The sequence below is a fragment of the Hakea prostrata genome, chromosome 3 (assembly GCF_041222555.1).
Source record: "Hakea prostrata isolate BN-2017 chromosome 3, UWA_Hpros_2, whole genome shotgun sequence".
In the NCBI taxonomy this organism is placed as follows: Eukaryota; Viridiplantae; Streptophyta; class Magnoliopsida; order Proteales; family Proteaceae; genus Hakea; species Hakea prostrata.
Window position 1 is genome coordinate 31,178,705 of NC_142602.1, and position 72,089 is coordinate 31,250,793.

The following is a 72,089-nucleotide window of genomic DNA, read 5'->3' on the forward strand; positions in this document are numbered from 1 at the left end:
TCAGCTATTAAGGTTTTCATCAGCTATATTTTCTTCAAAAATATCTCATCAGAAGCTAATACTGAATACAAGTTTGATCAGAAGTATATATCTAATCAGATATGCAATGATCAGAAGTATATATCTAATCAGATATGCAATGATCAGAAGATGATAAGTTAATATTATAAAGAATTCCTTCAAACTACTACTCTGTCAAAGCCAAAAGGAGCTGATCAAGAAAATTTCTCACAAAGCAGATTATATTGAAGATTCTAATCAAAGTTGCTAAAACTCTCTTCAACTATTATCTAAGGACAGAAAGTTTCTAATCAACTATTGAGGCTCTCATCAGCCATTTTCTCAAAAAGGCATCTGATCAGTTATTGAGGCTCTCATCAGCCATTTTCTCAAAAAGGGCATCTGATCAGCTATTAAGGCTCTTGTCAGCCGTTTTCTCTAAAGACTTCTGATCAATTATTGAAGCTCTTGTCAGTCGTTTTCTCTAAAGACTTCTGATCAGCTATTAAGGCTCTTGTCAGCCGTTTTCTCTAAAAGACTTCTGATCAACTATTGAAAGCTTCATCATCAATTTTTCTCTAAAGATATCTGATCAATTATTAAGGCTTTCGTCAACTATTTTCTCAAAAAGCTTCATCAGCCACTCTTTCCTAAGAATACTTCATCAGCAACTGATCAAAGATACAGCAAGTGATCAGAAATACGAGTGGTCAGAAGTATAGTATGTGGTCAGATGTGCAACAGATCAAAGATTGCTGCCCCCTTTATGTTCCTTTCATCCTCAAGATTCTCTTCCGTCGCCCATTATTTCCTTCTAAAATGATTTGGGGGCTGAACATTTTCCAAATGCAAGATAAGCTCAAGTATTGAAGAATTCTCACAGCCAATACAAGATGAAGAATATTCTGAAGACATCTATCAAAAAGATTTAAACCTCCTGACCAGAGCCTCATACAAGCTCGACCTGATCAGCAGGCTTGGGGGCTTGTGTTGTGACTAAAATATCCACTTCCGGTTTATACCGGTCTAACCAGGTTCAACCGGATTCAGCTGATGAGATGAATGAATTTAAGGGTCCGCCCAAAGGTTAAACAAAGCCTTAATCATAGCCATCTGATCTATACTTTCCATTCGACGGTCATCAGTGATAAGAGACAACGTATTGAAGCCTATAAATAGAGCCAAGATTCTGATGAAAGGTAAGCTCATTCGAATATTCACACACTTCTCGTTTCTTTTCCATTAAAGCTCTCTGAGAGCTCACTTCTGATCATCTACTGACTAGATCGTCGGAGACGGGCTGATCAAGACGATCGGCTTCGTTTCTCACTGGTGTTCTATCTTTCAGGAGCGAGAGGTTGATTGACTGAGGAGCGAGTCAGATCGATCCAGATCTGAGTGGATTGGTGCGAAGATTACGGTTCAAAACCTCCGGCAATTTTAGCACCAACACCATCCGGGTATGCTGGCACTTAATAGGTGGAGATACCTTATTGGTTTCATGGGATGTTGCCATCACTTTGGTGTGGAATGTAGTTTACATTTTTTCCGGAGTCTTACCTCTGTTAGGGCTGTTGGCAGAGTTGGCTGGTACAGCTTTAGCACGCATGGTACGGCCACTCGCAAATTCATGGTTTTGGAAGAAGGAACTTTACCTCAGATTCATAAGAGATGGAAGGAGAGGTGTATAGCATACAAAGTCCCATCTGAATATGTCTCTTGTGCCTGGTCGTCCCTTTCCCTGCAAGATATCAAGAGGTTGAACGACAAGCCTTCTCTAGGAAAGAAAGAGGAACACTTTTTCCACACTTTTCTAAAAGGAGGGGGGGGGGGCATTCATGGTTGTGAGATGGACTATGAAGCTTCCCTTATTCTGTGGGGAGTGATGACTGGTGAGCAACTTGATCCCTTTTCCTTTCTCACCGATCGAGATCTGAATCTCATCCACTTTCTGGGAAGTTTAAAATTTTTTATATTTTTTTTGCAGTTTCGGCCATCCAGATTGACATAGAAGCTCTGCTTTAGAGGTACAATCTTTCTCGAACGGCTGCTAAACTAGAACACGAGAAAGATTATGAACTGAAGAATGACTCCTCTATCCCATCTACCAGGCTTCCACAGCCGGTAACAAGGATCCATGTTGACTCAGAGCTGAAGACCTTGGAGGAAGTTCTCCAAGAAGTGAAAAAGGAAAATAGTCTGCCAGCGGCTTGGGAGGAGGAGGAGAAAGAGGAAAAGGAAGAAAAGGAGGAACCAATCACGGTTTCCAGTGAAGAGCGTCCTGACACTTCTCGCAAGCAAAGAGCTAGTAGGGATATTGGAAAAGTTCCAAAAAGTGATTGCCATCTCCTCCCAGGACAAGAGGTAAAGAAAAGAGAACAAGAATTGGAGATATTGGAAAAGTTCAGAAAAGTGATCCGGCCAGAATTCTCAGGTCATCGATTCCAGGGAAGAAGGTCAAAGAAGAGATTATTCAAGACCCTTATTCAAGAACCAGCAAAGTCCTTCTTAGGCAAAGGACCCCAGTGTCATGTTTTCCAGAATCACAGGTTTTTGAAGATTCCCCTCCTCGTGTTGCCCCTGTGGCAACACAAATAGCAATTCCCAATTTTTTTGATGATGCTGCTCCAGAGGCTCCCAGAGCCCGAACACTTCAGCCACTTCAAAGGGTGCTGAGATCTACTTCTGCATCATAGGGAGCCTCAGGCTCGCAATCTGCTGGGAAGTCTCAGACCTTAGAGGACCCACTCGAATCACCGACTGTCACTTGGATTCCAAAATGGAATATTTCTGCTGAAGGCTCCGGGCATCCTGCCAGGATGAGAGAATGGTTGGAGCATGGAGTGGCCGTGGATGATAAAGTGGCGGCCGACAAGCTTCCACTGCATCTTTTATCTTCTAGTTTGGCTGAGTAAGATATTTCTTTTATAATTCCAGATCAGCCTTCTTTTCTTCACAAAACCTTTCTCACACGTTTGTCTTTTTGCCTTACAAAAATGTGTATGAGAACGCCTTCTTAACTGAAGGTTTACTTCGTCAAAGCAAGCTTCTATCTTCTGAAGTAACATCTCAAGTGAAGAATTTCGTTGATCTGCAACACAAGAATGCCTCCTTAAGATCCAACTACCTTGCTATTGTGAAAGAGAGAGATGCTTTATCATAGCAAATGGATGGGACCAAAGAGAAAATCCAACAGCTAATCAACAGGAGCGCCCAGTGTTTGAAACAAAGGGATGATGCACTAAAAGAGAAGGAGGTAGCGGACAAGCTGAATCAACAATTGGTCGAAAACAATCTTTCTATTGAATCAGAAAGATTCAAACTTCATCTGCGAGTCTAAGAATTAGAGGGTCTCTTGGCCTCCTCCCATAAAGAGATTGGATCTCTGTCTTCCAAATTTTTCAAGAGCAAGCAGTAGAACTAGGTGCTTTAGGCTGAAGTCAGAAAGTTATTTGCCAGAGTGAAGGATGAGGGTGAAGAAGCCGTGGCTGCTATCAAGAAGTTGGAGGAGTTCCAGAAAGAAGTACTCGATGCTGCTGTACCCGGTTTTGAGCACGGTATAGACCATGCCTTCAAATTGATGGTTGGCAAGCTCCGGAAGACTTTGCTGAAAGAAATCTGCAAAGGTTCCCTTTTTAACGCAGATACTTGCAAGCGCCTGAAGATCCCTGTGTTCAACTGGATGCAAGCTCCTGAAGATGCCGTAGCACCTCCGACAATCTCCTCAAATCCTACCCCTGACATCAAGGGTTTTTCAGCTGAATCAGAACATGTTCCCCTTCAACAAGTCAACCCAAATGGATTTTATCAGTGACTTTTTGGAGACTTCCTTCTTCTGAACCTTTCGGAAGCACTCTTTGAAAGACTTTTTGTTATGCCTTGAATTAATGCCATTTCGTACTAAAGATTCACTTCTCAGACTGAATTCGTCAGGTTTATTATAACATTTCTTTCTTCAGAATAAATCTTTCTTTTTCACTGTTATTTAGCCCCCTAACGTTTCTGATGAGACTCGTGAGAAGACATATTCCACAGTCATAAGTGTAAAGAAAGTTTACTTGCAAGATATAGGAAAGTCTTCCAGTAAAGTTTGTAAGGGTTACCAATGCTTCTCGGCGATATTCTAGGCGTTATTCCATGGAGTTACAAAGAAGCTTCTCGTTGAGGTCGCCGAAGAGTCATCTGTGAAGAGACAGAAAACATTTGCTAAGAAATAGGAATCATCTGCTAAGAAGCAGGGGAAGCCATCTGCAAGGCCATGAAGGTTGTAGGAAACCACCCCTGAGAAGCAGGAAGTCATTTGCTGAGAAGCAGGGAAAGTCATCTGCGAAGCTATGAAGCTTGTAGGAAACAACTGTTGAGAAGCAGGAAGTCATCTACCGAGAAGCAGGGAAAGTCATCCGCGAAGCTATGAAGCTTGCAGGAAACAATTGCTGAGAAGCAGAAAGTCATCTTCTGAGAAGCAGGGAAAGTCATCTGCGAAGCTATGAAGCTTGCAGAAAGTCATCTACTGAGATGCTGGGAAAGTCAGCCACGAAGCTATGAAGCTTGCAGGAAATAACTGCTGAGAAGCAGGAAGTCATCTGCTGAGAAGCAGGAAAAGTCATCTGCGAAGCTATGAAGCTTGCAGGTAAGTTGCCTAGTGAATCCTTCGCACGCTTCATGAGCCTCTTGCTGAATCGTTATCTTCTAGATAGACGTCAAGGGTTTCTACATCAGCTAAACACAGCTCTGTAGAAGCTCATCGGAGGATATTCTGAGAACTCTTCCTCCTCCAGATCCATTTCTGCCAAACTCTCGACTTCTCTTCGGGTCTGTATTTGAGTCATGGATGAAGGTGTCGTCGGAGATTTATTGGGGCCAAATCCACGAGGCTGCGAAGGACATTCATCATCTATGCGCGCGCCAGTATTCAGCGCTTTAAGCAGAGGCGTTCTCCACCATCAGCCCTTTGACTTGGGTGACTGAAAAATCTTGTTGTCGAAATATGAGGAACTATCCCGGCTTTTGAACGAAAAAGATTGTCATATAAAGTATAGATGGTTCAACCTCCCAAAGAAGATCACGAAGCAGCACCTCCAATTAGTTCTTCCTCTTAGTTCATAAGAGACTTGCTGCCGGAAGATGATTTTGGAAGGTCATCGCATGTCACACGCATCTTATTGACGAGACATGTTTAAGAATATTGCCATGAAGAAGAGGGTCATAAAAGGAACATAATGAACTTCAGATATAGGACTCCCGTCTGGTTCGTCAACCACTAGGTTAGCCTTGAATCTGGAAATCAGGAATCTTTATGGCTCCCCTATGCTCTTGGTTCATATATAAGCAAAGGAACAACAACTGAACTTTTTGTTGACTCTTCCCACAGACGACGCCAAATGTTGGTGCAAGAAATGTAATCTTAGCTCCTTGGTTCGCTCATGATCCAGCCCTCACTACTGGAACCAAAACAAGGTGAAAGTGGGCCGCCTCTGGGGACGGGAAGCCACCTCCGATGATTGAGTAAGTCCAGACCAATAAATCAGAGACTCTACTGAGGAGCCAAGAGCCCCAAGAGATCATGCTCTTTGAAGGGTTAGAATTCTAAAACAAGATGCCTAGAGTGTGTAGAGCTTACCTCATTCCAACACGATGAGGGATTATATATCAGGCTCATACCTTCAATGATGGCCTGCTTGTCGTTCTGCGAGACAGTGGTCTTCTCAGCCGTTTGTGAGCTCCCGAAGTCGCCCAATCTATTAGCCGTCAGGTCCCATCAGATCGTCCCTCTTTTGCAGCGTTACAGAGATCCTGTCGCCCCAAGGCTCGAGGAGATCTCTGATCACACTACATCCTTGATATAGTTAATTCTTCATATGAGTACCCGGTTTAAGCGTGTGGGCCATATGCCACATAGATCGTTCACTCCCCGCTGGAGATGATGAGCTGGCTTGGACCCCTTAGCCGTTCCAGGGCCGATCCCAAGACTATTCTCCTGGTCTAAACATAGTCGTGACGATAACATGAACCTAAGTAGATAGGGAAATCAACCAACATGATTAAAATCAAGGAGATAACATGCAAGGGTCTGCATTTTTTTTTTTTGGAAAAAGTAGCTGATAATATTAATAAAAGAAGAGACTATACATGAGATTACAGACGATAATAAGTTCTGCCAGAGGTGTCACTATAAACAAGCTCAGCCAACCTGGCAAAGACCACCTCCCCCGGCATAGAAAGAAATCTAGCCAAAATATCAGCACAAGTATTGACCTCCCGAAAATTATGCTCGAATAAACACCCTTGAAATTGCGACGCCATCACTCTGGTGTCTTCCACAATGTCTACCACCTTCCACGGGACTGAGGACTTCCTCAACACCATCGCCACTACTATAGGTGAGTCTGAACAGATAATCAAACGGGGAATGTGTAGCTGGATAGCTTGTAGTAGCCCCTTTCTAATAGCCTGCAGTTCCATCAAAAGAATATTGCCCTCCACCAAGGAACCGGAAATAGCAAAATACATCGACCTTGTGAATCCTTGGCTATAATGCCATAGCCGCCAATCTCATTCCTCACGAAACCATCACAACAAATTGACGTCCACCCAGGAGGCGGCTTCTTCTAAGACATTGCAAAAGCCTTTTTAAAAGTAAAACTAATCTTGATTTTCCATTGATGGAAGAAGCTTCTAGAGATGGCATCGTCAAGAATCGACCATTGTGGAAAAGAGAACCTTTTTCTGGTATCGGCAACCACTTGATGCAGCACTTTCTTAGGACATACAGTGGTTCCATTGAATATCCTCGAGTTTCTCTCCTCCCAAACCCGATAAATTGAGCACTCAAGCTGAATTTCCGAACCTGCTGTATGAGAGAATTCCCTTCGAATCTGGAGATTATCCAATTGTGCTCCTCCTGCCAGGAAATCCGCCCATAATTTCAGAGACCATTTAGAGTAAGGAAATCACGCCACAGGGGCATTGTATATGGGCGTCTAAAGAATAAAACCATTAAAAATAAGCACATTAATTCAATTCTTTCCTTAATGCTCACCCACCACAGCCGGTGGGCGACCCTGGGTCGAACACCGGATTAGTTAGGGCAAAGTCTTGGAAACCGGGTTGCAAACCAAAAAAAAAAAAAGAAGATATTTTTTCTTTTCTAAATTTTTCTTGGCACATACACACTCCTCTAGGGGGAGGATGAAAACCCTTAACAATTATATTTGCAAAAGATGAGACATGTTGCTTGTCAAAGGATAGAAGTACTTGGCACGAGAAAAAAAAATGCGTTCATGGTTAGGGTTATTCCCTTTGAATATGGAGATTATCCAATTGTGCTCCTCCTGCCAGGAAATCCGCCCATGAAATCGGAGACCATTTAGAGTAAGGAAATCACGCCACAGGGGCATCGTATATGGGCATCTAAAGAATAAATGGTCATGGCTTTCTTCATGAATACCACAGAAAGAGCAAGAGGAATTAATGACACCATCCCATGCAACCATACGGTTTTTTGTGGTTAATCTCTCAAGGAAGGCCAGCCAGGTGATAAAGGCAAACCTAGGTTGAGCTGAGGAAAACCAAACAATGTTGTTCCAAGTAACTTTCTCACCACGTCGCCGAATGGCTTCATACGCACTGCTAAGGGAGAACACACCATCAGTGGAAGGAAGCCAAATAGGAGTGTCAGTAGCGAGGCGAGGGTAAACCTATGCAAGGGTCTACATGCATGATGGATTGATAGTAGATCATTAAAAATAAGATATTTTTTCTTTTCTAAATTTTTCTTGGCACATACACACTCCTCTAGGGGGAGGATGAAAACCCTTAACAATTATATTTGCAAAAGATGAGACATGTTGCTTGTCAAAGGATAGAGGTACTTGGCATGAGAAAAAAACAATGAGTTCACGGTTAGGGTTTTTTTTTTGGTAACAAAGGCGATTTTTATATATAAGGAAATTGGGGATGGGGATATTATATATGCTGCCCATAAGGGTTGAACCCACAACCTCTCCACTGAGAGGCGAGGCTCTCTCTCAACGACTCCACTAACCCTCCATTGGCCAAGGTTAGGGTCCATCTCAGGGTGTTGCACTCTGAATCGTAACCATCAGATAAGTATATCATTTTATTATATAAAAAAAAACACCCCCACATTTTTACTTTTTTTTTTTTTTTAATAAAAAATATTTTAAATAAAAATAGAGAGATTTTATAATAAAACTTAGGGGGGGGGGGGGGGAGGATTGAACCCACAATCTCTCCACTAAGAGGTGAGTTCTCAATCACTCCACTATCCTTCTATTGGCTCATTTTATTGTATATTATAAGATGTACTGGTCATTACCTAATGAGTAACCTTTGATGCTAATAAAGTAATTTTTAGTTTTGCAAAGATTTAATGAATATCATATACTAATGCAATGTGTTACGTTCACAAGCAAAAAAAGTGAACTTTTATCATATAACGAGAAGATTACGATGGAGATCTCTCAACTTATTGCCAAAATAGTATTACAAAAACTCTCACTCAAGGCTTAACAGTGCCTTTGAGAGAGAGAGAGAGAGAGAGAGAGAGAGAATAAGTCACATGAGGAGATAAAGAAAGAAAATGACACCTTATGAAATCACATGAATGGATACAAAAGAAAGAAAAGAAAAAAAACAAACCGTTAACCTCCATCCAAAGTGTGAGATTTCGCTGATTAATCTTTGATTTTCGAGGCTTCTAGCGCAAGTTTTCACTTTTCATTTATTAATTAATTAATCATGATTTTACCTGTACGTGATGTGTCATGTTAAAATTGTTTACGTGTGCTGTAAAACACAAAGGAGACAAGTGAAACACCTTCAATTAATGTGTGATAGGGGACAGGTGGTTTACCATTAATTAATGTGATATAAAGACAAAAAAGGAGAGAAACTTTCAACTTTAACGGGTTTCCAAATTCCAACTTTTCATAAAACCCATGCCCACGCCCTATTCAGCTATTCCAAAAGTAATTCTGCACTTCTATTTCATCTTCTCTTGAAGGTGAAATCATGGAAGTCGTTGGAAGGTTTGAAGAAAGGCTTGAAGAACTCCAAAGAGCAAGCGAGGTGAAGCGGAATCAAGTCATTGAAGCACCTACTCGCATGAAAATGGTCATTGAAGCACCTACTCGCATAAAAACAAACTGAGAGGGAAAACGAAACCTACTCATTCCCAGCAATCAGACAGCTTGCCTAGTTCAGATCTTCATTTCTGCAACTCCTTTTAATCAATTTCTACCTCTAATAATTTGTTTTTGAACCAAACAAAGAGATATCGTGAAGTTTTGGGTGACTTTCGCTGGTTCGTTGGAGAATCGATGATTATCCGGCGATCATTCAACAATTTTTCAGTCAATATATATCCATTTCGCCCCGCTTTTCATTTTCGTCCTTGATGAACTCAACGAATTTCGCCCAAAATTCGCTGAAACTTCCTACCTTGTCTCCACCCTAATAATGAGTAAGAAAAGCATATTTAATTATTGAATTTTTGCCTTTAGTTGGCTGAATTACCTTTACAACCCTTAGGCTGTGTTTGTTTGCAAAGGTGGGGTAGAAGAAATAAAAAATATATATGTGGGGTCCCATGTGTAGTAGGGTGAAGGAGAAGGAAATCAAATGAAGGGATTTTGTGGAAAAGTATTAATTGGGTCACACTTATTATTTTTCTACACTTTTTTCACAAAGTTCCACATATTTTGTGGAGTTTTGAAAAGACTTGAGGTGGGAAAGTTAGCTTGCCACCTCACCAGACAAGTTTCTTTAAATTAAAGAAAGTTGTTTTTAATTTTCCCATCCCAAGCAACCAAGCAAACTACACTTTTAGGATTTAAAGAAAAAATTTGTTTTTTCAAGAATTTTTTCACCCCTTTTTTCTCACCCCACATTTATTCCAGCAAACAAACTCAGCCTTATATAACTGATTAAATTAATTTATAGGTGTGAGTCGTGTGACAATATATGTGGTTTCCACACAATATATTTGGTAAAAAAATATCAAGGTATTTTGTATATTTGTCTCTTTTAGTTTTATATGAAGATATTTTTATCTTTTTATTTGGTAAAAAATATATTTTTGTCATTAGTTAGTGATGTCAATTAACTTAACAGTGTTAATTTTTCTTGTGACTAAACGTAATTTTGTACGCATGGAGGAGGGAACACAAGTTTCAATCAAATTCAGTCTATGAACTATTAAGCCATATAACCCACCGAGAGCCAAGAATGATATTTTTTGGATCTGACTCCTGACCCAAAAATATACACACATCATCGAGAAAAATACTTAAGCACTAAGGAATCCAAATTTACAAAGAAACATAGGTTAACATTTGGATGTGAATTAGGAGGCAGACATTGGTCCTCAATCATCATCACGAAGAAAAATTGAGAACCAATAATCAGTTCTTCTCTCTCTTTCATTCACAAGGTACTAATAGGAAGAAAATGTGCAGAGGGAGAACAAACACTAAGAAAATGATATTTTGTAGTAATCTTGGATAATAAAGGACAAGAGCCAGCGAACCGCACAGCTTGATAAAACCACACCCGGATAGACCAAATATGAACCAAACAGGGAAACGTAAGGGTGTCAGTACAGTATGGTATCGGTAATTCGGTATGGTATGATACCGTATCGCATTTCAAACCGTCCAACCATAATCGTACCGTACCATATAAATTCGGTACGATATGAAAACGGTATTTTAAAAACGATTCGATACAGTTTCGATATAAAATCGGTATGACAAAAACGGAACGGTTCGGTATATGGTACGGTATGAATTTGGTATAAAATCATATCACTTTACTAATGAACCTTAATTTAGAAGGGCACTCCAATAGAAGAGAAAGATAAGAGATTGATTAAACCAAATAACAGCCAGGGGAAACATACCCTTAAGATAGCCTAAAGGACATGGATGAGACAAAAAAAATGGAGACAACATTAGCTATTCTGAAATTCAAAGTGGCCTACATGTTTGTTTGTTTTCTCCTACACAAGACAACTTTTTTAGGCTTCCAATATAATGAAACACCCATGTAAATTTCATACTTGAAATGCTTGGAAAATTGCAAATACAAATGAAACGCTATGCTTTCTTGGCTCTTACTGCTAGGAGGTTAATGGCTATTAGGCAAATAGGCAACTTGTTTGGTGGGGAAACAAATAATATAAATACAATCCCAAATTAGCACAAGTTGTTTAAAGACTAATTGGTTAAGATCTACAGAAATGGAAGAACCATCTATTAGAACTATAGTCCTTTAGCATCTTAGTTAAGATCACCTATTAGGGTTTAAAGGTTAAACTAAAATTACAAAACTAACCTTAAAAACGGTATTCGGTACGGTTCAGTATTCAGTAATTGGTACGGTATACGGTATGTACCAACGGTATACCGTCTAAAACCATAACCGTACCGTACCAAATTCCAAAAAACGGTTTCGGTACATACCGTACCGAATTTAAATCGGTATGGTACGGTGCGGTTTTAAACGGTATGGTACGGTATGATTAAACGGTTTTAGTACCATATTGATACCCTTAGGGACACACCAAGGCGTGGCATGCGCATGAGAAAACCAACCTTGAAACGACAAAGGCAAGAGATCCAGGCCCGTTTGACTTGGGAGATATAACAAGAAGGAAATCTATTCTAACAAGGAAAGTTAAATCCTTTGGATCCCCAACTCATAACCCTAAGATGGCAATCTACAAAGGGGCTCTCCATAAGAGCCGATGGTCATAAACCCTATGTTTTTTTTTTTGGTGTCATCATCAACTTTTTTTTTTTTTTCTTTTTCCTTTTCCATTTCCTTTTTTCTTGTTTGGTTATCAATCTTGTTGATGGTAATTCTTCTTTGCTACTTATGCTGCCTCCTTTGTTACCCTAAGCGCCTCCTCTATTGTGTCTTTCACTCCTTCAGCTGAATTTTCTTCCTATGGTGCCTTGGGCTTTCTTTCCTGTCTATCTCTATTCTCTACTACTGCTGCCTTAGCTTCCTCTTCTTTGGCGTCCTTTGATGCCTTAACTGCCGTAGTTGGAATAAAATTGATTGCACTATTAAACCATATTCTTGTACTCCATAGTCCATATGGATGATCATTAGGTTGTGATGACATATCGTTTACATTTCTTACTCTTTCTCCATCTCATTGTCTTCTCTCTCTTCGCGCTTTCTCAAGAATAAACTAATTCACACCAATACAATTATGATTTCGAGAATTGGGAAGCAAAACTGGCTTGATGATGAAGTGCATTACTTGAATTGAAATTGATCATTACAATTCCCAATTCTTGATGATTTGATATCCCTGATTCTTGTACCAAGACCCTAGAATCCGGAGTTGAATGAGACAAAAATAACCAATTCCAATTTGGTTTGAAGGGGAATATAAGTGAACGACAAGAATATCAATTAAATCCAAGACAAACCCAAACCTTACATTTGCATTTGATAGTGTTCAACAAACAAATTCCTTATTCCCCCCCCCCCCCCCCCCCCGGGGGCAACCAACCAACAACAAACAAACAAATCCTTATTCCCCCCCCCCTCAACACCAAAAAAACAAAAAAAAGAAGACATACAAACAAACAAACAAAGAAAAGAGGAATAATAGCAATCTCTAATAGGTGATTCAGACTTACTTATTAACCATAAGCATAAATAGTCGCCAGATGGAGTGCTTAAGGCGAGGAGACACCCAGGTTACCTTCCGCAATCCTAATAGAAGAAGAAGAAAAACAATGTATAGAAGAAAGGTGCCTCCCATGACTAAAACCATAATGGCAAGCCAGTCAAGTTTTAGTATCACCGAGTACAAACCAGCTGCAAATGCTACTGCCGTCATGATGAGAGATATAGCCAACAATATTAAGCTAATTTTAGACGCGATGGTTACCAAATAGATGTTATTAGCCAACCGTGCAGAGATGTTGTTCACCACAACAATGATAGATAGATAGAAAGCCATGGAATCGCAGATAATGAAAACGTTAAATGCAGGCTTCCTTAACAATATTGCCATGCCTCTGTAGGGGCCATCACTGGTGAAACCTCCAGGAACTGTGAAACCCGCAGCAAAGGCGACTGTGATAATTAGCGCTGCCACAATATCAAGATCTTCAAACAATTTTATGTGACTTTCCATGTACTCTTTCATGATTATTGTTGACTTCTTTTCCTCAGTACTTGGAGAATGTCGACCATATGATGCAACATTAATTCTATAAGTTGTTAGAGTGAGTAACTGCATATTAAAAAAATTATTGATTAGGGTTAAGATGCCACTAGTTAAGATTGTGTAATAGTATCAAAACACCTCTGAAAGAAAACTATTTTTGAGGCTTATAAGAAGAAACATCAAGAAATCACCAATAGAAACAAAAGATAAATAAAAAAAACATAGAGATTTAACGTGCATGGTTTACACATCAACGTGGTGATTGTATTCATGAGTGAAGATCGAAGAAGAAATGTCACTATATAGGAAGAATATTATAGTGAATATCTCTCAACCAATTGCCAAAATGCCATTCGCAAAACTCACTTAAAGAGAATGCTAGATACATATTTAGAGAGTTTAATGAAGTAAACAAGTAAACAGTTAAACCTCTTGGGCCTCTTGCTCAACCCCTTTGCTTCAATTACAGACCTCATAAATCATAATAATCTTGTCATTCAGGGTTATATAGATGTGGGTCAATCTTTTAATCCTACTATAAGAATTTGGGTCACATGCATAACAAGGCTAGTGGAAAAATTACACCCCCACTTCACTGGGTTCATGACCTTCCTTTTCTCTCTCTTTTTTATTTTATTTTATTTTTTGATTTTTTTTTTTGGCTTTTTTAAAGAAAATTGTGACTTTAATGTACGTAGATTCCTAAAGACGATTGATGAGAAAGTCTTATGACACCTAGCATATTCTTAAAATAAAAATTCCATCTAGAACATGGGAATTCAAAGAGAAGATATTGGTGCATACCTCTGACAGTGAAACTGTATCAGCCATTTGCCTCTTCTCTGCAATATCTTGGGCTGTCAGGCCTTCATGGTTGAATTTTTTGAGTAATTTGTCCTCCGCAATCATCAGAATCCTCTTCACAACCTCTGGGTGTGAATTTTCGGTGGCTAAATGCAGGGGAGTGTTGCCACGATTATCCTTCTCATTTAAAAGCTTCTCAAATTGATCAAGCATATGCAGGCAGTGCTGAATCCAATCCTATCCTTCTCAGTTAAAAGCTTCTCAAATTTGTCAAGCATATGCTGCACTAAATCCGATCTCCCATTCTTAGCAGCAAGGTGAACAACATTCTGGTCTTCCTTTTCTGTTAATGCATCAATCACTTCAGGCCAAACCCTTGCAATAGCTAAAAACATTTCAACATGGCCTTTGCTGGCTGCTATGTGTATGGGATAGAGGCCTTTTTCGTCCGGTTGAAAAGCAGCAGCAAAAGAGCCTTTCTCCTTCAACATGCAGACTAGCTTCTGCAGAATAGCCAAGTGATGCTGCATAATGAAGAGGATTGCTTCCAGTATCATCTGCTATATCAATAAGCTCCTTCATTTTCTCCAGTAGAATATGGATGCAATCTATAATTTGAGAGGTGGAAGTTAATGAAAAGAAAGAAATAAGTAAAAGACTCATCTATATATAGATTCTTGAAAAAACCATTTGATTTGGTCATGTACATGCAGGCTCCATATCAAGAAGCGAAAATCCAGCCATGAGAATCTGGTCTTCCATTCTGTAATGGTACATTCAAATTTTATTCATTTTTTATACTAACTTAATGGTAACTAATTGGATTTCCGCAAGGCTCTTGCAGCCATGGTTCCACCTTGTTGGCTAGTTTGTCCATGGTACTTAATGAACAACGCCATGCACCATTGGTTTTGCCTTTTGGCAACTAATGTCAGGTCGTTTGCCTGTTTTTGGTCATCAGGTGCAGCATTGGACATCAGATCTGGAAGAGATGAACGAATCGGTGAGAGGTGACAAGGTTTCTCTAGTTGCTTTTCCATTTTTTCGATATTTAATTTGGGTGAAAATTGAAAAATGATTTACTTCTTTAATGGGTTTAGATGTAAGAAAATGTAATTTCAAAATCCAACGGCTGACAACGATTCCTATACATATCGATCATCCAAGATGGTATCTGAGGTTCACTTGAGGAGCCAATATTACTTGAGAACATAACCTCTGCCGGTTAGCTCATGGTATAAGATCAATATCTCATAATGTGGTGCTTGACTTGGGTGCTGCCCATTAACGTACAACCTACGGTTCAGATCAAGACTTTCAGTCGAGGCAAAATCTCTAACACTTGATTCAAAGTTAAATATTACCAAAAGATCTGAACCGTAGGCTGCATGGTGTTGCGGCAGCAATGAAGCAATTTCACATAATATAAGATCTTCGAGAACATAAAACTAAATCTGAATAGTTTGAAAAAAAAAAAATTACTAGAGAACATAGACTCTAAGTAGCTTAATAAAATGAAATTGTTAGAAGGGGGAAAACGAGTGAAGTTGGTTGGAGACCTAGAGAGACGGAACCCAGATCCTCTATCCCTATTATCCTCGTGCCCTTAAAATTTTCCTTCTCATAACCCACTTGACATAGGTTGGCCAGGATAATTTGTGATCATGAGTTGTGAGAAGAAATTTTGAGGACACGGAGGTAATAGGGGTAGAGATCCACTAAGAGAGACGGGAGGGGCCATATTTAACTTGATAATTTATGCCCAGGGACGTACTCTAGAGAGAGCAACTACTTACCTCTACTCCTAGCAGCGATGGCAGCATGCAAAGGTGTCCTTCCGCCAGGGCCTTTATGGATTCTTCTTGGTAGATTGAGTTTGCACTGTTTCATTGATCAACCATTTTTCAAGCAAATCCTTCCGTCCATGCTCAGCAGCTATATAAATTGCTGATTTGTTGCGACTATTCTTCCAGAAGATGACACCTGAGTTCCAATTGGTAAACGCCTCAATCACCTCCTGGTGATCCTCAAGAACAGCATTATGGAAGGCAGTGTTACCAGATCTGTTCAGTATCTTTGCAGTTCTATATCGTTCTGATGGGTTCTTTTCATTGTCGAATGCTTGGGCCAAATCCAACAGACACTGACCACTAGCACGCCCAGGCAGCAATGTGGAGGGCGCCCCGGGTCTTTATTCTGATTAGTTCTTTTGGTAGTTTTTCGTAGATCATCTGCACAACTTCGACGTTGTCTTCTCGGCAGCAATGTGGAGGAGAGTGTTTCCCTTTTTATTAGTCCGGTATTGGTAGTTAACCCAATCCGACTTAGCTTTATTTTCCTCCTTTCTGCTTCCTGCCCCGCTGCCGAGAACCTCCTCTGCATGCTTTGCTTCTTGATCAGATGCGTTTTCTTCGCCTGCAGCAGCTGCCTTTCCTTCCTTCAAATTTTTTGCTACCTGCACTGCTGCCTTCTTTGCATCCTTTGCTGCTTTTAGTACCTGTTAAGTTTAGTGAATATATATATCAGTGTGTATCTTCCTAGAATAGAAAATCATAATGAAATATCTACTCAAGTTATTACAATAAGTAAGGAAATTATGAAAAATATGGAAGTTATACAGAATAAGATCCTAACACAACCTTTGCTGCCTCTTCTATCTTTGCTACACGGGTTTCTTTTGCTTCTGCTAATAATTTTGAGACCAGAAACGTCTGACCTCTTTTCACAGCGTCTTTGAGATCATGATCCATGGCTTACTACTCTCTGTAATCCCTTAAACTTGGAGGGGATTGTAAGCAATTTATTTATAAGGAGGGGGGGGGGGGTTAGATACAGAAACAATTTTTTGGTAATAAAAGAGAGACTAAATTGACATTACTGTTTAATAAGAGACAGATTAGCTGGCGCAGCAAATGCATGGTTGACACGTTGAAAAGGCGAAAAAGAAGGAAAAAAAATTTTAGTACAACATGGTGGGAACTCCAAATCCTCATCACTTCTAGCTGTCCATACAGTCATACGCCCACACCCACAAGAGTATGAGTCCCATGCTACCTGAACTAACACGGAAAACCTAACATAGTGTGGGTATATGGCTGTATAGGGCAGCTAAAAGTACAGGATTCAAATTCCGCAACAGGTGGCTTAACTAGTAAAAAATACATCTAAGTAAGAGGTCAGAATTCGAATTCCATCATGGCTAGGGTGAAATGCCATATATTTAAATTATATATAATAACTACCTCTTGAAGATGTAATAAAGTTGTAGAAAAGTTGGCCCGAATAAGCCTCAGTTACCCGGAGAAAAAAAAGTCTTATACCTTATTTTTTTCTGTTTCCATTTCCCTACTCCCTAAGTTTACATGTTTTAAAATTTGTATAATAATTTATTGTTTTGTACATGCATTGTTAAATGTTTGAAATTTTCTACCAAAAAAAAAAGTTAATGTTTGAAATTATATATGAAAACTCCTCCTGTTAAAATAATAAGGTTATGGGAAGACTCCACATCTCTTGGAATTTTTTTCCCAAGTTAATTATGCAATTATTAGTGAAAAATAAACAAAATAAAACCTTTGACCGCGTGAAGAAAAAAGTTAAGACATTGATGTTGAAAAAACATAACAAGATAAAAATGGATTACGTGCATGATAGTAGGATATTAAAAATTGAATATTTTTCTTTTCTAAATTTTCGGTGGCACATGTACACTCTAAATTTTGTCCAATTGACCACTGAATCGAGATCTGGTAGAAATTTTGATCAGGATCTTGATCTGAACCATTGATTTCTACTTATACGATTGACAATCTCGCTGAACGTGTCCTACACATATAGACACGGGTAAGGGTCTAAATGCATGACGGTAAGCCATTAAAAATAAATTTTGTTTTTAAATTTTCCCTAGCACATGCACACTCCTCTAGGGGATAAAGAAAACCCTTAACATTTAAATTCTCTAAAACCAATTGCAACTCAGATCATCAGGATTCATGGCTTGTTGCCTTTGTCTTATGTGAAGAGCTCTTTGACCAAAAATAGAAATGTGAAGAGCTCTATTGGTGTACGAAGATGAAACATCTAATACGTAGTTCAGAATCCATGCATTGAAAATTAATAACCCTTTGGTGATAAAAAAAGTAGAATTATCATTTTTTAAGTGTTAAAAAACACGTGACGAATTGTTTAGATATTTTATTCAATTTTTTATTTTTTCATTACAAAAATTTATTAATTTTCATTAAATGTGTGTTAAGTCTAACCCGTCATTTCTGTGTGGACGTGCGACACGTTAAAATAGAACCACCACCATGTCAAGCCCACTTCTACTAGATTTAGTGTAAGTAAATCTTTAGTCTCTGTTGCGTTCACAAATCAAAACGTGGGTGAAAGGGGATTGGAAAATAAAAATTAATAATTTTCTGTCTATCATCTTTCACATGTGCTTGGAGTGTCCACACCTGTTACGTGGGCAAATCAAAAGGGTGTGACGTGACCTCAAGCACGTTCTCAAAGACTGGGAAAATGAAATTCAACGCTTTTCGAATTTCTAGACTTTCCATGTGTAATAATGGTTGCCGTCTTTTTCTATTTTTGGACAATACATACAAAGACACCTGTGAATAGTTAAATAATTAGTAAACCTCTAAGAAAAATATATATATTTTGTTTCGAAGGAGAGAAACTTCATTCATGAACTTGAAAAGAAATACAACGATAGAACAAAATTCCATCAAAACTTGCGAAATTTTCACCGAAATTTTCCATTTTGGAAAATGCGAAACGAAACTTAGGAGAACCTAAAAAAAGTCCTCAGTTTCGATCAAAACTCTTGAAATTTGTCGAAACCTGTCGAAACTTGGTTCAACCCAGTTGGACCAGTTGGTTCATGAGGAAAAAAAATTTCCAAATTTTGTGGGAAACTCAAAAAATTTCGTGGAAAATGAGAAAGTGGAAACAGCAAAAGAAAAACTTGGAAAATTGTAGAAACCGGGAAATTGTGAAAACTTGGAACTCTTGTAAATGTAGCCTCAAATCAAGACATGCCCCAAAACCCACGACAAATACCCCTCCACAGACCCCACCAAAGTGTGTATTCCCCGGTTGGTTATCTAAGCATATTGATGACCAAACTCAAAAGTAAGATTGTCGATAACTGACAACCAAGGCATAAAATGTCATGGGATGTCATGCATTGGTTGGAGGAGAGGATGTACGGGCATAGTACACGGCTCACAGGATGAATCCACCTGGCACTCCTCTTAACACTAAGTGTATTCATTGTCAACTATTTTGAAGTTAGAAATATATATTGAATGTTATGTGTTTAAGTAGTTAAGTTATAATGTAATTTGGACAACTCTACATTGATGTTATGTACATTGAATGACATATTTACATGATAGCAAAATACAACAAAGAATATACTCAATTAGCAAAACAGATCCCACCCCAAAAACTCCAAGACCGAAACTGATGTCGAAACGCGGGAAAGTCAGGCTCGAAATCTCAAGTCCACCTAAGTCCCAACCCGGTCGAATTGAGTTCCTGAATTTTACCATGAAACAACACATCAAAGGAAAGAAAGAAAGAAATACAAAGATAAATGCATGAAAATACAAGGTCGACGAACCAAGGACTAGAAATGACCAAATGATATATCAAAGACAAGGTCACCGGTAAGAAATGGGTCGAGCCCAAACCCAGAATAAGGGAACAACCACAACACCAAAAGCACAAGGAAACGACAACGACCTCCACACAAAGCTCGAAGGGCGACATGCCACAAAGGCGGACATAGCCACGCCTCAAGGGCGGAAATACACGCCACGAGGCGGAGAGATAACAAGCCAGGGAGGAACGGCGAAGACACACGACGCGACCAACAACAAGAAAAGAACAAAGCCCAAACCAGGGAGATACCAGCCCGAAAACCCGACCGGAATGCACATGAACCGCACAACAGAACCTTCTCTCTTCTCCAAAACCAAACCCGGCCCACCGATGGGGAAAAAGAAAACAGAGGATAGAATGAAAAACTAAGAGAGATTTTTTCCCCCTCTAAACCGGTCACGGGAGACTAATTGGGGAAAAAAGAGAAAGAGAGAGAGAGAGAGAGAGAGAGAGAGAGAGGAGAGAATAAGAAACTGAGATTTTTTTTTCCCTCTCAAAATTTATCACAGGAGAGAGGCGGAGGGAGAGAGGGAGGTGAGGAGCAGAACAGGGGCGGGGGTGGAGGTGGAGACAGCGAATAGCGGAGAGAAAGCTAGCAGGGGTGGGGGTGGAGGGAGAGAGGAGGTGATGGAACAGAATAGGAGGGGAAAAATACAAAAATCGAAGAAAAACGAACAAAGAGGGAGAGAGGAGGTGAGGTAGCAGGTTAGAAGGTTTAGAGGTGGAGATGGAGGTGGAGAGACGAGGCTCTCCACCTCAGAGTGCGGCGGCTACGATCGGTTTCTTCAGGCGTTAGGGTTTTTTTTTTTTTTTTTCTGCAAAAGTTGTGATAAACTCTAAGAAATATAGATATTTAGAATAAGTTACTTTCTTTTCTATCTCCCTTCTATATATTTTTTCTTTAGTTATTTACTAGAATTATGATCTGGACGTCAATCTGGGGCAAGTGTTCAGATCTATTATGACATAGCCCTGAGGCGCTCAACGGACTCTTTTAATCTTGTAAAACCCTTTCTCGACTTCGGCTTGATGCAAAAATTTTTTTTTAATGAAACCTAAACCCAGTTTATTCATACCTCAATCGAAGGTCTCTTTTATTAATTTGAATAGCAATAGCAGAGAATAGCAGAACGGAATCTATTATATACTCTATATCTTGTTTATCTCTACAAGGTACTGGACGAAAAAAAATAAAAAAGATCTTAGAAGGGATATAATGAAATTTCTTGATTGGTTTTTGTTCTTTCCAAAGGAAAGATCTTTTTTATTTTACTGATGAAGCCAACAAACAATTAGAGAATATTCTAAAAAATAGTGTTCTTATTCAAACCGTCTCGTGATCTTCAACCCATTATGCACTTCAATATAATTACCTGGAGTAAGCGCTATAGCTTGTTTCCAATACTAAGCAGCTTGATCGGACCAAGCCTCCGCAATTTTAGAGTCTCCCTATCGAATGGCATGTTCTCCCCGGTTGGAATAGGTGGATCAATTCGTTTCCTTAGAACCGTACTTGGAGAGTTTCCTACCTCATACGGCTCGGCAATCAACTCTTTTGGCATCCTGTCTTAATCTTCTTAATCTATAGTATCTAACTGAATGAGATTTCTCATAAATGTATTTTCTTTTTCTTTTTTTCTCGGGTTAACCAGAAGAGGTTAATTACATGAGTTTCAAACTTGAATTTGGGTTAATAATAAGTTTTTTATTTTCTCCCACCTTCAGGAAAATGAAGTATAGACACCCACCGCTCTATCGCTAGAATTTTTTGAAAGGTAACTGTTGTTGCATAATTCGGTCCTTCTGTATGATCGCTCGAACCTGCAAAAACATGCACTAGTGGTGTGGTCGAGTATCGTCTCCAACGAACAAGTTAGTTTAGAAGGATCAACCTCAATATCTCAGTTAATTCAATAAATCAAGAGTGCATACCTGATAATGATGAATATGTGGGTATTTATAGATCTTAGGAGAGGTTACCTTAACTATGTAGTAATGGAGTTCGAATAGAACTCAATAATTGTTCGCTAGCTTCCTAGGGAGAGTAATCTTATCTACCAAGATAGTATTACTTGGATTGTAATTGTGTAATCCGATCTAGATTCTAAGAGTAACCCGACTTGATCGGAATCCTTATCCCTATCTTTAAGGAGGTTGGATATGATTCAAATTGTATACCTTGCTTAGGGCCTTTGTTTTATTCATGGTCAGACTAAGGTTTGATCGGTCCGGTTCTCTTTGGTTGACCCGGACATGTCTATTATAAAATATCCATAACATAAGCCCCCAGTCACTTGGTCACGTTAATTCCGTGTTCGGGGCCAAGGGACTAAGTTTCTTTCAACCATGATTCGATCTAATTAAGCGATTTTGGCTTGTCTTGTGCTCAATCAAATTTGAAGATAGCCTAGGCGGCTAATCAATTTGGGGAGTGACCTTTGATCCTGGCTTTTATGATGACCTCAGAATTGCTTAATCATCTTGGATAGTCGGAGAGTGGAATATTTTGATTTGTTTCATCAATCACCATTTTCTATAGTCAAAAAAAGTGTTTTATACTTTTTCAAGAAGTCACCATGTTTCTGTGATAGAGAAGTCATATGCTAAATCGCGAGACGGAGAATTGTTCAACAAGCGAAATCTTGCCCTCGGTCATCTTATACTTTATTCTGTTGTAAAATTCCTTGATTAACCTTGATAAACCATGCCCTTTTGTATCATCTCCATTTAAAAACCACTGTATCATCTCCATGAATTTTCATAGTGCTCAAACCATTGATCTGGTCGAACTGCTTGTGGTTGGGCGGATCATCAAACTGGTCGAGCTCTTGAGCTTTCATTTGAAGTTGTTTGGTTGACCATGTATTGGTCAAGCATTATGTTAATCCTTTCATAATTCCTTTAGTCTTCTTCATTGCCTCTTTGGCTATTGAATTATCATTGATCGTCCTCCTCTTCATTGATTGTCTTCCTCTTTAATTGAAGATTTTGCCAAGTGCCATGGTTACCTATTCTTGACTTTGCCAAGTTGCCATGGTTACTTGTCCGGTATATATATGTTCAACCCTTCCCCCCGAACTTGGTAACTTGGGAAAGTTTCTTTCAGGAACTGCCATGTTCTACCTTTTCGAGCAAGGGGAGTTTCTTTATGAGGAAATGCCCTGCTCTACGTTTCTAGGCAGGGGAGTTTTCTTTTTGAAGAATTGCCCTACTCTATGTTTCCGAGTAGGGGAGTTATTTTGAGGGCTGCCCTTGGTAATGATTTTTGAGCAAGGGGAGTCTCTTTTTTGGAGTTGTCCTTGCTTATGATTTCAAGCAAATGGAGTTTCTTTTAGAACTGCCTTGCTTCACGAGGCTCGAGCAAGGGGAGTTTCTTTGGAATTGCCTTGCTTCATGAGATCGAACAATGGGAGTTTCCTTTGTTGGGGACTGCCCGTGCTCATAGTTCCGAGCAAAGGGAGTTCCCTTTGGTGCTGCCCTTGCTCATGATTTCGAGCAAGGGGAGTTTCTTTTGGAACGGCCTTGCTTCATGAGTTCGAGCAAGGGGAGTTTCCTTTGTTGGGGACTGACCTTGCTCATGATTTCGAGCAAGGGGATTTCTTTTGGAACCCTCCTTAATTCGCTTCTGTGAATTCGAGCCCCAATGGGAGTAATTTTTAGGAAATTGCCTTGCTTCATGAGATCGAACAATGGGAGTTTCCTTTGTTGGGGACTGTCCCGTGCTCATAGTTCCGAGCAAAGGGAGTTCCCTTTTTGGTGCTGCCCTTGCTCATGATTTCGAGCAAGGGGAGTTTCTTTTGGAACCTGCCTTGCTTCATGAGTTCGGGAAAAAAGCCAAAAAAGGGAAAAAACAAAAAAAAAAAAATGGTGGGGTGTAAAAAATTTAGGGGGGGAAGCAAGGGGAGTTTCCTTTGTTGTACCAATTTGGGGAAGGGAAAAAAAAAAAAACTACCCGTGTTCATAGTTCCGAGCAAAGGGAGTTCCCTTTGGTACTGCCCTTGCTCATGATTTTGAGCAAGGGGAGTTTCTTTTGGAACTATCTTGCTTCATGAGTTTGAGCAAGGGGAGTTTCCTTTGTTGGGGACTGCCCTTGCTCATGATTTCGAGCAAAGGGAGTTCCCTTTGGTGGTGCACTTGCTCATGATTTCGAGCAAGGGGAGTTTCTTTTGGAACTGCCTTGCTTCATGAGTTCGAGCAAGGGGAGTTTCCTTTGTTGGGGATTGCCCATGCTTATAGTTTCGAGCAAAGGGAGTTCCCTTTGGTGCTGCCCTTGCTCATGATTTCAAGCAAGGGGAGTTTCTTTGGAACTGCCTTGTTCATGAGTTCGAGCAAGGGGTGTTTCCCTTTGTTGGGGACTGCCCGTGCTCATAGTTCCGAGCAAAGGGAGCAAAGCATTGGTTTACTTTTGGGCTCATTTCTTTTCTTTCAGTCATTTTTTTCCCTTCTTCCGGTAATAACAAAACAGATTCTTCCAATGTATAAAATAAAAATTCCAATGGCTTTTGCTACTATGACCTTCCCAGCCACGAATTTTTTCAAACATTTCTCCTCGAAATACAAAATTCTATCGATACTAGGTATCAAAAAAAGATACTAAAAAAAGAAAAAAAAAAAAAGAAAGAAAATAAATAAAATATATGTAAATGGAAAAAAGAATTAGTGGGTTCCATCGTTTCTATGGTTACTTCTTAAACGGTGAGGTCCCCTCTATACGCCGGAGCCCTTCCCTCATTTAATGAATGTTATTGGTAACTTGTACAGCTCACACCCTTTGGCTCTACCCACGAATTATCCAGTAATTAGGTCTTTTCACAATGAGATCTTCCTATATAGTAACGACTTTTAATTATGAAGGTTGGCTAGGTAGCTGACCCTCTTAGTTCGTTCTTGCAAGAGTAGGAGCATACTTCTTCTGCTTCTTAATCTTAAATAGAATTTCCCCACTTAATGGATAACAATTTGCTTCCAATGGGGAATTGATTCTCATCTCTAATGGAGGTGATTGGATTTGCACCAATGGAAACCATAAATTTCATACCGAATAGAGGTATATGATAGATCTTTTGCCTTTGACTTTTAGTTTTAGATAGTGAATAGGGCTCTATCCTAATTTGAACGAGTCACACATACACCCTAGTACAGGTTCCTCGGCGCTGAGGACATCCCCGAAGTGCAAGGGATTTCGTGACATTTCTGATGGGCTGTCTTGTGTTTCTAATAAGTTGTTTAATAGTTGGCATGTTGAATCATATACCAAATGGGGCTGGTTTAGATTGATCCTAACCGGATGATTATGAATTACTCCCATTTCCTATAATATTTTACTTTACTCCGATAAGAAGATAAAAAATCAAAGCAAGGTTCGGTTCATTTGAACTATGTTATGGTTCTAAATGGAATGGCAGGTTTACGTGAAATCACCGCTATTTTTGACCACGACAAGATCAAAAATTCCATGAGCTTGGGCTTCTGTTGCTGACATAAAAACATCCCTTTCCATGTCTTCGGATACAACCCATAAGGGCTTTCCCGTTCTTTGTACATAAACCCTTGTGAGGGTTTCACGGAGTTTAAGTAGCTCGTCTACTTCCAGGACAAATTCTCCTGTTTGTGCCTCATAAAAAGAACTAGCAGGTTGGTGTATCATTACCCTGATGATATAACATAATGAAAAGTTTTTCTATCTCCCATCATGGGGGGAAGGGAAGAGATAAAGAATACCAAGAAGAGAAAAGATAGAATTGAACAACCATATAGGCATTTTTGCGCATTGCATACGGCTCTAGAATGGAGGTGACTTTTCTCTTCTATCGAAGAAAGAGAGATCGGATCTCTCAAATCCCAATTGCTAGATGATCCCTTCCATTTACCACCCTTCTTTTCAGAGAGAGGAGTTCCAAAAATACTATGATGGTTCCGTTGCTTTATAGATTTATTTTGTCTGTGATTTAGCAATCCCAAAGTTTCTTTCTGGTTTAAACAATTAATGAAAAAATGATCCTTTTTTTTTTCATACTCTTTCATAACATAAATATTGGAAAGAGACTTCTAGTGTGAAAACAAAAAAGAAAAAAGTTTGTGATGCTGAAATGGATCCCCGATAGATATAGATACGATCAAATCAGAAATTACCTTTGTCTCATACTACTCTCTCGATACATAATCTCATGTTATGAAAAAACAATAAAGGTTTGCTTCTATCGAACTCGAAGTGCCATGCTATTATTACTTAATTATTCCATATGGTGAAGGCATAGTCTTCTTCCTTCTTCTTCTTCTTCTTTTTTTTTTTTTTTTTTTTTTTCAAATACAAATTAAAAACTGGTGCCAAGCGTGAGGGAATGCTATATGTTTGGTAATTTCTCCTCTGATTAGGATAAAAGATCCCATTGAAGCGGCTAATCCCATGCATATTGTATGCACATCTGGTGGCACAAATTGCATAGTATCATAAATAGCTATTTTGGGTATTACCCATCCACGAGGAGAGTTTATAAACAAATATAGATCTCTAGTATCATCTTCTATACTGAGATATACCATGAGACCAATAAGTTGATTTCGAGATCTCGCTATCAATCTCTTGTCCTAAACAAAGTAATCTTTCGCAATGAAGTCGGTTGATTAGGACAAACATAGTATCCTTTAGGAACCGTACATGCACCTTTGGATGCATACGGTTAAAAAAAAATTGCAAAAAAAATCAATGTGTCGATCCTAGCCCTCTTTTTTTTTTTCATAGCAGGTTTTTTAACTCCTAATTAAAGGGCTTTTTCTTCCATTTTTCAAGAAAGATAAGTTTTGGCTCCCTATAATATAAAATAGAAAAAAGAATTCACTAAACGTATCGAACTAACCTCTCATTGATGTATTGTTTCATCGAGATCCAATCCCAATCACGATGTAATTATCTTGTTCCTGAATGGGCCTCTTCAAGTCTTTTAGGTTTATGCTCTACTCCGGGTAAAGGTATGCCCGATTTTTATTTGCACATATAGGACAAATGATCCCAATACCACTTCTTTTTGCTACAATTTCCATTTTTCTATTTCAAATCATTTCATGTCTTTCACCAAATATTCGATGTAGTCATTATATTACTCGATTAATTGGTAGTTTGAGATTTATAAATAGGAATCACTTATGGTAATCGTACATACATTACCAATTGGGTATTTTCTGAACGGAGCCTAGAAATTTCATTTTATTGGTCCAACCATAAATTATTCTAATGGATAATATTAATATTATCCCCCAAAATGGATCTACCTAATAATTTTACTTCACGCTCCAAATTTTGATGGTTCAATCAATCTTTATTGTTTTATTGGGCAAAACAGAGGATATCTCGATCGGGGGAGAGAACGGGGTAATCCCATATGACCCAATATGTCTGACAAGTCGCACTATACATCAACCCAAATTGCATCTTCCTCTCTGGGGCTACGAAAAGGGACTTTTGGAACACCAATAGGCATTAAATGAAAGAAAAGGGGGTTAAGTGTTATACTTCACTTTGATGTGGAAACGTAAGAATGTATTGTCTTCATAATATTGCCGTTTAGCGGATTTTATCCATGGATTGCAAAGTTCGTAGAGGAAGACAGAATGAGGGAAGGAAATTATTATAAATAGGTTATTTGAATGATGAGCAAGTATCTACCATTCGCTCATAGAAAAGGGGTCAACCAACCCCATTGCGTATTGGTACTTATCGGAATATAGAATAGATCTGCTTCTCTTTGTTCCTACACGTTCCATTATAACTAACGAAATGGGATAAATATTCCCCCTTGCTCCGAAATAATTCAGTGAAAATGGAGGTTCATAGCATAGTCTTTTCCAATGTGATCAATGTGATAAAGTTACATAGTGTCTATTTTATTTCATAAAGGGGTATTTCCATGGGTTTGCCTTGATATCATGTTCATACCGTCATATTGAATGATCCCGGTCGCTTGCTTTCTGTTCATACAATGCATACAAATCTAGTTTCCGGTTGGGCCGGTTCGATGGCTCTATACGAATTAGCGGTTTTTGATCCCTCTGATCCCATTCTTGATCCAATGTGGAGACAAGGTATGTTTGTTATACCTTTCATGACTCGGTTAGGAATAACCAATTCATGGGGGGGGGGGGGGGGTTGGAGTATCTCAGGGGGGACTATAACGAATTCGGGTATTTGGAGTTACAAAGGCATGGCTGGGGCACATATTTTATTTTCTGGCTTGTGCTTCTTGGCAGCTATCTGGCATTGGGTGATTGGGATCTAGAAATATTTTGTGATGAGTGTATAGGAAAACCCTCTTTGGATTTGCCCAAGATCTTTGGAATTCATTTATTTCTTTTAGGGGTGGCTTGCTTCAGGTTTGGCGCATTTCATGTAACAAGCTTGTATGGTCCAGGAATATGGGTGTCCGATCCTTATGGACTAATTGGAAAAGTACAACTTGTAAATCCGGCGTGGGGCATGGAAGGTTTTGATCCTTTTGTTCTGGGAGGGATAGCCTCTCATCATATTGCAACAGGGACATTGGGTATATTAGTCGGCCTATTTCATCTTAGTGTCCGACCGCCCCAACGTCTATACAAAGGATTACGTATGGGCAATATTGAAACTGTACTTTCTAGTAGTATCGGTACTGTCTTTTTTGCAACCTTTGTTGTTGCTAGAACTATGTGGTATTGTTCAGCAACTACCCCCATTGAATTATTTGGGCCCACTCATTATCAATGGGATCAAGGATATTTCCAGCAAGAAATATATCGAAGAGTTGGCACCAAACTAGCCGAAAACCAAAGTTTATCAGAAGCTTGGTCTAAAATTCCAGAAAAAATTAGCCTTTTATGATTACATCACCAATAATTCAGCAAAAGGGGGATTATTTAGAGAGGGTTCAATGGACAATGGAGATGGAATAGCTGTTGGATGGTTAGGACATCCCGTCTTTAGAGATAAAGAAGGACGTGAGCTTTTTGTACGTCGTATGCCTATTTTTTTTGAAACATTTCACGTAGTTTTGGTAGACAAAGATGGAATTGTGAGAGCCGATGTTCCTTTTAGAAGGGCAGAATCGAAGTATAGTATCAAACAAGTAGGTGTAACTGTTGAGTTTTATGGTGGCGAACTCAATGGTGTCACTTATAGTGATCCTGCTATTGTGAAAAAATATGCTAGACGCGCTCAATTGGGCGAAAATTTTGAATTAGATAGTGCTACTTTGAAATCCGATGTTGTTTTTCGTAGCAGTCCAAGGGGTTGGTTTGCTTTTGGGCATGTTTCTTTTGCTTTGTTCTTCTTTTTCAGACACATTTGGCATGGTGCTAGAACCTTGTTCAAAGACGTTTTTGCTAGGATTGACCCAGATTTGGATGCTCAAGTAGAATTTGGAGCATTCCAAAAACTTGGAGATCCAACTACAAGGAGACAAGCAACTTGATATGGCATTGCTTTGGTATCTTTGTTTGATTTTTGTGATTTTAAGATGGGGTACTAGAAAATTCTTGATTTGAATCACCACCCTTTCTTTATCTGGGAGATGATATGACCCAAAATGAACAGGTGTGGAAGCTATAATTGTAAACCACGATCGAATCTATGGAACCATTGGTTTATACATTCCTCTTAGTCTCGACTATAGGGATAATATTTTTTGCAATCTTTTTTCGAGAACCGCCTAAAGTTCCAACTAAAAAATGAAATGATTTTGAGTATCTCAATTGAAGCAAAGAGCCCTCCATGTTGGGGAACTGCCTCGCTTCATGAGTTCAAGCAAGGGGAGTTTCCATTGTTGGGGACTACCCTTGCTCATGATTTCGAGCAAGGTGAGCTTCTTTTGGAACTGCCTTGCTTCATGAGTTCAAGCAAGGGGAGTTTCTTTTGTTGGGGACTGCCCTTGCTCATGATTTCGAGCAAAGGGAGTTTCTGTTGAGAACTGAAGAAATATTTCTGTATAGATCAAGATGTGAGATGTTTATCTCTCTTTACTCCCCCAAGCATGATAGGTCAAGTCTTTTCTAAGCTATTATGCTTCGTCCAGCTGAGAACTTTTGCTTGTATGTAGAACTCTTTTCTCTCAATCATGTTATGGTCGATTATACCTCGAGCTTCCATACTTGTAACTTTGATAATATTTTGCGATCCACGAGCTCAAAGGCTTTGAAAATATTGTATATAAGACTTTGTTGTTGAAGCTAAATATATTGTTGCTGCTGAATTCCAGTGCTAGCTGACTTAAAAAGTAATATTGTTTGATATTCCACATCCAACTTTGAGTTGTATATGGTGAATAATCCTGATCATGCATCAAATGTAAAAAGAATTTCTGCAAATTGAAGATTTCAAAAATTATCAGAAAAAGAAATAATGATAAGAAGTCTCTGATATAGAGTCATCTTAACTGATGAAATTAATAGCAATGAAGGTGATGGTGCTGGTGCTGTCATGGATTTCAAACAGTAAACTTGCAGTATTTGCTTATCACGATCAAGGCTTTTCTCATGTAATTGATGCAATAAGAAGAGCTTTTATGCGGTGGCTGCTACCAGAAGCGTGAATGAAGTATGACAGAGTGTCCCTGATGTTGTTATCCAAGCAGCATCTTTGGTGCACTCCAATTCTTCATTGAAACTTTTTTAGATTTCTTGCCTTCCATGATTGGTCCAATTCACGATCGATAGTGAAGTTCTTCAATTTGTGCACTCCTGAACCATCCGGTTTGACTATCACATATGGCCCTTCTCATGAAGAATCCTTCGAAATCTTCTGATTGAATGTGATGCTTTCGTCCACATTTGATCTTCTTTTTTCTTTTTTGTGCCTCTACAGATCCTATGAACCTAGATTCGGCTTTCAGTCTTCAAAGGGATTCGGGCTCTGAGCCTCCTAATATGGTGAGAATTGGAGATCGAGCAACCTTCTTTCCTTTTTTTTTTTTTTTTTTTGATACTAAGGATCTTCGGCTTGACGATCCCTTCTCTTTTCAGCAGCTGCTCTTCTTTCCCGATCAATGTGCAATCTCCGAACATTGTCTCGACCCGAACGCTACTAGGTTGGTTCATGAGTGTGAACCCCTCACTTTAATTTTGTGAGGGCTCCGGATCGACTCTCCTACGCTCAATCACAGTCACGTTTGTTTCTTCTAGGTAAATTCTCGATCTACTCGATTGTTGTAAATTCTCGATCCACTTGATCGTTGATGTTCTCGGTCGACTCGATCATTGATGTTCTCGGTCATAAAAACATTTACGTTTAGCACGACCATGCAACCCACGATCTTAGTCTATTTTTCGCTCCTGAGGATGATCCTGATCACGATCACGATCATGATTACGACGATCACAATCTTTGTTGTATTCTTTTTCCTCGTTCCTTAATCTTTTAATTAAGTTGTATAGATTCGCCACAAAAGATGCATTACCACCATTGCTAAAGTGGTGGAAACATATGAATGTGGTTGATTGACCCATTGTCGAAAAGACATACCATCCCCTTACCAAGGATTTTAAAAAAAAAAAAAAAATTCAAATAGAAACTAATCATGATTCATGAAACATAATAATGTCAGAATATATTCTGAAGCTGAGATTTTTATCAAGCTTGGAATCAAAATCAAATATTCAGTTGCAAAATAATGCCAACAGCAAATCAAATGCCAAGAAGAAAAGTATTAATGCTCTAGAGCTCTACCCGACCGAGGGAAAGAATATGACAAATCACATGTAGTAGCTTGAGAATAATAGACACAAAGCATCATGCATTTACCTTGTTTGCTCACCTTTGAGGTCGGACACACTGCTTCACTGAGACTGAATATGAATAACTAGAGGAGTAATGAGTATGATACTACCCATATCCCTAAAAGATTTTATTGTGCTATCAAAATCATAATGATTCTTCTCGGATCTTGGATTTCAAATTTTGACCTTGATCTTACCCAATATAAAATAAATAACCAAAGCATAAATTATAATCAAAATAATTTTCATTGAGAAGATGCAGCAGCAGCAATTTTTTTTTATTGGACACAATAAGTAAATTGCGTAATGAACAAAATAATTGGTTGGAATTTAAGTGTGAAAAGTTGACTTTACCTCTTAACCTTCCATGTTGCTTATTTACTTGTTGCAAAATAAACTCTGTCCCACTGCTCTGCTTCTATTTACTGGGCAACAAAGAGCGCGGTGGTGATGGTAATGACCTTAGCTTGATTGCCATCTACGAAGCACAAGTTCGGATGAAAATGTGATTGATTTTCTACTTATGAAATTTCCAGTGAAGAAGAGACTTGTGCTGTAATCAAATTGAAGAACACATGTTCTCAGAGATTTTCAGAGACATTGGCTAATTGATTAGTCTAGTCATACTCCATTAAAAGGTAAATAAGCAAGAAAGCATGCAAAAGCCAATCATCCATTTGTCTTCATCTGGTATGATTAGTGATGGTGTAGAGCCGCATAGATAGTACTGCTTTATTGTTGCTCGACCTTCTCTATCTATCCAACCGACCATAGCAATAGAAAAAACCATGAGTCCAGTCTTTGAAAATTCAATTCCAACCCAACCAGTGAGATACTGAGCAGATAATACAATTGCCAGGACATGATCTTTAACCTGTAAAAATCATGTCGACAAACTGAAGGAGAAGAATGGATGACGACGGAAACGGTTATGAAGAAGAAGAAGAAGTTCCATTTTGATAACGAAGCAGTTGACGCGTTACAGTCTCTTGCATTCGAAGCTTCACCCAGTTAATGATAATGGTGTAAAAATGGTCCGAGCATGCTGTTCGAAATCCAGCTATCTCCTCTGTTCGGCTGTTCTTATTAAAGAGATTCTTGCTTTTCGTTCCCTGGCTTCGGAGAAACACAGAGATGCCAATCAGCCAATCATCCTTTTTTGGTTTCGATTCTACAGCATGTTAGTCAGAGAACCAAGATCGTGAACCAGAAACTAAGTATGCTTTTGGTAACGTTTCCGTTATGAGAAACCAGTTCGTATGCAAAACCGTTTTTTAATGTTTCTTTACCAAAAGATCATTCTTTACTTGAAAATGGGCGTTTGATAAATCCGTTATGAAAATATTTTGATAAATCCGTTATGAAAATATTTTTAAAACACTAAATAGAATATGTTAGTGTTTTTTTTTTTTTTTTTGTTGAAAAATAAGTTGGTGTTTGATAAACTTGTTTTAAGGCTTCAATTTGAACCAATTTTATCACTTTCGTTTCTGTTTTTTGGTAAAAACATCTTTTTTATGTTCTGCAAAAAGCGTTCTTTAGGACACTTTTTTGACTGGTCCGTTCTTAAAGAACAGAAGAACGAACCGTTTTTTCAAACGCCTCTAACCCGTTCTTCCGTTCCCAAAGAACAGAAGAACGCCAGAAACGTTTTTTAAGAACATTATCAAACGCGCCCTAAGAGAGCTTCTCTACAACCTCTGGAACACTTCCAACGAGGAATTTTCGAAAGATATTTCTTCTCTTCCTTTTTTTTATTATTTTTTTTATTTTTAAAAAAACGGACGGTGACTTTCACGAGATCGAAATGCCCTTATAAGTAACGATCAAAAGACTTGGGATTTCTGATCCAAACCCCCATCGTCCCTAAGTCCTATAATTAGAGCGATGAAACAACAAATATTAGGTTTTAGTCCCGTTATTTCCAGCTCTTTAATTAATTCAACCATCTCAGATGTTTTGCCTGCATGAGCAAATCCCTGCATCTTTCATGAGGTCAAATGAGAAGGAAAAGAGTAAAATAGGTACTGTTCAAATTCGGAGACCAGGGTTCCACAAAAGCTAAAGAAGGTGTTTTAACATAAAAAAATAGTTTATTCATAAATCTAAATCAGATATCTTTATGTAACCGTATTTGATCAAAAGCAAATTATGCTAACAATATATAATTTTACCAAACCGAGGCACTTAATGAATGATGGGATCTTAGTAATTAGTAAATTAAGCAAGTTAAAATTGGTTTTGCAACCTTGATTTGGGAATACTCTTCAAACTCGATAAAAAATAATTATTATTTTAAAGAGTAGAGGGAATTCTCACAGACGGCGCCAATGTTGTTGCAGAATTCAGTCATTCCTGTACGATTGCTGGAACCTGCAAAAACATGCTCGACTGGTGTGGTCGAATATCGTCTCCAACGAACAAGTTTGTTCAGAATGAACAAAAGGATCAACCTCAATATCTCATTTAATTCAATAACTCAAGAATGCATACCTGATAATGATGAATATGTGGGTATTTATAAATCTTAAGAGAGGTTACCTTAACTGTGCAGTAATGGAGTTCGAACTCTGTAATTGTTGCTAACTTCATATGAAGAGGAATCTTATCCGCCAAGATAGTATGACTTGGATTGTAATTGTGGAATCCGATCTAGACTCTAAAAGTAACCCGACTTGATCGGAATCCTTATCCTATCTTTAAGGAGGTTGGATATGATTCAAATTGTATACCTTGCTTAGTGCCTTCGTTTTATTCATTGTCCGACCAAGGTTTGATCGGTCCGGTTCTCTTTGGTCGACCTGGACAGGTCTATTATAAAATATCCATAAGAGTAACTATCTCGGTCTCATATTAATATATATTAATATTCATATAACATAGAATCTTTGAAAAAGACTTTTCTCCCTAAGAAAGAAAGGACTTACTTTCTTTGGGATCTGATGCTACACTGCTCAATACCTTAGTGGATCAACTCTATTACATAAGTGGATTCCTAGCTTTTTATCTCATAGCATGACATAAGGAAGCAGTTGTATCGGCCCAAAACCTCGCTAATGGATCTTTACGGTGCTTCTTCTATTAATTAGATCATTTATCCATAGAATCTAATATCTAGGCATATTTTTTTTCCCTCTTTGATTTCTATGAAGTCTCTTTCTTTGCTATAGCTGATAAAAATTGTTGCTTTGGACGATACGCATGTAGAAAGCCTATATTTTTTTTTCTTTTTCTAGTATTTACTAGTAGATTTTCTTTTTCTTATCTTCTTTCTATAGTGGAGATAGTCGCACGTAATGACAGATCACTATCATATTATTAAAAGCTTGCGGTAAGAATGGGTTTCGTTCTAGTGCCCGAAAATAATATTCTAAAGCTTTTGTATGTTCTCCGTTGTTTGTGTGGATAAGGCCTATGTTATAGAGTATATAACTTCGATCATAGGGATCAATTTCTAGTCGCATAGCTTCATAATAATTATGTAAAGCTTCCACATAATTTCCTTTGGATTGAGCTGACATCCGTTACAGTCGTTCATTATATTCAAAGAATGCCCGCCACAGAACCGTACATGAAATTTTCATCTCATATGGCTCCTCCCTTCTATGCATAATGATAATAATCCAAAAAAAAAAAAAAAAAAAGAAAGAAAGAAAAGAAAAAGAAAAAGAAAGAAAAGAAAAAAAAAGAAGAAAGAAGAAGAAGAAGAAAAAGAAAGACAGAAAGATTGAAATATGTTCACTATGAACTGATAGGGACTAGTGTTTTTTCAAGAAATCTCTAGCCAACCTTCCTACAAGAGATCTTTTCTTAACACCAAGCGTGTAGGTGCTAGATAAAAAGGGTAACTCCAACAATTTCTTTGTCCTCAACGCCTCTTATTTCGAGGAATTAGTCACTTCAACAGTCTTTGATGGTTATACGAGTATCCAAAGTACGAACAAGATGGATGTTTGTTGTCCCAACCATTCTTGTGTCCCGATCCGATAAGGAAAGGAGTAATTTCTAACAAAGTTTTTGTGTTGTTGATTCCTAGATGTAGTGCTTCTTCCCCGCTGCCGCCTATTGGTACTATTGAAATAGGATTGACCTGTAATACAGAACCTATAGGTATAAACTTTTGCTGAATACTAGAATCAACAATTGAAGCACCTAAAGCTGCATCAATCGGGGATACAATAACAGAAGGAATTGTTCTATTTTGAAACTTCACCTTCAACAAGCGTAAGTTTATTTTAATAATTTTTTTCTTTCTATCTTGAATCATGTCTTTCTCATAAAACTCAAAGCATTAAACAACTAAAAAAATCAAATCACACCATCTCTGTAATAAGTAAATGCCTCTTTTTCTCCTGGAGTTGTCGGAATTATTCATAATAAGATATTGGCTACAATTGAAGAGGTCTTATCAATAAAATTTCCATTTATCCGTGATCTAGGCATAATTGCAATCCATTCTATAATTTTTCTCATTACCTCTCGTGGTAAAAGGATTCCACAAGCAAATGAATTGTATAGTTACAGTACCAAATAACATAAAACCAGACTCATTAAAAAAAAAAGATGTGGACCTTCCAATGAAATTGTTCGTTTTTGACAAGGATCGATAAGCAATGTTGGAATCGGATTTGATCAAAAGTTTTCTTTTCTATTTTTTTGTTATTTAGAATTGATTGGTTGTACCTATACCTATAACAATAGGAATGGCTCACTATTCATTGGCTTTATGGGTTATAATTATTATGGAGAGAGATGGCCGAGAGGTTCAAGGCGTAGCATTGGAACTGCTATGAAGGCTTTTGTTTACCGAGGGTCCGAATCCCTCTCTTTCACCCAATTCACTTTACGTTACGAACCGCAATGTATCAAATAACAATGGATAACTTTATTCCAATAGTTAGGTCTTTTTTTCATATAGATTTTCTATTCCGAATTGTTGTGGTTGTGGTACCAAAAATACTGCAACGGAAAGCGTGAGCAAGACACCCCCTACCCTTGCCGATCCATTTATGATAGATCAATGGGAGAAAATAATTCTTAATTTTACATTAATTTCAAAATTGACAACCAATTAAAGATATGAAATTTTGACGCATTGTCACAAGTTAGATTGTTAGCTTGATTAAGCATTTATTTTATTAATTTTATATATAAGCAAATAGGTATCCTCATAGTTGGGACATGCAGGGGTAGGCGAGAACGGCGAAATCTCCAAGCACTGTGGCACAGTCAGCACTTGCAGCCTTGCAGGTAACTACTTGGGTTTCTTTCTCTTTCTCTCTTTCTTTCTTTTTCTTCTTCTCCTTCAACGATCCGGCGATGTCGCTGCTGCTACTTTGTTTCTTTATCTGTCCTGACTCTTTTTGCCACTACTACTACCTCCTTCCAGCTCACAACCGCTGCTGCTGCTTCCCTTTTCTTTCTCTTTCTTTTTCTCTTTTCTTTCTTCTTTTTTTCCTTCAACCATTTTTGTTTGATTCGCCGGAAAATCATCCGATACTTACATATTTTTGTTTCAATTAGGTTTTTGTTTCGTTGGTGAGCGAAACTACCGAAAATCTTGCTGATTTTCGGCGAAATAATGTTCCTTGGTTGGGACTATAATTAATTACAATGTGAAGCAATAAAGAGAAAATAAAAAGGCAAAGGAAAAGAAGAAAATGAAGAAAGAAGAATGAATACACAGCATGGTTGGGGGATGAAAAGTTTGTTTTCTAATCATAAAAGAATTTGATTAAATATCAAAAAGTTGGAGAAAATAATAAAAAGGAAAAGGAAGGAAGAAAGAGGTAGAGGAGGTTGAGCCAAAGAGAATCACGTTAGAATAGCAAAAGAGAACTAACTTTTTCTTTTCTTTTCTTTTCTGCTCTTTTCAATATTTTTCCAAAAATTACTATCAGAAATTATCACAAAGTTTTAACATTTTTTTTTGGGGGTAAAACAAAGCTTTAACTGAGGGAACTTCTTTTTATTCCTGGCCAATTTTTAGTTGTTTGTTCCACACATGAACCGTGTATGATCATTTTGCTTAAAATTTTTCAAATCTGGTTGTTTTTCCATAAAATTATTAATTTATTAAAAAATATAAAAAAAAGATAATTACCGTTGCCCCCTTGTAGTTTGATTTTATTACTAATAAAATCCCATTCTTTACGAAATTACTGTTTCCCCCTTCCTTATAACTAGTTAAGTAGCCGTTAAGTTTGAATATGTAATGTCTATTTTGTCCTTTATTAAAATTAAGAAATTAAAAGACGATACTACCCCATTTATAAAAACCAGATTAAATGTCAATTTTCCCTAAATTTCATTCATTTTGAATTAAAAAAATGGGCAAAATCCAAATCCGATTTAGTTTCCCACCTTCACTAAATTTTATATATTTTGAATTAAAGAAAATGGCAAAATCCAAATCCCATCTGGTTTCCCACTTTCATTAAGCTTCATTTATTTTGAATTAAAGAAATTGACAAAATCCAAATCCGATTTGGTTTCCCACCTTCACTAAACTTCATTTATTTTGAAAATATTTTAGGTGATATTCAGTTTCCAATTTGAGTTGAATCGACTTTCCTTCCTCTTTGGTGTCTATTTGAGTTTTATTCATTCATATTTTTTTTTTATTTGGTGTTTTTTTAGAATAAAATAAATTATGATTACTTTTTTCTCCACATTTAATTAAGGGTACTACTGTAACTTGACAAAATGGTAAATAAGTAAAGAGATAAGTATAAGGGTATTTTGGGATTTTTAAAAAATATAAAGTTGCCATATTATTAGTAAACTAACGGAACTTAAAGGTAGGGGGCATTATTAATTGTACATAAAGTTAAAGGTTGGGTTAGTAATTTTGAAAAGTACAGGAGATACAGTAATAATAAAATCAAAGTAGGGGGCAATAATAATTTTTCTAAAAAATAACCTGTTTTATTCATTTCATTTTTTATTCCTCCAACATTTTCAAATCTGATTTTTCCCAGTGAGGTTTTATTTTATAATAATACCATTTTAATCATTTCTTTTATTGCTTGTTCAAGAAATTTCCTATTTGGCCTTTTGTCTCTCATAAAATATTCTGGCTTATTAAAAAGAAATTGGTGCGTTTGGCTCTTAACGGTCAAAGTGACCTATAATTTTAAAGAAATTTTATTAACATTAATTTATTTGGGCAGAAAGAGGAATGGGCCGGGTTCCATTCATCTAACATATTAGTGTTTATCATTCTAGGGATGTCAACGGTGCAGTTTAGAGCGGTTTCGGACTGAAAAGCACTTAGCCCAAACACGGCCCATTAGCAAAATAATGGTTTCAGGCCGGTTTCGATTTGGTGAGGTTTGGGTTCGGGCTAACTAACGGTTTAGATTCGAATTGACTAACGGTTTATGGTGTATAAGAAAATGAACAAGAAGAAACAATTGAGCATCCTACAATAAAGTGAAAATTATATGGAAAGCAAAGTTGCTATTAGTCAATTTCCGTTAAAGAAAAACCCACCCATTCTATAGAAATCAAGAACCTAGATATTAAGTAGTAAAATGACTATTCGATCTTTGAATTCATGCTTAATTTTTTTTAATTGTCTATATCAACTACATAATGGTAATAATGATTCAAATACTATTTAATGTAAAATTACAAAACGGGTTAAAACGGGTTGCGGTTCGGTTTCAAGTTGGTGCGGGCACCACAACCCTCAACCCAATTACAGCCCATTAAGGTTCGGTTCGGGCCGGTTCGGGCTATAATGGGCCGGTGCGGTTCGGTTTTAATGGTTCGGGCTATAGATTGACACCCCTAATCGTTCATTACATCCTATGTCAATGTTTTCTATCTGTGTCATTATTAGTCTTTTTTCTTAAAATAAAAAATTTATAATTCTAGTCTCCACTGATGTTTTAGCCAACCCTCTCAAAGTAAAAACTTACGTTTCCTATCTTTGTTGAGATGTTAGTTATCCCCTCTCAAAATAAAAGGAGGTGGAGATTGTAAATGGATGGGTTGCCCATTCAAATAGAATGGAGCGGGAAGATGATGGCAATTGCTATGCCAAAACTTAAAAATGAAGGGCTGAAATGTTATCGTTCAGGGTAGTTAATGCGAAAACTTTTATTGAGAATGCATTAATTAATATGTTTTGAATGTTAAAAACAATTACTGCAAAACTTTTTTAGGGTCTATTTGGTTACATGAATCCAGGGATCTGAAATTAAATATTATTTCAAATCCACGGATTCATGGTTTCAAAAATTAATCGTTTGGTTAGCCTCAAATCGATCGAAGATCATAGAGTTCCGTTGGGTAATTCCATGTGAATCAGCTAATTTCATAAAATTTATACTTATGATGGAATCCATGGATTTCATACAATACCCAAGAATGCCTTAATTTAGGTCTTTAAGAAAAAAAAAGGTGAAATCCCTCCATGGATGTTTTACAACCAAAAGGTATAAATTTTCAATTCATGAATCGGGGGTTTGTGGGTCCCCCGGGGGGTTTTGTTGGGGGGGGGGTGTGGTGTGGGGGGGGGCCCCGGGGGGGGGTTAACAAAAAATAATAGGGGGGGGGGTTTGGAAGCAACAGTTTTATATTGAAGCATATTTTTTTTGTTGTTTTCGTGGTGGTGGGGGGGGGGGGGGGGTGGTGGGGGGGGGGGGGCTCGGGGGGTTTGTTTGTGGTTGTTTGGGTGTTTTATAAATAATGAGGAGGAGGGGGGGGGGTAAAAAAGGGGGGGGGGGGGGGGGGGGGGGGGGGGGGGGGGTGGGGGGGTGGGGTGTTCGCGGATCTAAAATTTTCCTGCCCCCCCCCGGTGGTGGGGGGGGGGTGGGGGGGTGGTATAAAAGGGTGGGGGGGGGGAGGGTGGGGGGGGGGGGGGGGGGGGGGGGGGGGGGGGGGGGGGGGGCGGGGGGGCGGCGGGGGGGGGGGCCGCGGGGGGGGGGGTTGTTGATGAATCCAGGGATTTGAAATCTCTAAATTTAAATAACCAAACAGGCCCTTAAATAACTTTATCTAATACATTTTAAATAAAAACTACCCATTAAAGGAATTTTTCCCTAAAAAGAAAAATGTTTTGGTCTTGGTTTTAAGTATGGTCTCGTATCGTATCAAACGATGTACATCACTATTGGATCTCACTGATATTGATACAAATCCAACATCATATTAGTATATTGATTGCATGGCATGGACAAGAAATAATAAAGTTCCTCACTTATGAGTTGTCAAGGCCTTCTTGGACTTACTCGTCTCTCTACCTTGAGGTTGCTACTGCTGTGTTAGGAGCACATCCACAACTCATTCCAGACTTAAGTTGTCCCATATGAATACCAAAGTCAAGAATATAGCACCTTTCTCCTCCGTTTCCAATAAGTAAAAGTTGTTAAATCATTAAAACAAACCATGAATGAAGACCATGAATCTGCTAGGTTTTTGAAGCAGGAGATTTAGAGATTGTGTTACCTGTATTGGGTTGATGATGGCATCCTTCTCTTTCTGTTCCTTCAGATGAGGAGATAATATTTTGCTTATTAAGTTCATTGGCCAATGTTTCTGTTAATGAACCCAACAAGTTTCAGTTCCAATAGAAAAAGGAATAAAACCATTGAAGGTTGATTCCAGACTTGGGAAGCTTGCTGCAATCTGTAGGGATCCATCACATTCGCTGTTTCGCTTCCCATTGTCGTAAATTACCATTTTATTCAGTATCGAACATACTTTTCGAAGAAGAACCCTAGATCTATCGGAATTTTATTTTATGGGTGAATTCCGGCAAAAGGTGGTGGGTAATTCCTGGTAGAGTGAAGGGAGAATGCCTTCATTCACTTACATGAAGGGTTGGAACAGGTAAAGATATTGTAGTCAAATTGTATTTATTGAACACTCTAGGGGTAATTTGGTTCTGGGGGTTATTTTGGTCATTACATGATCAACGGTTATTTTGTACTATTAAATTCAAATTCTGAATTGTACAAACAGTCTTTCGATTCAAGCTAATGCTTATGACTCAAACATAATTTGGGCAATATTAGAGAGGAACACGAGTTTTAGTTCAGAATAAATGACTCAAATGTAATTTTATTAAATATTTTTCATAATGCTAGCCCAATTTGAAGCTTGATTTGTCCTTACTTGCAATGCATTCTTGGCCGAAAATGCTTAATTCTATGACACTGGGTGGTGTTGAAACGTTGTTGAGGAATCTACAAATTCACTTGACCTTACTTTCTTTATGGTATTTAGACACCCCGATTTATGCAATACGGGTTTTACAGTGTCTTCACCCCAAGATCAGTCAGCTCAACCTTTAAGGTTGCACCCCAGAAAGGTTGCTTTAAGGTGTATCAGGTAATGTTCACTGCTTGACAGAACAACTACAGGGAGAGAGAGAGACAGAAAGAGGAGGAGGAAATTCAGTGTACAGAATGAACACGAAATTGAGTTTATATAGAGCCCCAAAGGCTGTGGGTGAAAGGGTAAGGTACCTCTCTTTGTGAGGGTACCTTTCAGCTCAACTCCCTTCAAGAAGATACCTGTCCAGCTGACCTCCTTGCAAAAGAGGAGGAGGGAGAGAGAGACAGAAAGAAGAGGAGGAAATTCAGTGTACAGAATGAACACGAAATTGAGTTTATATAGAGCCCCAAAGGCTGTGGGTGAAAGGGTAAGGTACCTCTCTTTGTGAGGGTACCTTTCATCTCAACTCCCTTCAAGAAGGTACCTGTCCAGCTGACACTCCTTGCAGGAGAGTGCCTCTCATGGCATCTCCACGTATTCACCAAGTCCTAAGTCATATAGATATATTAACATTAATATTTATATATCTATATAATCATGGCAGGGTCACAACAGGATTCCGGCTCAGTTCATGTCGCACAAATTAATAATATATGGGCCCTTATTATATATAAACCAAATACTCAGATCCTCTCAACCTGATGTTGGACTAAATAAAACCATGGATAAAAGACACACTTAAAATAGATATTTATATTAAATAAATTTTAAACATATTTACAACAGGTGGTCCTTGACCAAGTCCTTTACCATTGTTCGCTTCCATTTCATCAAGAGAAGAGATAATCTTTTGGTAGATTTTTTGACAATGAGCTTTCGGAAGCTTAAGATGTCTAGAACGAGGTGGGTACAACCACCTTTCTTTATTTCTCATCTTGATATAATTGGTGTTGAGGATGTTTTCTCCTGATATATTTTTTGACTTTTGAACCACCAAAAAAAATTCTCTTACACCTATATCTCCTGTCTATTTTTATTTATACAATTTTTGCCAAGGGAACCCATGATGTTTATGATTTTCACTTTCATTATCCAAATAAAATCTTGTTATTTTTTAAGTTTAACTTTTGATCATACAAAATTTTCATGCAAATTAATCCACGAAAGACCTATAGATTTGACAAAACCTCCTTCATTGCTTCAATAAGAGAAAAAAAATATTTTCTTTGATTTTTCAGATAACTATTTGAAAAACCCAAGTTGGACTATTATAGTTTTCAAAGAAAGCGATACCCTTGGCTCTCTCTATCATCTCCTTTGTGATTCTTGTGGCCTTCCATGGCTGTAAATCTTCATCTATTCATAGGAAATAATTTGGGCATGACGTCCTTCTGTAAAAACATCATCTAGACTTGGATGAATTAACATGTAGGGATGCAAATAGATAACCGGAATCTGCTCCAAAATTCGCATATGTATCTGTTTAGCAGTATCCGAATCCTTTTGATTACTAATAGGATGTGGATATGATATACCATTTCCTACCAATTATTATCCGTCCGAAAAATTACCCGATTAAGTTACTTATTTGAATTATTTTTCTTATTTTTATAATTTTTTACTTGAGATATGTGACTAGATTTTCTACTAAAATTAGTTCCAAAGTTATTAAGTTCTAAAATTTCAAACCTAATCTTACAAATAAAATGGAAAATATGTCAATAGGTAGTCAAAAATTTGTATTCCATTTGTGTTCATGTCCATTTAAAAGAATCTACTTAAGAAAATAACTATCAGACTAAATCCATCCGAAAATCGATTGGATATTATCCGAATCCGTCCGAATGTAATAGGATACGGATATGGTATTACCACTATCAAATCTAAATCCGATCATTTTACACCCGTACTAGCATGTGGCATGGGAGATAACTATTTGAAAAAACCGAGTTGGACTATTATAGTTTTCAAGAAAGCGACACCCTTAGCTCTCTCTATCATCTCCTTTGTGATTCTTGTGGCCTTCCATGGCCATAAGTCTTCATCTATCCATTGGAAATAAACGGGCATGATGTCCTTGTATAAAAATATCGTCTAGACTTGGATGAACTATTATGTGGCATGGGAAGGAAAACTATTTGAAAAAACCAAGTTGTTGTTGTCTCAAAATATTTACTTGTTGGTTGAACCACCTTAGTCGCTGGACCAATAGCATGTAGATAAGCAAACAGGTGAGAGTGAGTTGCTTCAGAGGACAGGAAGTAACTTTTGACAAGTAAGTCAAATTCCAAACGACATAAACTCTTCTAGAGAAGGCAAAATTAATGAACTTTTGAATGATCCTAAGGTGTTAGGTGTAAAAGTTAATGAACTTCCTTTGTCAAGAACCGTTTCCGGAGATCCCATATAATGCGCATATCTTCTTATAAATGCTACACTAATAAATGCCGCATTTAATACCCGCATCTTCCTTGGAGATTGATGGGGGCTTGCCACATCCCATCCGTGAATTGGATGCCAACAAGTGCTCCGGAGATTCGATTAGGGTTTGTCCCTGTCAACTGATGAGCCTACTTTGGTGGGCCTCTCCTTGGTCCAAAAATTCCTGTTGAACCGTCCACTTTGGTCTTCCTCCAGTTCAACCAGCTTCGGTTTCGATTCAGATATGTAGGGAATTTCTTGGTGTAACAGTTGGACTATTATAGTTTTCAAAGAAAGCGATCCCCTTGGCCGTAAATCTTCATATATCCATTGGAAATAATCTGGGTATGACCCATTTCGATCATCTATAATTTGAAACTTCACCGGGGAGAAAGCTGGGCAGCACCCTTTTTGTTTAAGAATGGAGCAATCCAGTTTGATTTCTTGGAGTCCGGATCTGCGACCCCGACATGAGCACTTTGTGCTCCCCAACGCTTCCTAACCACAAAATCCAGTGGGGCCCACGGTGAAAAACACTTTTTGGAAAAAAAAAACTTTTTCACTAGTGGGCCCCACTGGTTTTTGTGGTCGGGCTGAGATGATCCAGATTCGATTTCTTGCTTTTTTGAGTTGAGAAAAACTTTCAGCGTTGAACCACCAATGAGGAAAACCGATATGGAAATTAAATTCTGATTTTTTTGGGCAAAACAGAGAAAATAATTGGACAATCGTCGACAGCAGGGTTCGAACCTGCGCGGGCGAAGCCCAATAGATTTCAAGTCTATCTCCTTAACCACTCGGACATATCGACATGTTTGATGATTCCTTCTGTTTTAAGTAAACTATCAATAAGTGTCCTTACATTAATACCATTGAGCTATGTCATTTTATACCACACCTGTCAAACAATGGTTCTTAAGACTACATTCACCATTTACCAAAAAAAAAAAAAAAAAGACTTCACCAGATACTCATCCTAGCAATGTTGGAACATCTTGAAATAAGATTTTGCCTTATGATAGAAGACTTTTCTTGCACCTTCGGATAAAAATTTAAACTCCGCTGCGTTTGTTTGTTGGAATGAAGATGAGGTGAGAAAATTCTTGAAAAAGGCAAATTTTTCTTACTTTTCCTTTAAATTCCAAGAGTATAAATTGTTTGATTGATAAGGGTGGGAAAGTGAGAGATAAGTTTCCTTGAATCAAAGAAACTTGTCTGATGATGTGGTAATCCAATTTTCTCACCCCGAGCCTTTTTAAAACCCTACAATTGGTGAGACTTTGTGGAAAAGTTTAGAAAAGTAAAAAAGTGAGACCCACCACTATCACTTTTCCAAAAAATCATTTCATTTCATTTTCTTTTCCCTCACCCCACTACACATGTCCACATTTTATTCAGCAAACAATTCAAATCAAAGGCTCCTGCCCTACTATGGAATAGATTGGTTTCTAGAGAGCAAGCTTTTTCACTCATCTCTTTTAGCTCTAGAAAATTCAGGAACTTAGTTTTTTCCTGTTGAGATACATTCTTGCTTTAGGAAAAAAAAAAAAAACTTCACTCTAATCTAAATTAATAATTTGTTATGTCATTTTACCAAAAATATGAAAAGCAGTTTTAATCACAACCACATTAACATAATCAGCTTGACAAAATAGAAAAACATCATTAGTAAAAAATAAATGAGATATTTAAGGGGCAAATTCCCTAATTATTTTAATGCCATGGAAAGCATGAAGGTCTCTAGGACTCCCTAAAAGTCTGATAAGATATCCATGACTAATAGGAATGGATAGGGACAACTCCCTAAGAGCCTGGATAACTAATAGGACTCCCTAGGAGTCTGACTAAGGTATCCATGACCAATAGAAATAGATAGGGACTAAGAGGGCATTTTTGTTGAAACCCTCTAGATCTAGCAAACAATGAGTAGGGCAGTCCATTGAGCTTTACAGAGAAAGAAGATATTGAGATTAGACATCTTACAAGATCATAAAACATAGAATTGAATCATTCAAATGCCAAAATTCTCAAAATAATATTCCATTCAACCCTGTTATATGCCTTGGATATATTTAACTTTAAAGCAATAAACCCTTCATTGCCCTAGTGACATAGAGCTGAAGATTTCATGAACAAGAACAATTTTATCAGTGATTTGTCTTTTAGGGACAAAACCTCCTCGAAAACCATCTTTTGGATTTGATGTGTATATTTGGATTAAATAATAATAGAGTCTAATTACTTTCTTGAAGATGTTAACACTAAAACCAAGCTTTTTTAATCATTTTACTTTTCCAAGATTTTCTAAGTCTAGTTGTTTTCCAATAAAAGTTTTAACTTGCAAAAAACCCTTTGTAATTTTCAGGTCTAAAATTTTTCAAATTTCTTTTTTACCTAAAATTTAAGGTTATTATTAGAAGGATTGTTCTTAATCATTTTACATGGTTTATTCAAAATTTTCTTGCTTGGTTTTCGCTAAAAGAATCATTATATTAAGCAAAGAAAAAATATAATTAAAAAATACATCAATGAATACCTTATGACGAACCAACCTCTCTTACCCACAACAAATGTTGCTCCAAGATCAACTGTAACTTGAAAAGAAAGTTTTGAAAATTGTTCGTATAGTATATAAAATGGGTTCCACTAATCGATCAAACATTGTTTGATAAAATAAATAATAATAAAAATAATCAAACATTATCATTCATGTTTCCAGAGAAAGAAAGAAAAAAAAAAAGTGTGATATACAACCAATAGCATTACAAGTATAGTTTGAAAAACAGATTTTGATTGCACCAAGTCATGTGTAGTCAAAATTTTGAACCTAATCTATGGTTCTTAGTAGGTCCTAATAGAAAAATAATAAGACCAGCTTATTAGTCATCCGAATATAATTAGAAATTAAAAAAAAAGCTGAATAATTTTATATAAATTATGATAAAACAATGAATTTTGTCGTTTTTGAAAACACCATTAAGCCAAATTACTTGGGGGTTGTGTAAAACAACAAACCCGTATTCGAAAACAATATAAAACCTTCTAACTTCATGATTCCCTACTCTTTTTTCGATGAAATGCGCTTTAGATTATAATAAGAAATATATATGACCATTCCGGTCCACATCAATGATTGCACTAAGCTCATCCGATGGGTAAGAAACCAAAAAAGAGGTCTTTGTTTCAGTCATAACATGACTTGCAAGATAATCAGCAGCAACATTAACTTCGCACAAGTGATGAACGAAAACACATTGGCGGAATTCATCACGAAGCCCCCATATCTCTTCCAACAAATCACGAACTAACCATGTTGTATAAATTGGAACATTAATGTGGTTAATTGCTTGCAAGGAGTCACTGCGTACCTCCACATCATCATATTGTCATTGCTACACAGCTTTGAGGCCAACAACGACCACCTTTAATTCCGTTTGAAGTACACTATTGGTGGTAAGCCCTCCGGCTATGGCAAAAAGGACTTTGCTATGACAATTTTGTTCTAAGATTCCGTAACTTCCATGCTGTCCTACCAAGGAGCTATCACAATTAATTGCAACCAAACCTTCAAAAGGTCTGATCCAAATTAAAGGCCACTCCACAGGATGGTAGAAGACGACCTCATTATTCCATAAATCAAAAAAACGATGATGAAATGATGTGTCCTCCACGCGATAGCATGATGGGGAGAAACAATCACGGTCTCTCACAATGGAAAATATAACGATTTATAGTCTTCCATGTGTGATATACAGCGGCAGTAAAGCAGAATTTTCTTACCTCTTGCATCAAAGAGGGGCCTCTCAAGTGTTCCTGCAACCAATTGAGTTCCTCACGCCAAGTAGGTAGGATGCCACGACTGAAGCCATTGAGTTGAAGGAGACGAGTCCAAATTGTAGTAGAAAAATTACATGCCCAAAAGAGATGATCTTCACTCTCTGCCACACCACATAAAATACATTTTGTCGGCAAATGAATACCTCACTGGATTAGACGACATCGAGTTGGCAATGTCATTGATGGCAATCCATGTAAGGAAGGAATATCGTGGTTGACAAGACGGAAACCAAATGAGTTGCGCCCAAGGAACTAGTTCTTGTCGTTCTCGTACTACCTCCCAAGCGATTGCATCGTAAACTTGCCCAACACTTTAGGCAACCAAATTGAAATGTCCTCAGTCAAAGGAGTAAAAACGAGTAGAGTGAATCTCCTCTCAATGGTTATCAATAACTAAATCCTTAAAAGTAGCATGCCACTCCCCTGGTTGATGACAAAGTGGAGAAACTTTGTCAATACGTGAACGTCCTAATGCAGTAACTACCAATGCTCCAAGATGATCAAGGCTGCCATGTGGCAGCCAAGGATCACTCCATAGAAAGGTTTGTTGCCCATTATAAAGAAAATGGCGAATTAATCGCTTAGCCATAGGACGTTGATGCGTCCAAAATATGCTCAACCCTTAAATCACGTAAGAATGACCTGCAAAACAATCGTCAGATGTGATCCAACCGTGGGGGTGGAGAGTCCACCTCCGATGGCTAAGTCAGTTGATGAACTAATCACAAAAGTTCTGACTAGATGCAAAGCAAAAGTAAGAATATGATAATTGGGAATACGATTCAAATACCTTCTTCGTTCGTTGGTGATGTCTTATATAGAGTTTACCTCTGAATCCCACTCGTTGAATTCATACGTGCCTTCTTCTGATGACCGTCAGATCCAGACGATTAGACCTGTTAGTGGGGTAGTGGATAACTTCCTCTAACCTCACGATCTTGATGCTATGGTTGTGGCCGTTATCCAAGCTAGCACGATCTTCCGTTCAGCGAGAGTTGATAACCATCACTTTGACCAGTTATACGTCCCAAGAATCTTAGACTCGTGCATACCTGCTGCTAGCCGATGTTTCTTCCTGAACATGCCATCTCTGAACCCAGTTGATTTGAGTTTGAATTGGTCAGTTCGTCCCCGACCGGGGTCAAGGGTTGAACCACAGGCGGACCCGGTTCAACGATATTTTTCCCATATCAGACGTAATTGCAGGATGCTTTTGGAGTGTTGAGGAACATTGGTTGGGTTGTGTAACCCAGACTGACTCATGATCCAGCCATCGAGAATTGACATATCAAACCCAAATAGAAGGTGAATTGCCACATAGAGTCTAGAGGTGTCCCATTAATGCCACCACATTCCAATCAGATATGCATCACAAACCCAAGTCTCCCTCTTGTTTAGGGCAACAAACATGATCCCAAGCGAGACGATGTCCGCCAGAATTTCGACCACCTCACCAAAGGAAGTTGCACATGTGGGATTCCAATTGATAGATCATTGTTGCAGGAAGCTTGAAGACATTCAGCCAATAGACCAATTGTCCTTGAGTGACAGATTGTAACAAACATAAACGGCCAGCATAAGAGAGGTTTCTAGCATGCCAGGAATTGAGACTGCCATCAATTTTCTTAATTAAACCTGCAAAATCTGCCTTTACCAACTGCTTAGAAGATAAGGGAACCCCTAAATATCGGATTGGCAAGCACCACTCTATCATGTCAAAGAGGGTCGATAATTGACGAGGACTCACCAATAATCCCGAAACATCCTTAAACCAATTGAGAAGCGTAGAGAGGGTCTCCCCATTTATCACCGAGGCCTTTTCAAAAACAAAAACATCGTCTGCCAAGCACACAGTTGTTATCCTTGGAACCGCACAGCCAGGGTGATATTCAAAAAGTCCCTGCTCTGCCTTGATAGCCAAGTGATCAGTGAAAACTTGTAAAACAAGGTTGAAGAGGAACAGTGACAAAGCACAACCTTGTCGCAGATCGTGATTTGCCATGAACGGTTGACTCTCATCACCATTGAGACTAACCACATAAGATGCATTGATGACAATTGTGTGATCCATGATATCATCACTGATGGAAGATTCACGGGTTTTAAGCCGATGCCTTGTAGAAGGACCCACACGGGTTTTAAACCGATGCCTTTACTTATTGTAAATTCTCGATCATCTCGATCATCTCGATCATTATCATGATCATTATCACGATCTTAGTCTTTTTTCCGCTCCCAATGATGATCTTGATCACGAACATCGCGATCTCTGTTGTGTTCTTTCTTAATCTCTTAAGTTGTATAAATTCGCCACGGGGGATGTGCATCACCATCATTGTAGAATATCTTTTGAAGCTTTGAGGTCTCTTAACCTCACTTGACACTAGTTTGCTTGCGTTTGAACTTTCAAACTTGGCTTTGATTGCTCTGATTTTTCTTGTCCTCTTCTTATGTTTGAGAGAACATGATATAGATGGGCTCATCAGAGGCCATTAGATTCAATTCCAACAAATTAGTTGTAGAAATATTGAATGCATTGTAATTGTAAAGAAGCTCTTACAACAGAAACTTCTTGTTGTGAGGTGTTGAACATCCTCCAGAATTATCTCCTCAATCTGGGCAAGCTTTTGTCATTTGTGCTATGCACGCCCACTTGCACTATAGAGAAGATGATGTAGTAACAGCAGCGGCGTTTTCTCTGATTTATTGGTTTTACGCTCCTCAGAACGAGCTGCAACAGTTTTCTCTTTGCTCTTATTTGAAGCATCATCAATGCCCATGTCCACTGATGATTGCCATTGTCGAAAAGACATACCATCCCCTTACCAGGGATTTTTTTTAAAAATAGAAACTAATCATGATTCATGAAATAGAATAATATCAGAATATATTTTGAAGCTAAGATCTTTAGTATTAGCATGGCTCCCAGCAGTGGTGGAAGATGCATTAATCAATTTCGATCTTACCTATGATGCTGCTACCCACCTTGAATGTAATTAGTTGGTCAAGATAAACATGGACCAAACACTGGTTTAAGGCCAAGTGTTTAGATGCCATCTTGACCCTGGATCTCTGTTCAATCTCATGTTCAATCCACGCCATCACACATCAATTCTCAATGCTGCTGTTGAGAGGGGGGGAACCGGGGAAAAAAAAAAAAAAAAAAAAAAAAAAAAAAAAAAAAAAAAAAAAAAAAAAAAAAAAAAAAAAAAAAAAAAAAAAAAAAAAAAAAAAAAAAAAAAAAAAAAAAAAAAGAAGAATGGATGAACCGAGCTTGGGCGATCGAGACGGGGTAACCCATAACAAGATAGATAACAGCTTGCCAGTTGTCACTCTGCTTCAACGTGTGTTTTAGTTGAAAGTTCTTTGATCAGTAAGTGCCTTTCCAACAGACAAACCGTTGATTATTAGCACATCTTATACAGTGCTGCCCATTCCAACATGCATGTTTGGAGTACTACTACCAAGTGGCTTTTAGTCACAACAATAACTGTAGGGTGTTCAACCAGACAATTGGATCTTGAAGATGAATTAGAAATATCTAACCATTTCAACATGGAAAAATAAGTATGCCTCAAAGCTTAGGATGAGCAAACTTGATTTAATCTGTCTCGCCTTTCCATCTACTTGTGGGCCAGAGCAAATCGATTTTCTCGAAATTGCAATTATAAGATTATGCACAGCTTCCCCCTAGTTCAGTTCTGTATTAAAGATAATCAGAATATCAAACTTTGAAATTAGCTAGACTTACTCGTCTATGTTGTGCACGCCCACCTACACCATTGAGAAGATGATGCAGATGCAGCAACAGCAGCAGCAACAACAGTGTTTTCTCTGACTTCTTGCTAAGAACAGATCTGAGAATCGAGCAGCTATTGATTAATTCAATGTTGTTCCAGCCTTGTTCCTGCTTCTCTGTTGCAGTGATCCATGGGCATGAGAACATGCTATAAAGCTCCTCTTGGATTTCTCTCTCCATGTTTCAGGCAGAAGAAGTCAGAAATTTATGATGGCCTTTGAGATATTTTTCTTAATTATCCCTACACTTTTGAAAGAGAAAAGCATTAAAGCCAGAAGAGCTTAGAGCAACTTATCAGATCTTCTCTTCTCTACTGCAATTGGGGCATTTTATACTCTAGCACTCCAAGTAATGTTGTTCTTCTTACAGGTTTCTTTGAACAACTGAGCTGATAACCCAACTCACCACACTTGGCAAACAAATTTAACAGAGAAATATGTAAAACATCAGTTAAGTCAGATTTCAATGCATAACCTGGCTAAGGCCAAGGTAACCAAAGTCAAAGTTTGAAGACTAGGGACAGTTTCGTAATGCATTTTGTCAAAGCATTCAGTAGCTCTGAGATAATTTCCTATGAGAATAACCAAAAATCATGACATTTCATGAGGTAGCAACCCTTTTACCCATCCTCTGAATCGCATACGAATTTGTCAAAAATAAAAATACCATAAGGTAGGTTTAATATTCTTGATCTGATTAATTGGAACACCACAGAGCTCTGACGAGTTGTAGAGCTTAATTGAGAAATAGAATGGAAGAGGAATGATTGAGTTACCTCTATTGGGCATAAGGCTTTAGTTTATATAAGATTTACCTCCCTTCCTTGACCGTCGGATTAACTCATGATCTTTCTCATGTAAACTCTATTAAAGGAGAGCATACTCCATCAAAGGAGAAGAGGTTTTAGAGCTTAGTAGAAGCACTCTTTCTTCTCTCTTCAATTTATTTAGGCTTTCTCTAGTTGTCTTTGCTTGCATTTGTAAAATTTTAATTTTTAGATTGAATGTTTAGGTTTAACTTTTTTTATGTAATGCAATTCAAGTTCAAGTTTCAAGTTTTTAGATTCGTTTTTCTCTGGGTCTAGAAATTGGAGATTTAGATCATTCTAGATCTAGATCTGGTTGTTAGAGTTGGTTGAGATTCGAGTCGTTTGTTCAATTTGCAAGTAAGTAACCTTCTTTATTAATCTTCTCTCCTCCCTCCATTCCCGCTTCTATCTACCCCTCCATATTCTTAATTTAGGATTTACTTTCAACATTTATTTATTGTTCTCCCATTCCCTGGATTCTTAATCAGAGATGCCTACAATCGTGCCTCTCTTTGGTTAAGGTTTCCATTTTACTTTCTGCAATTTACTTTCTACAATTTACTTTCAGCATTTATTTATTGTTCTCCCTTTCCCTAAATCCTTGATCAGATATGCCTACAGTCGTGCCTCTCTTTGGTTAAGGCTTCCTTTTCCTTTTATTGCTTTGTTTATTGCTTTGTTATTTACTTTCTGCACTGTTTTTTTCTTTAATATCCATTCCCCCGATCGGTGGACTGTAAGCTACGGCAAAGGGTCCACGGTCAAAGTCATTATTATTATACTTCCCTTCCCTCGATTCAGAGCTGACACTCGGATCACTTCCCTTTTCCTTATATTCTTATTGTTCGCATTTTTTTCCTGTCTTTTATTTATGCATTGATTGTGTTTAATTTATTTTTCGTTTCAATTCGATTCGATGCATTAGATGTATAGATTATGATCATTTAGTTTAGTTAATTGGTTAACAAAAATTGAATCATTCAACTCTCGTATTACTATTAAGAAGTTGAATTCTAAGTGGCATATCTCTTTGAGATCGACCTGTTAGCTACACGATACCGTGCACTTGCGGTTACTTTTAAATTTCACAAACACCCCCCCCCCCCCAAAAAAAATAATAATTTGAGCTTGTTAATAAAAGACTATTTTTAATGGTTTTACATGGCTTGTCCAAAATTCTCCATGTATGATTTTCTTCTTATAAAACGTTAGCTTAGAAAAAATAAAATAAAATTGGGTGAGTCATCTCCTGGTATAGTAGTCAAGGTCAACTATAACTTAAAAAGGAAATTTTAAAGCTTGTCGTGTAGTATATAGGAATGTGGTTCCACTCATAAAAACCAGGTTTTGATTGTGCTAAGTCGCTCATGTGTAGTCAAAATTTTGAGCTTGCTCTATAGCTCTGTAGTAGGTCTTAGTAGAAAAATGATGCGACTGGGTCACTAGTCTTCCGAATAAAAAAAGCCTCAATAATTTTACACGAATCATGTATAAGCTATGAGTTTAGTCATTTTTGGAAACATCATTTAGCCAAATTACTTAGGAGTTGAGTTGAGTAGAACAACAAATCCATATTCGAAAACACTATGAAACCTTTTAGTCCATGACTCCCTTCTCTTGTTCAATGGTATAAACTTAGAAAGCTCTCTATTGTGGTGCATGGCTTCCCTAAGGCATGATTCTCCCTTTCTTCTTTGAACAATAGTGTCTTCCCTCCCCATCTCTTCACCATGAGTAGCTGGAGAGAAGTCTCATCTTTACCCTCTTTGCTACTTACTTCTAGTCCTAATCAAAATAGGCTCATTCCCTCCCATCCCTTTGACACCCAACTCGGCTGCTAAACCCTAAACCCAGGTCACCAAACCGAAGAAGTGTGAACTCAGGACATTCCCAAGAGAATTTGGAATAGAATATAAACATGTAATACACTTTCTAAGATACAAAAAACTTTATGTGGAGAGTGTGTGTGGAAGGGGTGGCCACCGACGAGGCATTAACAAAGGAACATATAGAGGTAGATCCAGTATGCGAGCGATGATGTAGATACGAGATTAGAACAACAAATCAAATATTATTTGAATGTCCATTTACTCGGTGTGTGTGGTTTGGATATAACCTAGACTTCATGACAAGTCATGCCCACAAGCCTTGTTGGAGATTTGCATCCTAGGGTAGGGAGGTTCTACTTGAAATTTGTACTTATAAGGCTTAGCTTCTCTCTTTTCCTCCCAATAAAAAACAATTTTTACCCATAAAAATCGGTGTAATCTCAAAATATATTGATACGTGATTCTGAAATACATACATATTTTAGTTTTCTTTCTATTTAATATAAAAAAATTAAAAGATGTGCTTACTTTGACTCACCTGGGTCACTAAATCTTTTTGAAAATTATATTGAGTAAAAAAAAAATTTTGTATTCCTACTATCCCATGATAGATATGGTATTAATGGAATTGCTAACATTACAAATGAAGATTTATTGTCCTTATTCATATAAAGATGTGTATTCGGAAATGGCAATAGAAAATAATTAGTACTACTTAAAGGGTTTAAATGTTAGATAATGTCAAGTTATTTAGTTTATAATATGATATTAAGTTCTTTCGTAATCAAGCGAGCCAATCATGATTGCATTCAACGTGATTGGACATGACTATATAAGAGGTCCCCCCCCCCCCCCCCCTCCGACACAAAAAAAAAAAAGAATTTTAAATACAATTCTTGGAAATGATCTTATGGTCTTGTATGCTTAAACAAGCTAACGTGATAGGCATCTTCGGATGTCATTGCGTATGGGAAGACTAATACTTGTAACAAGTAGTATTTAACGGTGGAAACATCCAAATTTTTTGTTAGACAAAAAACTTAGCAATGAAACATTTCCATGTAGATATAATAATTAATTAATTACCTCCTAAGTTATTTTTCAAAAATAGTTTTCTGACCTAGAATTTTATCCTCTAAGCCTAACCAGTTTTGACACTTAAAGACGATCTTTTTCAACCATAGATTGGATTCTGAAGCTATCAATTTTTTTGGTAACCCAACAATTTATTGAGACCGGACATAAGAAGTGGCCGAGCAAAGCTTTGACAACCACCTATCAGAACATGGCCAAACTTTCTGGCCTCAAATTAAAACTATCTTCTTTGCTAGAACATTTACAACTACATTTATAGTCCTAGAAATAAATGATATCTTAATACCCATGAATATGGCTATGCTTTCAAGGATATCATAACCACTAAAGCTTCGCCTTCCATCACTTACCCAAACAAATGAGGAGCGTATTTTGCAATGCTAAGATTCTAAGGCTATCATGGATGATGCATTTATTGAATTAATATTTTGTCTCTCTGCAATATTTCTCCAAAAACTACTTATGAAAAAAGCTTTAACTGAGGGAAATTCTTTTTACTCCTGACCCATTGGTAGTTGCTTATTCCACACTTCAACCAACCATGTTTGATCCTTTTACTTACAATTTTCCAAAATCTGAATGTTTTCCAATAAAATTATTAACTTATTAAAAAATAAAAAATCAATTTCATTTATTTTAATTTTGTTCCTCCAACATTCCCAAATCTGGTTGCGGGTCCAAGAACTCCCTATTTGGCTTTTGTCTCTCATAAAATACTTTAACTTATTAGAAAAGATTTGGGTTAGTCTGGCTCAATATGGTCAAAGTGAACTATAACTTTAAAGGAAATTAAATTGATTACCATTGATTTTTTTGGATAGAATACAAGAATGGGGTTTTCATTAATTAATATATTAGTCTTTGTCATTCATTATACCCTTTGTCCAACGTTTCTATCTCAATCACACTGGTCCCCTTCTTAATACAAAAAAATTACATTTATTGTCTCATGTTTTAGCCACCCCCTCTTAATTTTTTTTTTTTAATTTTTTTTGGGATAATTACTATTGGCCCCCTGTACTTTGATTTTATCACTATTGTATCCCCTGTACTTTTCAAAATTACTAATCCAACCTTCAACTCTGTCTATAATTACTATTGCCCCCTACCGTTAAGTTCCGTTAGTTAACTGATGATGTGGCATCTTTATATTTTCTCAAAAACCCCAAAATACCCTTATACTTATCTCTTTACTTATTTCCCCTTTTGTCAAGTTACAGTAATATCCTTAATTAACTGTGGAAAAAAAAAAAAGAATGGTTGAATAAAACTCAAATAGAAACCGAAGAGGAAGGAAAATCGAATTCAACTCAAATTGGAAACTGAATATCATCTAAAATTTTTTCAAAATAAATGAAGTTTAGTGAGGGTGGGAAACCAAATTGAATTTGGATTTTGTTTCATTTCTTTAATTCCAAACAAATGAAGTTTAGTGAAGGTGGAAAAACAAGTCGGATTTGGATTTTGCTCATTTCTTTAATTCAAAATAGATGAAGTTTTGTGAAGGTGGGAAACCAAATCGGATTTGGATTTTGCCCATTTCATTAATTCAAAATAAATGAAGTTTAGGATAAAATTGACATTTAATCCGGTTTTATAAATGGGGTAGCATCGTCTTTTGATTTCTTAATTTTAATGAAGGGCAAATTAGACATTGCATATTCAAACTTAACGGCAACTTAACACCGTTATAAGGAAGGGGGGCAATAGTAATTTCGTAAAGAATAAGGTCTTATTAGTAATAAAATCAAAGTACAATGGGGCAACAGTAATTATCCCTTTTTTTTTTATACCCTTCTTAAAATAAAAACTTATGTTTCCTATGTCCGTTTGACATTTTAACTGTCCCCTCTCAAATTAAAAATTTAACTTACACTCAAGAGTAGTGAGCACGTGCATATTTTTTTTTCCTTCTAATGAGCATAACAAATCCCACCAGTTAAATAACGAGTGTGGATGAGAATGTAAATGGTGGGTTGCCCATACAAATAGGGACGGAGTGGGAAAAAGACAGCAAATGCTATGCCAAAACTCATGAAGGAACGAAATGTTTTCCTTCTAGGTAGTTAATGCAAAAACTTTTGTTGAGAATGCATTAATATATTTTGAAGTTACAAAACTTATTGCCAAACTATTTTAGGCCGGGCGGACCGAGATTCAAATCCCGGATTCACAAAGGGAAATTTACCGTTTGGTTGTGTGAATCCCTAGATTCATGAAATCTAAAGATTCACATTTTTACACTAAAAACGTGAATCTGTAGATTTATGGGGATGAGGTGAAATCCAGAGATTTCACCCCAACTATCAAAGTGTTAAACATTTGAACCATAATTCAATAAATATTTTTTTAGGATAAATCTACAAATTTCATTCCAAAAATTTAAGCTAACCAAACAGTTAATTTTAGAACCATGACTCTAGAGATTTGAAGTCTATAGATTTGAAATCTCTAAAATTTTGAAATCTATAGACTCAAGTAACCAAACAGGCCTTTAAAGAATTTATCAACTATAGTTCTAATAAATACTGCACTTCAAGGAAATTTTCTTTGAAAAGAAAAATGTCCCACTCTTCATTTTAAGTGTGGGCCTCATATCAGACGATATACATCAGTATTGGATCTCATTGATATTGATATGAATCTAACACTATATTACTATATATATTGATTGCACGACATTGACAAGAAATACAATTCATAATCCATTTCTTAAGGGCCAAAGCATCTTCCTTTCCACCCAACAAACCAGGAAAGTGTCATCAGCAAAAAAGAAGTGAGAAATCTCAGGGGCTCTTCTAACAACCCTGATACCCTTAAAGAGATTGAGGGATCTATATTCACTCAGTAGTCGAGACAAAATCTCCATAATGAACAAAAAGAGGTATGGACTCAGGGGGCATCCTTGTCGCAACCCTCGAGTTCCTAAGAACCAGAAGTATAGGTTGCCATTATGTTTGATCGAAAAAGAAGCACTAGAAATTAGTGATTGAGTGAGTGTACACAATTTCTGATCAAAACCCAAAAAATAAAAATAAAAATTGTCAGCACATTCCATTCCACCCTATCATAAGCTTTTGACATATCAAGCTTGAGAACCACATACCTAGTCTTCCCTCTAGTTTTTCTCATCAAGTGGAAAATTTCTTGGGCTAACATAATGTTATCCGAAATTTGCCTATTATCCACAAACCCTCCTTGGCACGGGGAAATGAAATTATTCAAAAGAGGTTTCAGTCTTTGAGCCAGTACTTTTGCCACAATTTTGTAGTTCACATCGCAAAGACTGATTGGTCTAAAGTCAACAACTGATCTTGCTTGCTTCTTTTTAGGAATGAAGCACAGAAATGTGTAGTTCACTCCAAAGGGGAGGGAGGAATTGTTAAAAAAACATTTTGACAAAATCAAAGAGATCATTACTGATTAGGTCTCAGTGCTTTTGATAAAAGAAGCATTAAAACCATCCATTCCTGGTGCTTTATAGGGATCTAAAGAAAAAATAGTCTTTTTGATTTCCTCTAGAGATGGGGTCACCGAGATCCCATCCAAGATGACCCTATTGGTCATATTCGGAAAGAGGCATTCCATGAATGATGGGTCCAAGGGTTTTGAGGATGTGAACAAGGTTTGCATGTAACTAGAAAATGCATGTGCAATTTCGAAGGGGATGCTTACTAGTCTACCATTGTATTCAATATACTCAATTTTCCCCTATGAATATGGATTTTAGAGGAGAGGTGATAGTACATCGTATTTCTGTCTCCATCTATGATGTACTTACCTCGTGATTTCTAAAACAAAAAATGTTCCTTAGCTACAAGTGCCCTCAATAGAGCCTGCTTTTTGGCTGTGATTCTATCCCAATCCGGACTGGGTAGATTTTCTATAACCTCGATTTCCTAAGCAATATTGTGAAAAATGTTATCAATGTTCCCAAAGATAGATTTATTACAATGATATAGGAATCGAGACAGATTAGCAAGTTTATAGTCAAGAGAGATATTATCTCCACTTACCCATGCTTGTTCAACTGCTGTTTCAAACTGGGGATGACACAACCATGCATTTTGGAAATGAAATAGTTTCCTCCCCTGAGGTTTGGGATAAGCCAGACAAAGAGATATAGGATTATGGTCGGACCCAATTGCCAGAAGTTTCTTTAGGCTGGCATTGGGGAAAAGAGCAATCCATGGTGGGGAAGCCCAGCATCTATCTAATTTCTCTTTGATTAGATGGGGTGGTTTTTGTTTATTTGACCAGGTGAAATACGAGCATGGGGGCAATTTCTTGTAAATCTAGATTGCACAGAAGATTTTGAAGTAAAGGAAGGGCAGGGGATGGTTTGAACAGGCTTCCCAATTTATCCTCCTGAATCATGATTGCATTGAAATCCCCTAATAAGACTATCGGTTTGGTCACAGATTGGGTAAACGAATGAAGATGTGTCCAAAACGTTTTTCTATTGGCATAGGTAGGAGGAGCATAGATGAAAATTGTAATGCATTCTTTCCCCTCAAATGAACAATTGATGGCCATAAAAGAACTTTCTTTTAGTAAGAGAGTGCATCTTGCTCCCACCTTCTGCAAAGTCCAAATACCCCCTTTCAAACCTTTCACTCCCTGGATGTCTATGAATCCAATGGATGAGTAATTCCTAAGAAATTTAGCCCTTTTTTGAAATAGGGCTCCATGATCCCAGCATTTGGTTTCACTATTTTTGTTTAGTAGCTTTGATAAACATTGTGTGGTAAAAAAACCATTGAGGCCTCTCACATTCTAGAACGTGATTTGCATTCTTCTTGATAGGAGAGAAAGGTAAAAAAATTTTGCTTCCAATGATATCAAGATTAGAACAAGCAACAGTTTCAACCATAACCCTCCACAGATAAAGAATACATAGAAATTAACCAAGAGTTAAAATTAACATGTAAAAAGGATTAGATTATTTAACAACAGGCCCAACAACACTAATTAGAGAACCTAAATCTATTTGAAAATGATAGGTATACAACAAAATCAAACTGTAAGAAGTAGTAAACATCCTAATTCAACTGGGTACTGAAAAGCCATCACTTTACAGCAGTGGTTGGGTAAATTTAGGTAGATTTACGGTTTAGGCCTTTGGACAAGAAACAACAATTTTTAAACCATCTAAAAAGAATGGCAAACAATAAGATGAAGTAAACAATGCACTAGTCAAAGAAATTAGTGTAGAGGTGATATGGAAATACCTGGGGGCAATGGTGATTAGATTCATAATCTCTGCTTGGTTTGAGTGTGGTTGAGTGTCGGTGTGGCTCACGTAGCCTTGATCACCTCCCACAGGTTTTGGAATGTTCACATTGTTCAGATTATTGACGTGTTCAAAGATTTGATGTCAGGCATCCATCTCACTCTTAAATTTGTAGAAAACGGTTAATGGTTCAATGCAGTTATGGAGTGTGTTGTCAAGGTTAAGGCAAAGGGAGGCCACTGCACTCTAAGTTGGAGTTAACTTGACTACTCTTCTCCTTTTACATGAGCTAGTGCCCAGATCTGAACCTGGGGGATACATCCCCATTCTACTTCCTTCTGAATTACCAGAACCAAGGGGAGAAATACCTTCCTGTACCTTGGCCGCTTCCTTGAATTTTGTTGATGTAGAGTTGACAACAAAATCGTTTGTTTTATCATCACTCACATTGGCTATTTTTGGAATTCTCTTTTCAAGGCATTCTATTCGCTCCATCAATTTCAGAAAAATCATGTTGCAAGACTCTTGTTCACTCATCTTCTTTTCATTGCTGATTTTCTTTTGGATCACCAGCTGATTGTTTAGAATTGCCTCCAATTCATTATGCTTCTCCATAATGCTCTGCAAATCAAGTTGTTTTCTTTCATCATCTTCAAGCACAATTTGTTTTCCTTTTCCTTTATCCTGGCACTTCTTACCTTCATCAATACTTTATGTTGTCTTGCATGTTAATTTGCCTTTGGTCCCTTTGACCATTTGTTCAGCTTGTGATACTTCTTCCTTTCTTTTCTCTTGCTATTGGTAATGATTATTTGGGATACTGCCTTTCATAAATTTTAAGTTCTCATCTTTTGTTTCACTGTTAGACGACTCTTCACCTGCAAAGATAGACACTCCTTCATTAGCAATGTGTAGCTCAAGTACAAGCTGCACACCCAATATATCATCTTCATCCTCAAGACTTATGTTTGTTGCAGTCTCCATTGGCAGCACCAGCATGCTATGAATACAGTTAGTAGACAAGATCCTTTAGAAGCCACCTGCCAACGGTTCTGTAAAAACACCTTCGAACACTCTTAGTTGAATGGCATCTACTACAGGAGGTGCTTCATCAGCTTCATATTTCCTACAATATCCTGTTTGGTGAGAGATTTTCCCACAATGTAGACAGAGGACCTTCACTTCATACTTCACTTCTACAGAGACCCATTCATTTTTAAAGGTCATGATAGAAGTTCTTGGTTGCACCTGTTTGTTGATATCCAAAGCTAATTTAACTCTGGTCATATTACTTGGTAAGCCCATTTCGCTTGATTTAAGTTGTACCTCAATTACTCTACCCAACTTTGAAGCTGCCATTAAAATACCTTCATAGGTAAGACAGTCAGTCGAATTCCTCTCAGTTGAACCCAAATAACAATCGGTGGAAGGGAGATGTTTTTCCTACACTCTGGAATTGGTTCCAATGCCAAATGCAGAATATAGTTCCCTATCCACCAAGGGGGATAGGGACATCACATGATTCCTATGTTCTTCAGAGACAAAGCATGCCTTAAAATTCTCCCTTCCTGTACTTGAAATGGAGGTGGCTCCAAGCAGAGACTAGAGGTCCGTAATCCTCTTTTGAGTGATGGTGATTAGCTCCCTGGGGAAGCCCAGGGCATACCCATGTAGAACGTAGTTGGGGGTCGAAACATCAAGGGGTTGCAAACCAGCAAAGCATGCATAACCTCTTGAAGGTTCCACTGCTTTCTAGGAGTTAGCTTCAACGCCTTATCGAGATTCAAAAGTTCTAGTTGGAAAACGAGATGTACTAGCAGCAGTGGGTCTAAAAGATGAGGATGGGCGATGTGGAGGGTTGTTGAATGAAACACATCCACGTTGTCGATTCATCTTTCCAAATAAATAGTAAGTCTTTACAGGAAGGGTGCATTCCGGTTTCCAAAAGAAGAAAGTAGGAGGAGAAAGAGACAGGAGTAGTTATCGGACAAAAGCAATTACAAAGCTTTAGTAACTGACAGGTTTAATCTGACAGGGGTGATAGGTTTTTGTGGTGTTGGTTAGAATGGGTGGTCTGAAATTGTTTTGTCATTAATGATTTTAAACCTTGACAAGAAAAATGGTTGGGCTTTAAAGTATTTGGAAACCAAATCAGGTAAGAGGGATTGCCAAGCACATCAAATCTTCACTACAAATAGTCCATTGACACTCCTCCACTACCAAGCGTTAATTCTTACCTCCCGCACCATCTCCCCCAAGTAAGTTAATTAGCCTGCTACATAACCTGTAGAAGAGTGAACACAAAAGAGACAGAAGCTAATGACAATGAAAAACGAGGTAGGGGGTTAGGATGGGGGTAGGACATTGTTAGTGAGTTAAGTTGAAACTCCCAGTTATTCTAAAAAAGCTTCAAACAGAGCAAAACATAAGAAAACTTCCCTGCTTTGTTGAAGATCAAGAAGAAAATACACCAGCAAGAGTTCACCTCATCTTTTCTGTTTTTGGTATTCTTCCTCTCTTTTCTACTCTTTTAGCTTTGAAAGCATGAAGAAAAGGCATTCATTCACCCAAACAAATTGCTACTAGAAAAGCAACTCAAGAAGCATCTGGACTCTTCCCAGTCCACACGGTACCCTCTCTCTCATCAAAACCAGAAAATTAGTGCATAAGGAAAGTTGATATAAACAAATTTTAGCTTTCTTTCTATTTGATATAAACAAATTAAAAAGATGTGGCTTACTTTGACTCACCTGGGCCACTAAATTTGTTTGAAAATTAAATTTGAGTAAAAAAATATATACATATTGGTATTCCTACTATGCTATGATAGATATAGCATTAATGGAATTGCTAACCAATAACATTACAAATGAAGATTTATTGTCCTTATTCATGTCAAGACGGGGAAATAAAACCCCCCCCCCCCCCCCCCTCTGAGGTCGGGGAAGAAAAAAAAAAAAAAACAAGGAATACAACAACAAAAAAAAAAAACCCCGGCCCAACAAAAAGGGGGGGGGGTGGAGGGTGAGTGCCCCCCAACAATCTTTTTTCGAGGCCATGCTAGATACAAGGCCTAAGCTATACATATCCTTTCTCACCACTTCTCTTAAGGTTATCTTAGTTCTACCCCTAGCTCTTCTAGTTCCTTCAATATGGATTATATCACTTCTCCGTAAAGGAGCATTTATAGGTCTCCGTTGAACGTGGCCGTGCCACCTCAAACGACTTTCTCTAAGCTTATCACTTATGGGAGCAACTCCCAGCCCAACTCTAATATGATCGTTTCTTATCTTATCCATCCTAGTTTTGCCACTCATCCATCTTAGCATCCTCATTTCTGCTACACTGAGTTTATCTATATGATTCTTTTTAACAGCCCAACACTCTGCACCGTACATCATAGCTGGTCGAACAACGGTCCTATAAAATTTTCCTTTAAGCTTTAATGGAATACGCCGATCACATAAGACCCCGGATGCACCTCTCCACTTCATCCACCCTATTTTAATTCTTTGGGAAACCTCATCTTCCAAATCACCTCTTTTACTTATGATTGAACCAAGGTACCTAAGACAATCACTCTGAGAAATCTCTTTATCGTCAAGTATCACCACCTCATCATCTGGCCGATCATGACTAAAGTTACAAACTAAATATTCTGTCTTCGATCTACTAAGTTTAAAGCCTTTTGATTCCAAAGCTAATCTCCATGATTCTAATTTGGTATTAATCCCCACTTGGGTCTCATCAATCAACACAATATCATCCGCAAAAAGCATACACCAGGGGACCTCATCTTGAATGTCTTTGGTTAATTCATCCATTACCAATGCAAATAGATATGGGCTTAAAGTTGACCCTTGATGTAGCCCAACTGTTATCGGGAATTCATTACTTTGTCCCCCCACTGTTCTAACACTAGTCACCGAACCATCATACATATCCTTAACTATATCTATATATTTACTTGCAACACTTCTTTTCTCTAGTACTTGCCAAATTAACGCTCTAGGGACTCTATCATAAGCTTTTTCTAGGTCAATAAATACCATATGAAGATCTTTCCTACATTCTCTATACCTTTCCATAAGTCTCCTAATTAAGTAAATAGCCTCCGTTGTAGATCTTCCCGGCATAAACCCAAATTGGTTCTCCGTAATCGTAGTTAAGTGTCTCAAACGGGTTTCAATTATTCTCTCCCATAATTTCATCGTATGGCTCATCAATTTAATGCCCCTATAGTTATTACAACTTTGAATATCTCCTTTATTTTTGTAAATTGGAACCACAACACTTCTCCTCCAATCATCTGGCATTTTCCCTGTGCTCATAATCTTATTAAACAACTTAGTCAACCAAACTAGTCCATGGGTTCCTAAGCTCTTCCATACTTCAATTGGGATTTCATTAGGACCTTGTGTCTTGCCGAGTTTCATCCTCCTTAAAGCTTCTTTTACTTCGGACATCGAAATTCTACGTATATAAGTTCGGACCTTGGTGCCTTGGTGAAAAGTGTAATCGTCCGAAACATAGGTGCTTGAAGAATGCTCATTTAGTAAACTAGAGAAATAGGTTTCCCATCTTTTCTTAATATCCTCCTCACAAACTAATACTTTACCATCTCCATTTTTAATACATCTAACATGGTCAAGATCTCTACTCTTCCTATCCCTCATCTTAGCTATCTTATAAATAGATTTTTCCCCTTCCTTTGTGCCCAATTTATTATACAACTCTTCATATTTCCTTTCCCTTGCTTTTCCTGCAATTTTCTTAGCTTCATTTCTATCCAACCTATACCTATGAAGATCCTCAACATCTTTAGTTCTTTGCCATGCCTTAAAACTAGCTTTTTTATTCCTAATGGCAACTTGAACCTCACTATCCCACCACCACGTCTCTCTATAAGAATGAGTCTTTCCTTTTGATTCACCTAGAACATCTTTAGCCACCTTCTTAATACACATAGCCATCTCATTCCACATTGCATTGGTATCCCCTTTAAAATCCCATTTTCCTTGTTTGACTACTTCATTAATGAAGGATTTAGAGTACTCTCCTTTCAAATTCCACCATCTTATTCTGGGATAGTTTACCTTGGACCTTTTATATGTTCTTGGGACTAAGCACATATCCAAGACCACAAGTCTATGTTGTGCAGTTAAGCTTTCCCCCGGTATCACCTTGCAATCCTTGCACAACAATCTATCAGTCCTTCTAGTTAGGAAGAAATCTATTTGGCTTCTATGCTGTCCACTTTTGAAAGTAATTAAATGTTCACTCTCTCTTTTGAAGTAAGTATTTAATATAGATAGATCAAAAGCAGTAGCAAAATCCAAAATTGAAATCCCCTCCTCATTCCTTTCTCCAAAACCATATCCTCCATGAACACTCTCATATCCTCTTTGATCTTTTCCAATATGTCCATTTAAATCACCTCCTATGATAATCTTTTCTCCTTGACGAATTCCTTGCATTAATCCATCCATACTTTCCCAAAATTCTAGCTTTAGACTTTCATCTAATCCTACTTGAGGTGCATATGCACAAATTATATTTATGCACTCTTTCTCCATTACCAGCTTGATAGCAATAATCCTATCACCCACTCTTTTAACATCCACCACATCATTTTTTAAATCTTTATCCACTATTATACCCACTCCATTTTTATTTGTTTTATCCCCAGTATACCAAAGTTTAAAGTCATCCAACTCTTTGGCTTTTTTACCCCTCCATCTAGTCTCTTGGATGCAAGCTACATTAATCCTTCTTCTCCTCATAACATCAATCAATTCTAAGCTCTTACCAGTTAAAGATCCTATGTTCCAAGATGCCAATCTAATCCTACGCTTATGGACTAGCTTCTTTACCCGCACTCGTCCACGGTGCGGGAACCCTTGCCTACTTATCACCGCATCCGGGCGCCGATGCGACGCGTCACTTACAGGGTACGCCCTAGCTAACCCTTGCCCACTTATCACTACACCCGGGCCATAGTGTAGCGCGTCGCTTCTTTTGTCGGGGAACGCCCTAGCATAGCTTTTATCATATAGGGTCGAATCCATGAAAAAAGGTTTGGCTAGATTTTTCCGGTGCCGGCTGCCGACTTGACGCACCAACCCTCCTCCTTTACCGGGGGGGGGGGGGGGGGGGAAACAGGGGGGGGAGTGAGAAGAAAGAAAGAATTACCCCCTATTGTGAGAGGGGTTTAAATTTTTAATTTTTTGAAACTCATTTTTTTTTTTTTTTTTTATTTTTTTTTTTTTTTTTCAGGGGGGGGGTGGGTGTTTTTTATTAGTGGGTTGGGGTTGGTTTTTTTGGGGGGCCCCGCCCACACACACACAAAAGGGGGAGGGGTGTAAGAGATATGAAAATAATAAATGGAAATGAGGATTGGTTGTGTTGTTTTTTAGGTTAGGTAAGTAGGTTGGGTTTTTGGTGGTGCGGACGCTCTTGCGTATGGGAAGACTAATACTTGTAGCAAGTAGTATTTAACGGTCGAGACATCCAAATTTTTTGTAAAAAAAAAAACTTAGCAATGAAACATTTCCATGTAGATATAATAATTAATTAATTACCTCCTAAGTTATTTTTCAAGAATAGTTTTCTAACCTAGAATTTTATCCTCTAAGCCTAACTCACTCCTTGATACATTGACACTTAAAAGATGATCTTTTTCAACCATAGATTGGATTCTGAAGCTATCATTTTTTTTGGTAATCCAGCAATTTATTGAGACCAGACATAAGAAGTAGCTGAGCAAAGCTTTGATAGCCACCTATCAGAACATGGCCAAACTTTGGGGTCTAAAACTGAAAGTGCCTTCTTTGCTAGGACATTTGCAATTACATTTATAGTCCTAGGAATAAATGATATCATAATACCCATGAATATGGCTATGCTTTCAAGGATATCATGTACATGCAATAGGTTTCACTTCAAAAAGGCAAAAACATGAATGACCTTCGATAAGTCTCACTAGCCGTTGGTTATCCGACTCCACATAGACATGGTCATGACAATCGGCTAGGTCATCCCTAACCACTAAAGCTTCGCCTTCCATCACTTAGCCAAATAAATGAAGAGCATGTATTTTGCAATGCTAAGATTCTAAGGCTATCATGGATGATGCATTTATTGAACTAACTTTTTGTCCCTCTGCAGTATTTCTCCAAAAATTACTTACGAAAAAAGCTTTAACTGAGGGAAATTCTTTTTACTCTTGACCCCATTCTTAGTTGCTTATTCCACACTTCAACCAACCATGTAATATTAAAGACCTTAACCTCAAGGGCTTTAGTCAACCAACGCTCCAACAATGGTTTAATCACATAGTATATGTATCCTCCTTAGAATATCAGAATACATTTGCTGTAATAGACACTACAAAACTATGTATTTGCTGCCTATAGAAATTATATTCAGCATAAAAAAAAAAAATTTTAAAACCCAACCATGTTTGGCCATTTTACTTAAAATTTTCCAAAATCTGGATGTCTTCCAAAAATAAAAAATCAATTTTATTCATTTTATTTTTTGATCCTCCAACATTCCCAAATCTGGTTACTGGTCCAAGAAATCCCTATTTAGCTTTTGGCTCTCATAAAATACTTTAACTTATTAAAAAAGATTTGGGTTAGTCTGGCTCAATATGGTCAAAGTGAACTATAATTTTAAAGGAAATTAAATTGATTACCATTGATTTTTTTTTGGATAGAATACAAGAATGGGGTTTTCATTCATTAATATATTAGTCTTTGTCATTCATTATACCCTTTGTCCAACGTTTCTATCTCAATCACACTGGTCCCTCTTCTTAATACAAAAAAATTACATTTATTATCTCACGTTTTTTAGCCACCCCTCTTAAAATAAAAACTTATGTTTCCTATGTCTGTTTGACATTTAATTTAGTTGTTCCCTCTCCAATTAAAATTTTAGCTACACTCAAGAGTAGTGAGCACATATATATTATTTTTCTAATGAGCATAACAAATTCTACCAGTTAAATAACGAGTGTGGATGAGAATGTAAATGGTGGGTTGCCCATACAAATAGGGACAGAGTGGGAAGAAGACAACAAATGCTATGCCAAAACTCATGAAGGAACGAAATGTTATCCTTTTAGGTAGTTAATGTGAAAACTTTTGTTGAGAATACATTAATATATTTTGAAGTTACAAATACTTATTGCAAACTATTTAAAAGAAATTATCAACTATAGTTCTAATAAATACTGCACTTCAAGGAAATTTTCTAGCCACCCCTCTTAAAATAAAAACTTATTTTTCCTATGTCTGTTTGACATTTTAGCTGTCCCCTCTCAAATTAAATTTTAACTTACACTCAAGAGTAGTGAGCATATACATATTTTTTTTCTAATGAACATAACAAATCCTTCCAATTAAATAACAAGTGTGGATGAGAATGTAAATGATGGGTTGCCCATACAAATAGGGATGGAATGGAAAGAAGACAGCAAATGCTATGCCAAAACTTATGAAGGAACGAAATGTTATTCTTCTAGGTAGTTAAATGTGAAAACTTTTGTTGAGAATGCATTAATATATTTTGAAGTTACAAATACTTATTACAAACTATTTAAAAAAAATTATCAACTATAGATCTAATAAATATTGCACTTCAAGGAAATTTTCTCTGAAAAGAAAAATGTCCCACTCTTGGTTTTAAGTGTGGGCCTCATATTAGAGGATATACATAAGTATTGGACCTCATTGATATGGATACGACTTCGACACTATATTACTATATTGATTGCACAGCATTGACAAGAAATAAAATTCATAATCCATTTCTTAAAAAATATTAAACGTAAATTAATTAATAATCAAGTTATATATACATCTCCTGAATTTGCAAACTATTACGTACCACCTAGAATTTATTCTATTATGTTTATAATCTCCATGATATATATATTGAGAAACACCCCTCATGTTTCAAATTATATGTCAAACACTCCTTTATAATTATAATATCGTTGTCAAGAGATAATTCAATATCTATTGCAAATTCCCAAATTGCAAATCTTGACCTTCAAACCCGTTTCAACTCTCACGGAGCAAGCTTACAAAAAAAAAAAAAAAAAAAAAAAAACTCTCACGGAGCAAGGAAAAGTAAGAGACAAATAAAAATGGTGAAAAGTAATCATGACTGCAGTCAAGTATTATATTTCTTCTTCTTTTATTTATTATTATTATTATTATTATTATTATATATATATATATATATATATATATATATATATATATATATATATATATATATATATATATATATATATATATATATATATATATTATTTTGACTTATAAAAAGATTCAGCATGGGTAAGTGTCTTTTTCTAGTGACAACTAATTGTGTTAAGCACAAGAAAACTTTTTCAGGGACCAACATCTCTTAGCAAAGAGGTTAAGATAATAGGAAAAAATAATGAGACTTTTTATAGATTATTATAGTACATATTGCTACGATATAGGATTATATTATAAAGAAGTAGTGACCCTGATGCTCTTCAACAACATTTCTAGAGAGCTGTTCAAGCAAGCCGAGAAGGTCCAACTCTATCTCTTCATCTGCCATTGCCAACCCTGCATGGTATTCCACACAACAATTAGTTTCCCTAACCCCATGATAAAAGATACAACTTCCAAATCAAGAATCTCTTCCACCAAGTGCTCCCCCCCCCCCCAGTGTGGACTATAGGTCTTGAGATTTGGACTGCACCAAACTCTGTTACAACCAAATTGCCGCACTCGGCAAAAGTTACCTTGAGCATTGGTCGAAGTGCGCATTAGCTATTTCGAATGCATGTCACATAAAAAAAAGAAAGGAAAATTTTCAACACCACCCCCGAGATATCCCCTAAAATTAATGCTACTATCTGAGGTATCCAATTATCAATCTGACCCCTATGACTAACATTTTTAGTTTTCAATTAGTTTTTATTTATGAATTTTCAATATTACCTCACATTAAACCATGTAATGACTAAAATAACCCCAACGCACAAAAACCCCTCACACTCCCACCCATCCAGCACTGGCATGGTTGAGCCATAGACGATCACGCAATGATTTCCAACTCTTTTGATGATGTCCATTGGTGCTTGATTCTTCATTGATACATTCGAAGAGTGTACGACCCACTGGTGGAACCCTAACTGGTCCCTTCTCTTCACCACTAAGAATTGCGCATAGGATTAAACCATCCATGGAGTCTCTGTAACTATCTTCATCATTACTAAATGATCTTATAAGAATTATGAGATTCGATGGATTGATGGCTGAGGCCTGATGTGTCAGCTTACGTTGATCAACTCCACTATTGGTTTCCATTGAATTAATGAACAATGTAGCAGAAGATATTCAAGGATCAAGCTCAAGAAAACCAATATGAACGAAAAGGTAGGGGCGGTGGTGGGTGATTTCTGCTAAGATGGATGGGCGGGGGAGAGGGGGTGTGAGAGGTTGGTGTGGCTAAGGGTTATTTTAATTATTACTGTTATCGGATATTAGACTTTCAGTGTAACACAAAGACTAATAGTCCCACTCATTGTAAAGTTCCTTTACTTGTAGAACTCTACTCATTGTAAAATACCACATCATGTACACTGCCATCTCTATTTAAAGATAATGAAAACTCTCCCCAAAACACAGTTGATTGGGGATTTCACCGTGGACGTAGACCTTCTCACTGAAGATCGAACCACGTTAAAATCGTGTATTCATTCTGGAACATGGTATCGAGCTCACCTGGATTTGTTTGGTGCGCGCTCGTTCTTGAAGCGAAAACTTCAGTTCGTTTTCACATTTGTTCGTTGGATCCCTACTGCAAATCCACCTCTCCCACTTACCTGAAGAAACCTGCAAATTTTCAAAGATTTTTTGCCGTGGTCTTCCATATCCATCGCTGCTTCACGAGACGAATTTGAGTTTCATCGCACCGCCATTAGGGCGATTCACGGCTTCTTCTACGGCAAGATAAGTACTACCCTTTTTTGTTTTGTTTTTAATTTTTTTTTTTTCAGTTTTTTGAAAAAAAAAAATCCAAAAAGAACTTTGGGTTTCATGTGGGGTTCTATTGGAGTTTTGTCCTTTGTTGGAGTTTTGTTTACCAAAAAAAACAAAAGCTTGAAAAGTGGGAAACCAAACAGAGGACTTTGAGTTTCACGTGTTGGGTTTCACGTGCTTTTAAGCTCTTTTGTTTTCTTTTGCTTTAGTTGTTGATTACAAAAAAAAAAAAAAAAAAGAGAGAGGGGAAGAAGAAAGAAAGGGTGAGAGTGTTCATCATGACTGATTCAAAGGTGTCATACGAACCCACTGGTCGACTTACCTCCACCTTACTTAATGAAAGAAATTTTTTGACCTGGTCTCGTGCAATAACTG

General features: G+C 37.5%; 1 protein-coding gene and 1 non-coding gene across 2 annotated transcripts in view; one reads left to right on the forward strand and one right to left on the reverse strand.

Moving 5' to 3' along the window:
* Positions 1-44,806: 44,806 nt before the first annotated feature.
* Positions 44,807-44,888, reverse strand: TRNAS-UGA (transfer RNA serine (anticodon UGA)). Its single transcript has one exon. It is a non-coding gene; the product is annotated as a tRNA-Ser (tRNA).
* A 27,104-nt stretch (positions 44,889-71,992) lies between these two features.
* LOC149022068 (uncharacterized) overlaps positions 71,993-72,089 on the forward strand; it is a 2,417-nt gene continuing 2,320 nt past the window's right edge. Inside the window, exon 1 of the mRNA XM_089147539.1 lies at positions 71,993-72,089. This exon is cut by the window's right edge and continues 403 nt beyond it. Within this exon, the coding sequence (XP_089003665.1) occupies positions 71,993-72,089 (97 nt within the window).